The sequence below is a fragment of the Capsicum annuum genome, chromosome 7 (assembly GCF_002878395.1).
Source record: "Capsicum annuum cultivar UCD-10X-F1 chromosome 7, UCD10Xv1.1, whole genome shotgun sequence".
NCBI lineage: Eukaryota > Viridiplantae > Streptophyta > Magnoliopsida > Solanales > Solanaceae > Capsicum > Capsicum annuum.
Window position 1 is genome coordinate 48,557,953 of NC_061117.1, and position 72,089 is coordinate 48,630,041.

The following is a 72,089-nucleotide window of genomic DNA, read 5'->3' on the forward strand; positions in this document are numbered from 1 at the left end:
AAAAGATGAAGTTTTTGAGGATGAGAATTGCAAGTTGTGGACTTTGGTACATATTAATACTTTTGAAACCATAAACTCAGGTTATGGGACCAAAAGTAGCTGGGAAATTGTCAAAATATCAAGTCCTGAATGCATGAAAGAGGGACAAAAATTATAGCCCACATGCGCTCAGCACATGTTGGTCATAGATGACACATGCACCCCATGGTTAGTCGCATGTGGAAGGAGCATGCGGCTGTCGTGGGTAGGTCACTTGTGGTCCAAAATTTTAGTTAAAATTTCAAGTCCACCATCACATATTTATGACTAAATATAGGCCCCCATCCTTATTTAAAAGTCTTTAGCCTCATTCTAACTCATTCAAATTCTCAAAAATTCACTAATCTCTTTAAATTCAAACTTCCCTCTTTAATTATAAACTAATCCCGCACTTAAATAATGGCTAACTTAAAACTTGTTTAAGGTACCAACTTCTCCCAACACACTAAAAACAAGTTCCAACTTGGATGTTGCCCGATTTCTTCATCGTTCACATTTAGATTCTCATAAAAGAGGTAACTTTCTCGACTCCTAATCGTTATGCATTGATTTATTTATTGAATAAAAAAGTTGATATGTCTATTCCTATGCAAAATTCATAGAATATATCATCATTTTGTGTAGGAGCCTTGAATTAGCCTAAAATCATAATGTATTGCCTTGTTTGTAATTAAATTCAAAGGTTAGGCCCCAACCGGAAGTTGAACTTGAATGAGTAGTGTAATCCCAAAAGTTGACCATGTTAGTTTTCTTCGAAAATCATTTGTTTTTATATGTGTGTGCACATTGGACTTGTTTGGACTTCAGTAGGTTATAAGGGAGTGAAAATTGAGGAAAGATTCAAACTTTTTGAATTTTGAGTTTTTCTTCAACTTTTGCAATCGCTCATTTTTGTTGGAAACTAACGACTAGTTTTTTAGGTACACATGGCACGAAAAGTTTCTAAGAGGAAGAAGACTACGACATTGAGGAAACGGAATGAGTCCCCTGAGCTTAGTGTTTTGGTGAAGGAGTATCCTATTGCACGACTTAGAAAGACTGAAAAGACGGTAACATATAGAGTTACTAAAGGATAGGTCTACAAGGAAGCCGAGACTATGATATTGGGCACTATGGGATAGTCGCTACTTGATTAGTCATATTAGTGTTGTAACACCTCGTACTTATACCTAGCTTGAAATCATCTTGAGTATATTAGAAACTTATTTTGAAAGTTAAATCCACTTTTGTCAGGTGAGAAATTGAATTAGCTTTGCAATGAAACCAATTTTGTCCAAATCTGGTATCAGGGTAGAAAGTTATTGCCGTTTTACAGAAAGCAGTCAAAACTATCCAGGTGCGACGATGAGGGCCAACAGACCATCGAGCTAGTAACAGACCGTCACCCAAACAGTCATATTTGAGGCAATGATACCATCTTCTGCCTAAGGGTGATGGCTCAAGCCAACAAATCATCAAGATAGCGACGGACCATCGCCCAAGCCATCGCAGCAGAGACAGCGAACCCCTATTCTACCCAAGTGCCACTGTCAAGACCGACGAACCATTAACCCAGTGATGTACCATCGCACCTACCATCACATTTTTCGTTCAATTATTTTAAAGTCATTTTTAAAAGGGTTTTGGGTCTTTTTCCACCCGTTTTAACCTCTAATAATATCAGATCAAGGCCCATAAGCTCATTATCCATCTACAACATCAAATTAGGGTTTCTATCAAAGATAATCCCCAAGAAGAAGATCCAAATCCTTCTTCAAGAAACTAAAAGATTTAAGTTTGAAACTACATACTCCAATGATTGACCCTAGGATGTGGTGATTTACATATAATCATAATAAACCCTTAAATTTATATGTTGATTGATGTATGCATGGTTATCAGATATGTTGATGATTGTATAACCAATGAATTCTCCCCATGTGTTTGATTAAATGACTATTTGAAGGAAAAGAACCATACTAGTTTGATAATATGAAATCCCTATTCTTGTACAAGTACATACATGCCAAGTGTTTGATGCAATGCCTTAGTCAATGAATTATAGATATAGGTGTAACCCTTGTGGTACTTTAGAACTTCTACTTCATGAAATCTCTAACTTATTATATTATGGATTGTTGATGTTGGTCATGTATTCAAGAAAGTGATGCTTTGTCATTTTCTTCCCATCAAGTCATGAGGGTACTTGTACTTGAAAATTTAGTTGTGTTCCAAGAATCGATGTCATGTTTTCAAGATATTGACAGTCAAGCCATGATCTATAGAATTTAGTCAGTATCATGACTTAGGAAAACTCAGTAATCTCAGTAGTATTCTGTCTGTCAACGAAACTCAATAAATTCAGTTTAGTCCAGTTCAGTTAATCATGTTCAGTGTATACTCAGATGGGAGTAGGAATTAGTACCGAATAAACCCAAGAATGGGAAGACACACTGTCAAATGTGGGTGCCCTTTTTATGAGTCATTCTTGCATTCCAGAACTATATAGCCAGCATAGGTTGAGACATCAATACTGTCAGATGAGGTGGAAAAACTATGATAGATGAGGGCCCCACTAATCTCTTTTAGGGATATTGTCAGATGAGGGTTTCCTATAGCTTGTCCTTACCAGTGGCGCTGTATTGATGCCCTTTTAATTAGGGTTACAGATTGGACCCCACCTCAGCTATATTGCTTTATTTGTGGCATGTCGGTTAGATAATTACTTCCCGTAGTTTCAGTTACATAATCAAGATTATCAGATATAGTCATTCAGTCTCAGTAATAGAACTATGATAGTTCTATAGAATTTAAGACTATCAGATACAGTCAAGTAAGAACAATGTGAAACTTAACTAGTTCCATCAGAACCTAGACTGTCAGATACAGTCGCTCAGTATCAGTATCTCATGTTATCAATACTCAAACTCAGTAATCATGTTATCACAAACTTAGTTATAGTTACCATGTATTCATTCACGTATTCTAACATTATATTATCCAGTCAGTTAGTATAGTTCATACATGTAAACCCTTTACATTCTGCCTACCTCATATGTATACCAGTACATTCAAACGTATTGATGCATTTGTGTTGTGGTATTTTATACAAAAGGTTCAGAAATACAAGCTCTAGAGCATCAGTAGTATTCCAGTCTCAGCTGTCAGAGTTAGCAGTGAGTCCTCATCCTTTGAGGACATTACCATTACTTTATTATCTCATTAATTAATTTATTTCTGTAGTTGGAGTTAGTTAGGGACATGTCCCATCAACTTCTTATTTAGACAGTTCAGTCAGTTAGGGGCTTTTCAGACTATCATATTCAAATAGTTATTTTAGTTGTTTTGGGTATTTCATATCCCACCCAGATGTTATATTTTAAAAGATATTATGTCTTAATTTTGAACCTTATGGCCTTACAGCCTTTATTTCTGCCTTTATATAGTATATTATGCAATGTTCAGGTATATATATATCAGTCATGGGTTAGCTTGTGCTCTTTTGGAGTCATGAGCACCGAGTAGCGTTCTGGGTACCAAATTCAAGTAATTACAAACTTGGTATCAGAGCCTAAGGTTCAATAAAGTCCTAGGAAGCCTGAAATTCGCACCTAGTAGAGTCTTGTACAAGGGTATGTTGCGCGCCACATTTATGTATAGGAGGCTATGAGATGCTTTAGGAACAATTTCCCTTCTTTCAGTATTCCTTTCGTGCCAATGAGTATAATCTCCAGTAAATCTCTTGTTCATGTCTAATTTGTTTCCCCCTTTCTTCTACAGAACATGCCTCTCAAAAGAAAAAATAGGAATCAACCAACCCCTCAGCCTAAAGATCCTTTGTGCAAACATGTTTCTCATACAGAGTTCAAAACTGTATTCACTACTCTTGTTCAGTCAGTTGCTACTCAGAATGAATGACCAGCTGTCATTCCGGCCAACCCAGTGGCCAATTCAGGTGCAGGCAGGGTTCGGGACTTCACCCAAATGAATCTTCCATTCTTTCTCGGGTCTAAGCCAGATAAGGACCCTCAAGAATTTATTGATCAGGTTCAGAAGGTTTTTGATATGGTGGGGGTTACTCCTAGTGAGAGCGCTGAGCTAGATACATATCAATTATAAGATGTTGCTCATACTTAGTTTAAATAGTGGAAGTCAGAAAGGCCAGATGATGTAGGGCCTATTGAGTAGGAGGAGTTTATCACTGTATTCTTAGATAGATTGTTTCCCTTAGAGCTGAGAGAAGCTAAGGTGTTGGAATTAATTAAACTCAGGCAGGGCAACTTGACGGTGAAAGATTATTCTCTTAAGTTTACTCAATTATCTAGATATGCTCCTCATGTGGTTGCAGATAGCAAGACCAAGATGAGTAAGTTTATTTCTGAGGTGAATGATAGTGTGGTGAATGAGTGCAGGTTTGCGATATTGAATAGTGACATAAACATAGCCAGGCTTATGACTCATGCTCAGCAGATAGAGGAGAAAAATACTAAGATAAGGAAGAAGCAGATAAGAGAGCAAGGACAGGTAGTTTCAACTTTGCTCAACCCAAATCAGAAGGAGGAAACCGTTCTTAATTTCATCCTAAGTCAGCAATTCCAGATTCTTCTACAGCTAGTGCTCCAGCTCCTAAGTTCAAAGATGGTAATAGATATAGAACTCTAGGCTCTAAGTCTCAGGGCAGTGTCAGTAATGCCCGAACTAATCCCCTTTGTCAGACTTGTGGTAAGAACCAAAAGGGTGCTTGTAGAGCTGGTAGAGATGTCTGTTTTAGATGTGGCAAACCAGGCCACAGAGTCAGAGATTGTCTCCAGTCAGGTTATTAGGGTCAGCAGAACCGTTCCCCAGCTCAGTTCGGTCGCCCAAATCAGTAGGGTATCGCCTCTAATGCTACTATGGGCAATGCCCAAATTGACTTTATGCTCTCCAGTCCCAGCAAGATTAAGAAAATTCTCCTAATTTAGTTACTGGTATGTTACAGATCTTTTATGGGCATGTTTATGCTTTGCTAGATCTAGGAGCTTCTTTTTCTTTTGTTACTCCCAATATAGTAGTTGATTTCAGAGTTAGTCCTAAAATTTTAGCAGAGCCCTTCTTAGTCTCTACCCTAGTGGGTGACACTATCATAGCTCGATGGGTATACAGGAACTGTCGGTTATGATATTTCAGAAAGTCACTTCAGCACACTTAGTCGAATTAGAGATGATTGATTTTGATATTATTCTTGGCATCAATTGGATTCATTCCTGCTATTCCATAGTAGACTGCAGGAATAGAATAGTCTAATTTCAGTTTTTGAATGAACCTATCCTAGAGTAGAGGGGTGGCACTTTGGCTTTCAGAGGTCAGCTTATTTCCTACCTTCAGGAAAGGAAAATAATATCAAATAGATGTGTCTATTATTTTGTTTGAGTTAATAACACTAGTTATAAAACTCCCAGTCTCAAATTAGTCCTAATCGTAAATAAATATTCAGATGTCTTTCCTAAACTTCTAGGAAATCCTCCCAAATGGGAAATAGACATCGACATTGATCACTTTCAGATACTCGGCCTATATCTATTCCTCCATATAGAATGGCACCAGCAGAACTCAAAAAACTAAAAGAACAGTTAAAGAATCTCTTAGATAAGGGATTTATCAGACCCAGTATGTCCTCGTGAGGCGCACCAATCTTATTCGTACACAAGAAAGACGATTCTCTTAGAATATGTATAGACTACCATCAGCTTAACGAAGTCATGATCAAGAATAAGTATACTCTTCCCAGAATCGATGACTTATTCGATCAACTTTAGGTAAATAATTATTTCTCTAAGATAGACATTAGATCAGGCTACCACTAGCTCAAAGTCAGAGAATGTGACATTCCGAATATAGCTTTTCTACTCGGTATGGTCACTTGAAATTCCTAGTCATGTCCTTTGGTCTTACTAATGCCCCAGTCGCTTTCATGGACTTGATGAACCAGGTGTTCAAGTAGTACTTGGACATGTTTCTCATAGTCTTCATAGATGATATTCTGGTGTATTCCTGCAGTATGCGTGATCATGCAGACCATCTCAGAATTGTATTACAGACTCTTAGAAATCATCAGCTGTTCACCAAATTCAGTAAGTGCAAATTGTGGATAAGGTCAATAGAATTCCATGGTCATATCGTTTCCGGTGATAACATTAGGATTGATTCTCAAAAGAACCAAGCGGTAAGAAACTAGCCCAGACCTGTCTCTCCATCAGATATTAGGAGTTTCTTAGGTTTGGCTGGCTATTAAAGATGGTTTGTTGAGGGATTTCTTCTATTGTACACCCTATATCCAGATTGAATAAGAAGAAAGTCAAGTTTTAGTGGTCAGATCATTATGAGAAAAGTTTTCAAGATTTGAAGACTCGACTCACCTCAGCTTCAGTTTTGGCTCTTCCATAGGGTTCGGATGGGTTCGTAGTGTATTGTGATGCATCCAGAGTAGGTTTGGGTTGTGTCCTCAAGCAGCATGGTAAGGTCATAGCCTACGTCTTTAGACATCTTAAACCCCATAGGAAGAATTATACTACTCATGATCTCGAGTTAGTAGCCATAGTTTTTACCTTAAAGATTTGGAGGCATTATCTATATGGAGATCATGTAGATGTGTTCACAGATCATAAGAGCCTTTAGCATGTATTTTCTCAGAAATGTCTCAATCTTCGTCAAAGAAGGTGGTTAGAACACTTGAAAGATTATAACATGAGTGTCCTTTATCATCCGGGCAAGGCCAATGTCGTGGTCGATGCTCTCAGTAGACTGTCTATGGTAGTGTTACTCATGTTAAGGATAGTAAGAAGAAGTTAGCTTAAGAAATCCATCAGCTTGCCTGACTAGGCATTCTCTTAGTCGATTCAGAGAAGGGTGACATATTAGTTCAGAGTAGTTCCGAATCATCTCTAGCTTCCAAGGTCAAAAAAAGCAAGATAGAGATCCTAACCTTTTCAAGTTGAAGGAGTCGGTCAAGGATCATAAAGTAGAGGTTTTCTCCCAAGGAGGACATGGTGTTCTGCGTTGTTAGGGTCGTCTGTGTGTTCCAGGTGTAGATGACTTGAGGTAGTAAATTCTTCCAAAAGTGCATGCTGCACGCTACTCTATTCATCCAGGGGCTACAATGATGTACCGCGACTTGCAGGAAATATATTGGTGGAGTGGGATGAAGACAAAAGTTGCAAAGTTTGTGGCTAAGTGCTCTACATGTCAGCAGTTTAAGATAGAGCATCAGAAGCCTAGTGGGTCCATTTAGGAGTTCAGTATTCCTACTTGGAAGTGGGAAGAAGTGAACATGGACTTCATGATGGGTTTGTCTTGTACTCATCACCAGCATGATTCAGTTTGGGTAATTGTAGATAGGATGACCAAATAGCTCATTTCCTTCCAGTCCATACCTCCTATTCAGCCGAGGATTATGCCAAACTCTACATTAGAGAGTTGGTCAGATTGTACGGTGTTCCATTATCTATTATCTTAGATAGAGGTACCTAGTTCACCTCTCATTTCTGAAAAGCATTCCAAAATGGTCTTGGTACTCAATTTCATCTCAGTACAACCTTTCATCCTCACATAGATGGTCAAGGGTAGTTGGGATGACCACTTGCCCTTGATTGACTTTGCATACAACATCAACTATCATTCTAGTATTCAGATGGATCCATTCGAAGCTCTCTATGGTAGGAGGTGAAAATCTCTACTTGATTGGTTTAAAGTTAGTGAGGCCTCATTCATAGGGCCTAACTTAGTATTCGATGCCTTACAGAAAGTCCAGTTGATCAGAGAAAGACTCCGGGCAACTCAGAGCCAATAGAAGTCTTATGCATATGTGCGCAGAAAGGATCTCGAGTTAGAGATTGGTAATTATATCTATCTAAAGATCTCTCCCATAAAGGGAGTAAAGAGATTCAGCAAGAAAGGAAAGTTCAGTTCCCGATATGTTGGTCCCTTCAAAATTCTTAGTAATTTTGGCAAGGTAGCCTATGACCTTGAATTGTATTCAGATCTAGCCTCAGTTCATCTAGTCTTCTATGTCTCTTTGCTCAAGAAGTGCATAGGTGACCCAGCAGTCATAGTCCCTATTTAGAGCATAGATGTTCAGAATAAACTCTCTTATGATGAAATTCCAGTCAAAATCCTAGATTACCAGACGCATAGACTGAGGAACAAAGAAGTCTCTCTGGTCAAAGTTCATTGGTGGAATCAGTTCATTGAGGGAGCTACTTGGGAAATAGAATCATACATATGTACCAAGTATCCTCACCTCTTCTCCACTAACTCATATCTATCTCAAGGTAATAGTTCTCCTTAAGCATATTCAGTTTCATGTTCATATTTTAGTTACAAACTTGGTATACAGGTCATGCTCAGAATTGCAATATAAATATGGTATTAAGTACCATTGTATATTTAGTCATGCATTCATATGTCAGTTCAGTTATATAATCATGCATTAGATATGCATTCTCATTGTGAGAAACTTAGTTCCTCAGAACACTCCGTCATGCATTTATGAATCAGTTACACATGCATCAAATATGCATGTTCAATATGATATATTCAGTTATTAGTCATGTCAATCATGAAATCATGTTCCAGTCATTCATGTTTAGTATGTACATCAGTTTATCTTATCCCCTCTCGCTAAGTCTCATTCCAGAATGAATGTTCTCAAGGAGCAGATATTGTAATAACTCGTACTTCTACCTAGCTTGAAATCGTCCTGAGTATGTTAGAAAGTTACTTTGAAAGATGAATCCAATTTTATATACATGAAATTTTTAATATTTTCACTTTTTTCATGTGGGAAATTGAATTATCTTTCCAACGGTACAAATTTTGTCCAAATCCAGTATCGGTGAAGAAAGTTATCGCCATTTTACAAAAAGCAGTCAAAACTGCCCAGGTGCAACGAAGAGGGCAGATGGACCATCAAGATAGCAATGAATCATTGACCATACCATCGAAGTGGATATAGTGAGACCATCTTCTACCTAAGGGCAATGGCTTAGGCCGACGGACTGTCGAGCTAGCGACGGACCGTAGCCCAAGCCATCGTAGCAGAAACCGCGAACCCATATTCTAACTAGGTGCGATGGTCAGGACGATGGACCATCGACCTAGTGATGGAGCATCGCACCCACCATCGTATAGTTCATTTAGTTATTTTAAATTCATTTTTAAAAGGGTATTTGGGTCTTTTCCACCCGTTTTAACCCTAAATAATATCAGATCAAGGCTCATAAGCTCATTATCCATCTACAATATCAAATTAGGGTTTTCTCTAAAAGATAATCCCCAAGAATAAGATCTAAATCCTTCTACAAGAAACTAATACATTCAAGTTCTTCAAGTCCAAGGACTTCAAGGAACTCACAAATCAGGTATGTCATGTGTTGATTCATGGATCCCTTTCACCCATGAAGCTAAAAAATCTCTTTTCAAAATCCAAGATTTGTGTATTTATGAATGTTCATGATCTAAATTGAATTGAAATTCATAATCATGATGTTGTGGGGCTTTGATTCATGTTTGAAACTACATACTCCAATGATTGACCCTAGGATGTGGTGATTTACGTAATAATCATGATAAATCCTTAAATTTACACGTTGATTGATGTATCCATGATTATCAGATGTGTTGATGATTGTATAACCAAGGCATTCTCCCCATGTATTTGATTAAATTCCTATATAAAGGAAAAGTGCCATACTAGTATGATAATATGAAATCCCCATTCATGTACAAGTACATACATGTCAAGTGTTTGATGAAATGCCTTAGTCAATGAATTATAGATATATGTGTAACCCTTGTGGCGCTTTAGAACTTCTACTTTATGAAATATCCAAATTATTATATTATGGATTTTTGATGTTGGTCATGTATTTAAGAAAGTCATGCTTTGTCAGTTTCTTCCCATCGAGTCCTGGGGTACTTGTACCCAAAAATTTAGATGTGTACCTAGAATCAGTGGAATGTTTTCAAGATACTCTCAGTCAAGCCATGCTCCATAGAATTTAGTTAGTATTATGACTTAGGAAAACTCAGTAATCTCAGCAGTATTCTATCAGTCGACGAAACTCAATAAATTCAGTTTAGTCCAGTTCAATTAATCCTGTTCAGTGTCTATTCAGATGGGAGTAGGAATTAGCACTGAGTAAACCTAAGGATGGGAAAACATATTGTCAGATGAGGTTGTTATTCTTTGAAGTCATCCTTGCATTCCATAACAATGTAGCCAGCATAGATTGAGACATCAACACTGTCAGATGAGGGTTGATGAGGTAAAAAAGCACTGTTAGATTAGGGCCCCACCATTTTATTTTGGGGACACTGTCAAATAAGGGTTTCCCATAGCTTGTCCTTAACAGTGGCACGGTATTGGTATCTTTGTAATTGGGGTTATAGATTGGACCCTACCTCATCAATATTGCCTTATTTGATGTATGTTGGTTAGATGACTACTTCCCACAGTTTTAGTTACAGATCAGGACTGTCAGATACATTCATTCAGTATCAATAATAGAACTCAGATAGTTTTACAGAATTTAGGACTATCAAATACAGTCAAGTCAGAATAGCATAGAACTCAGCTAGTTCCATCAGAAACTATACTGTCAGATACAGTCACTCAGTATCCGTATCTCATGTTATCAGTACTCAAACTCAGTAATCATGTTATCATGAACTTAGTTATAGTTACTATGTATTCATGCATGTATTCTCTCATTTATGTCATCTAGTCAGTTAGTATAGTTCATGTATTTTACCCTTTGCATTTAGCCTACCTCACATGCATACCAATACATTCAAACATACTGACGTATTTGTGCTACGGTGTTTTATACCATAGGTTCAGAAGCACGAGCTCCAGAGCATCAGTAGTATTCCAGTCTTAGCAGTCAGAGTTAGTAGTGAGTCCTCATTTTTAAAGAACATTACCATTACTTTATTATCTCATTAATTAATTTATTTCTATAGTTGGAGTTAGTTGGGGACATGTCTTATCAACTCCTTATTCAGACAGTTCAGTCAGTTAGAGGCTTTTCAGACTAGCATGTTTAGATAGTTATTTCAATTGTTTTGGGTATTTTATACCCCACCCAGATGTTATATTTTAATAGACATTATGTCTTAGTTTTGAACCTTATAGCCTTACATCCTTTATTTCCATATTTATACAATATATTTTGCAGTTTTATGGCAAAGATATCAGTCATGGGTTAGCTTGTGGTCCTTCAGGGTCATGAAAACCGTATAGCTTTTTGGGTACTAGATTTGGGGCATTACAAGGATAGACGAATAGATTTTACCAGGCCTAGGTCTCGAGATGAGGCTACTCAGATTGTCTAAATTGCACATGAATGTATAGCTCGACCGAGGATAAAGTCAGCACGAAGATCACCTCCGCATTCTCCTTTATCGAGTGATCATGATAATAATGAAGAGGCAGATTCTAAGTTATATTCACAGAGAGTAGCTCAGAACCCTAATCTGAGGAGGGGTACAAATATTTATCTGAGGTTACAGAGCAGGAGGAGTCATTAGTGGTATCCCATTCTAAGAAGGGTACCACCACACATATACAACAGTCAAATGTACAAAGGTATAGATCAGGCTACCCATGATGCACCAATATACCAGGGGTAGAGTCGCGTCCCCAACATTCCTCGAAGGCACCTCTTGGGGAGGAAAATCCAAAGTGGTATGTAGAGGTGATGTAGAACATATTTGATATGAATAGTCATATTTTGGAGGCCAGATGACCTAAGAGGCTGATTTATGAGGAGTTTCAAATTGATCTATCTGGGTGTAGAAGAGTACCACAGTTGTAGGCATTCTTTGATTGTTATTAGTTAGAGTAGATGACTAGACCATTTTGTTCTTACAGCCAGACTATGGTACATGAGTTTTATGCATCATTTCATGCTATAGTAGTTCTTTTAATGCACATATCTCCAGAACTGATGAAATACATGGAGTAGCCACATCTTAATCGTACTCTTATAAGGGGGTTTAGAGTTGATCTTTTATTATAGATTATCCACTAGGTCATTTGTTAGACAAATTATATTACTCCCGCATCTATATCTGAGTACGACTACAGATTAAATGTCACACATGATAGATACATTATGCAGGAGGCTGAGCATAGATAAGAGAAAGTTGATATAGCTAGGTGGATACCTAGCTATATTTCATCTTTGGGTGATAAAACCCCATGGATCATAGGTCTTGATTGATAAAGAAGGGTTTATTGATATTTGATGCCATGTTTTGGTTTTTGCTCATCCGATATTGACTATTCCCTACTGTTTGAGATAATGTGTTAAATTGGGAAGGAGATGCCTTGTTTGCTAGTTTGATGGCCAAATATTCTATTTATTTTACAACCATTCTCTATCATGAGATCCATTATAGAGCATTTGGAGAGATGAAAAATATTCCATTTCATTATCTAATTCAGAGGAAATATGATGAGGTCATTGTACTTGAAATACTAGGAGTAGATAAGAGGGTACTTGTGACAGCTACTGCCCGCACAAAGAGTACGAAGGATTTAGCATGTCTAGGCCTTCCTAGGAGATCTAGTGAGCCTACTGTAGTGCCTCAGGCCTAGACTGAGGGTCTATATATAACGCCCCGAGTCTGCACCCCAAACATCACATGATTCTCGTAATCTCGAAGGACTACACGCTAACCCATGATTGGTACCTACTGCAATATCGGAATAATAATAATAATAAGGGAATGTAGAAAATATATTGATATTTCCATAGGGTTCACATCTGAACATCAAATACTGATAATGAAAAACTAAAATCTGAACGTTTGTCTGAAATAATCTAGTCCAAAAAGTCTCTAACTGAACTGTCTAAAAATGGAGTTGATGGGACAAGTCCCTAACTCCGACTACTGATAATATACTAAAAATGATAAAATAACGACTCGAAGACTCACCACTAAATCTGCTGCTGATAATCTGGGATGCTAGGTACGGTCAGGACCCCGTGCATCTAAACCTATAATATAAGACATCATAACATAAAAAAGGTATGTGTCAGTACTTTGAATGTACTGGTATGGTAAGTGAGGTATGCTGGTATGCATGGGTTCATATGCATAAACAATAACTTACTAAGTAAATACTGAATATGTAATGATATTCTCATAACTACATATGCTGTAACTAAGATTCATGATAACACTGGGTAGTGAATTCTAATAACTGAATAACTGATATTTGAGTTTACTGATATTGAATTACTGTATACTAAGTGACTGTTACTGACAGTCCTAATTCTGTAGAACTAAACTGAGTTCTATACGGAGCTGGGTGACTGTATCTGACAGTCCTTATTTTAAAACTGAACTGAGGTTTTATATTGAGTTTAAAACTGAAACTATGGGGGTGTTAATCTAACCGACAAACCTCGAGTATGACTAAGTTGGGCTCCAACCTGTAACCCCAGTTGAAAGGGCATTAGCATCTTACCAAGGGATATTAACAATGGATTTGAGTTAACCCTCTCTGATAGGAAGATCTTTCATCAATCCTCATTGAAAGGAAAACTCGTACGAGACGTATCAACCTTAGACTGGCAGGAAGACATCTCAACCTATGCTGGCTACATAGTTCTGTAACGCTGGGATTTCTACTAAGTATCAAACCCTTTACTGACAGGAATGCCTCATCCCTAGGTTCACTCGGTGCTGATCCTACTCCCAACTGAATAGATGCTTAACTAATATATAGTTTGTACTAGGCTTGATTGAACTATTATTGATTGTGTTATCTATCTGAACAAGACTGAGTTTATTGAGTTCTATTAATTAACTGAGTACACTGAGTTCTGTTAACTAACTGAATATGTTGAGTTCTATAATTGTATGAGTACTACTGAATGTGACATTGATGAGACTATTCTGAAACTATTATAAATCTAGGTAAACAACTAGATCGTTTGGGTATGAAATACCCCCAGGACTTGATAGCATAAATTGTAAAATATAACACAATCTTGAAAACATGATATCTAGTTATTTTTCCACCATTCATTCATTGAGGCAATTTAACAAAAACTTGCATGGCATGAACTTGTATACATGCTAACATGATATGATTTCATTGCTTATCACACATGACCAATTCATCAAACACTTGGGGAGCACAATCTATGCATATAATAATGAAGAACATGTAGGCCTCATGATTACCAATCTCAACTTATAAATTCATGGGGTTTTTGAAATAAATCCATAAACCATTACATTCGTAAATTAATTTACATGAAACTTGAATTTAATCATGGATTACAAACCCCAAAGAATATTATAATCATGATTACAATCAATTCAACATGAAACTCATGAAAGTACTCAACTTGTAATTTAAAAAGGATTCTTGAACTCCAAGGGTGGAATAAAACCCTTGGATGAATACCTAACACACCTTGGTTGTTAATTCTCTGAAAGTTGTGGAGAATTTCTTGAAGCTTGAATCTTGAATTGGAAGCCCTAGGGTTTTGTTCGTGAGTAATTTTGAGAATAATGAGTGTTTTAGCCCTAAGAATGACTTAATCTCATGTTTTTGGGGCTGAATATGGGTGGAAAATGACCCAATTATCCCTCTGGATATAGGCTTTTAATGACTGAAAACGTGTCCAGTGACACATAGACCGACGTGCTACGTCAATGGCATCAACGCAATGACCAACACTCCATGTCAAGTTTGCATTGGTTCACTAGAACTGTACTGAAAGCTGGGGGAAATTATCTTTTGATGCTATGGGTGATGCGACGCGTCGAGAGTATGTCGACCAACTATTTTCTTCATCTAAACATGGTTCAAACGATGTTCGAAAAATCCAAAACTCACCCGAAGTGGCCTTCTGACATTCCTGATCATGATCAACCTAAAAATGATATTTTAAGGTCATAAGGGTCATAGAATAGGATCGCCAACTTATGAAGGCTAAATTAATTCTAAGTATAAACACTTAGCTGAAATTTCTAAGTCTAGGACCTCTTTTCAAGCTTTAACAAATTGAGTTAAGCTTAGAATTTTATGGGGCCTTACAATATCTCCCCCTTAGAAACATTCATCCTCGAATGAGACTGACTAAGCTCACTATACTGATAGACTAAATTTATATACTGAACATGCACAACTGAAGCATGATTACATGAATAAAAGTACTGATATACTGAGTTTTCATACCTATATGCAAAATTGTAGCATGACTAATTTCTAAAAACATGACACATAACTGAGCTAATTCATTAAGGTATGCATGATATGAGAATACTATGCAACTGAACCTATATAGAGTTGTAAAGGTAATATAAGCTTGGAACTGAAAGAATTTAGGGAAAACTATTACCTTGAGCTGAATCTGAGTTTGTAGAGAAGAGGTGAGGATTCTTTGTCCACATATCTTCTTCTACTTCCCAAGTAGCTCCCTTAACGAACTGATTTCGCCAAAGAACTTTAACTATCAAAACTTTTTTGTTCCTCATTCTGCAAACCTAATGGTCAAGAATTTTGATCGAGATCTCTTCATAAGAGATGTTGTTCTGAACATCTCTACCCTCTATAGGGACTACCACTATTGGGTCTCTTATGCACTTCTTTAGAAAGGAGACATAAAACACTGGATGTACTGAAGCTAAGTCTAAAGGCAACTCAAGCTCGTAAGCTACCTTTCCGAAATGGCTGAGGATTCGGTAAGTACCAACATATCGGATACTGAGTTTCCCTTCTTGCCAAACCTCTTCACTCCCTTTATAGGAGAGATTTTCAAATACACATAATCAATAATCTCAAACTCGAGATCTTTCCTTCGCAAATCTGCATACAACTTTTGTCGGCTCTGAGGTATCTTAAGCCTTTCCTTGATCAACTGAACTCTTTCTAAGGCATCAAATACCAAGTCAGGTGCTACCTCTATGGTTTCAACTATTTCAAACCAACCAGTGGGAGATCTATATCTCATCCCATAAAGTGTCTCAAACGAAGCCATCTGAATTCTGGAATGATAGCTGTTATTATATGCGAACTTAATCAAGGGCAAGTGGTAATCCCAACTACCCTTAAAGTCAATGGCACATGCGATTAACATATTTTTCAAAGTCTGAATGCTCCTCTCTGCTTGACCATCTGTCTGAGGGTGGAAGCATATACTGAGGTGAACTTGGGTACCAAGACCCTCTTTTGGAAGGCTTTCCAAAAATGAGAGGTAAACTAGGTACCTTTATCTGAGATAATGGATACTAGGACTCCATATAACTTGAACATCTCTCTGACATAGAGCTTGGAGTAGTCCTCGGCTAAATAAGAGGTACGAATTGGTAAGAAGTGAGCTGATTTGGTCATCCTGTCTATAATGACCCAAATCAAATCATGCTGGTGATGAGTACGAGACAAACCCATCACAAAATCCATGTTCACTTCCTCCCACTTCCACATAGGAATACTAAACTCTGGTATAGATCCACTGGGCTTCTGATGCTCAATCTTAACCTACTGATATGTCGAGCACTTATCCACAAACTCTGCAATGTCTCTCTTCATCCCACTATACCAATAGATCTCCCATAAAATATGGTACATCTTAGTAGCCCCTAGATAAATAGTGTAACGTGCACCATACGCTTCTGTAAGAATTCGTTGTCTTAAGTTATCTACACATGGCACACATAGGCGACCCTGGCAACGCAACACACCATCTCCCTCTTTAAAGAAACCCTCTACTTTTTAATCTCTGACTGACTCTTTCAGCTTTATTAAACTGGGATCTCTGTCTTGTTTTTTCCTTCTCTTCAAAAACTAGAGATGATTCAAAACTATTCTGCACCTACACACTTCCCTCTGCTGAATCGACTAAATGGATACCTAGTTGAGAAATCTGATGAACTTCATAAACTAACTTCTTCATATTATCGTTCACGTGAGCAACACTACCAATAGATATCCTACTGAGACTATCAGCCACTATATTGGCCTTGAGTGGATGATATAGGATGCTCATGTCGTAGTCTTTTAACAACTCTAACCACCTTCTCTTACGTAGGTTAAAATCTTTCTGAGAGAAAATATACTGCAGGCTCTTATAGTCTGTGAACACATCTGCACGTACCCTATACACTAATGCCTCCAAATCTATAAGGCAAATACAAAAGCTGCTAACTCAAGATCATAAGTTGGATAATTCTTTTCATGGGGCTTAAGCTATCTAGAGGAATAGGCTATGACCTTACCTCTCTGTATCAAAACAAACCCAATCCAAATATAGAAGCATCAAAATATACCATAAACCCGTCTAAACCATCTGGTATAGTCAAAACTGGTGCAGTAATTAGTCGAATCATCAACTCCTAAAAAGTCTTCGCACAAGAATCTGACCACTGGAATTTGACTTTATTCTGAGTTAATCTGGATATGAGGGATACAATAGATGAAAATCCTTCGATAAAACATCGGTAATAGCCAGCCAAACCTAAGAAACTCCTGATATCTGATGGAGAGATAGGTCTGGGCCAGTTTCTCACTACTTTAGTATTTTGAGTATCAACTCTAATGCTATCTCCAAAAACTATATGGCCAAGAAAAGCTACTGACCTTAGCCAAAATTCAAACTTACTAAATTTGGAGATCATCTGATAGGCTCTAAGGGTCTGTAATACTATTTTGAGATGGTCTGCATATTTATGTTCACTACGGGAGTAGACAAGAATGTCATAAATGAATACTATGATAAATATATCCAATTATTGCTTGAACACGTGTTTCATCAAGTCCATGAAGGCTACTAGAGAATTGGTAAGAACAAAGGGCATGACTAAGAATTCAAAGTGTCCATACCGAGTTTTAAAATTTATTTACGGAATGTCACATTCTCTGACCCTGAGATGATGATAGCCTAATCTGAGGTATATCTTAGAGAAGTAACTATCACCCTAAAGTTAGTCAAATAAGTCATCGATTCTATAAAGTGGTTACTTGTTCTTAATCATGACTTTATTTAACTAATGGTAGTCTAGACACATCTTGAGAGAACCGTCTTTCTTACGCATGAATAGAATTAATGCACCCCATAGAGAAATGTTGGGTCTGATGAATTCTTTTATCTAGGAGATATTTCAACTATTCTTTTAAATTTTTGAGTTCTGCAAGTGCCATTCTATATGGCAGAATGATTATGGGCTGAGTATTTAGAAGAAGGTCTATTCCAAAGTCAATTTTTGGTTCGGGGGGGACTCTAAGAAGATCTTCGGGAAACACATCTGGGAATTCACATGCTACTAATACTGATTCAAGATTAGGGGTTTCTAAACTAGATTCTTGAACTCAAACGAGATGAGAGACACATCCCTTAGATATTTATTTTTCTCGCCCTAAGGTAAGAAACAAGCTGACCCCTAAGTGCTGAAGTACTACCCCTCCACTTAAGGACAGATTCATTCAGAAACTGACAATGGAAAATTTTGTTTCTGCAGCCAATATAAGTATAGCATGAATGAAGCCAATCCATGCCTAGAATGACATAAAAATCAGTCATCTCTAATTTTACTAAGTCTGCTGAAGTGACTTTCTGAGATACCATAACCAGACAGTTTACCCACTTGTGTAGAGACTAAGAAGGGCTCTGCTATAATTTTGGAACTAACTTCGAAGTCAACAGCTAGATAAGGAGTTACAAAGGACAAAGAAGCTCCTAGATCTAGCAAAACATAAATTTGCAAATGATAAACTTGTAACATATTAGTAACCACATCAGGAGAACTTTATTGATACTGTTGGGACTGAAGTGCATAAATCATCTTTGGGTGTTGCCCACTGGTGGCACTGGAGGTGGAACCCTGCTTATTAGGGTGACCTGACTGAGTTGAAGGACGATTATGCTGACTTTGTCAACCCACATAAGGACACTCTCTGACCCTATGGCCTGGCTTTCCAAATCCAAAACATACATCATTTCCAGCCCTCCAGATACCCTGGTGGTTTTTTCCATACTTTTGGAAAAAGAGATTTATTTAGGCACTGCTAACACTACCCTAGGGTTTAGGACCTGTTGCCCTATCTTTATTGCCATCTTTAAATTTCAATAATAGAGCAATATCTAAGGATAGAGATGGAATGGAAGATTTTGGGAAAAATTAAGAATGATATCCACCATCTGACTTAGGATGAGTGAAGTTGAAGCTACCTATTCTAGCTCTCTTGTTCTCCCTCTCCTTCTCCATATTCTTAACCTTCTCTATCTGCTGAGGATGGACCATAAGCCTGGATATGTCCATCTCCTTAATTAGAATTATGGTCCTACACTCCTTGTCCATACTGTTAGACACTTTAGACACAAACTTACTCATCTTAGATCTACTATCTTCTACCAAGTGAGGGGCATATCTGGCTAATTGAGTAAACTTGAGAGAATACTCTTTCACTATCATGTTTCCCTGCTTAAGATTAATAAACTCTGATATATTTACTTCTCTCAACTCCAGTGGGAAGAACCTATCTAGAAAATAAGTGGCAAACTCCTCCCATTCTATGGGCCCTACATCAATGGCACTCTCTACCTTCCACTTCTTGAACCATGAGTGAGAAACATCCTATAATTGATATATGCCCAAATCAACACTCTTACTAGTTATAATTGCCATAATATCTGTGACTTTTTGCACCTGATTAAGGAAATCCTGTGGGTCCTCATCTAACTTAGACCTAGTAAAAGATGGAGGGTTCATTCGAGTAAAGTCCTAAATTCTAGCTGCAGCAGTATTGACCACTGGATTAGCTGGAATGGCAGCTGGGCATTCATTCTAGGCTGATACAAAATGAGCTTGAGTAGTGAAAGCTATTATGAATTCTGCATGGGAAACATGCTCGTCCAGGGGATCTGCCTGAACGGGCTGAGGAGCTGGCTGATTTCTAATTCTTCTTCTATTGTCTTTTTTGGAGGTATGTTCTATAAATGGAATTAATAAAAATATTAGATTTATAGTGTAACTTGATCTCATTCTCACTCACACGATATGAATACTAAAAGAAGGGAAACTTTTCCTAAAATGCCTCATAGCCTCTCATTCATAAGTGTCACGTTACATACCCATGCACAAGACTCTACTAGACGTGGCTTTTAGACTTCCTAGAACTCTATTAAACCTTAGGATCTGATAGTAATTTTGTAATGCCCTAAGTTTGCACCCCGGACGTCACACGGTGCTCATAATCCTGAAGGACCATAAGCTAACCCATGACTGGTACCTGTGGCAATATCTGAATAATAATAATAATAATAATAATAAGGAAATACAAAGAATTGGTTGATATTCCCATAAGGTTCACATCTAAACATCAAATACTAGTAATGAAAAATTGAAATCTAAACGTCTGTCTGAAATAATCTAATATGAAAAGCGTCTAACTGAACTATCTGAAAATGAAGTTGATAGGACAAGTCCCCAACTAACTTTGACTACTAATAATATACTAAGAATACTAAAAAAAACTCGAGGACTCACCACTAAATTTGTTGCTGATAATCTGGACTACTAAGTATGGTCAGCAGCCCGTGCATATAAAATAATGATATAAGACATCATAGCATAAAAAAAGGTATACGTCAGTACTTTGAATATATTGGTATGCTAAGTGAGGTAGGCTGGTATGCATGGGTTCATATGCATGAACAATAAATGACTGAGTAACAAAAATATAACTGACTAAGAATATATGTATATCTTACACTACTGTAAATACTAAATATGCAATGATATTCTCTTAACTACATATGTTGTAACTGATATTCATGACTAGGTACTAAATTTTGATAATTGAATAATTGATATTTAAGTTTACTGATAATGAACTATTGTACACCGAGTGACTGATTCAAATAGACCTAATTTTATAGAACTGAACTGAGTTCTATACTGAGCTGGGTGACTATGTCTAACAGTCCTGATTCTGAAAAAAACTGAGGTTTTATACTGAGTCTAAAACTGAAACTGTAGTGGTGTTCATCTAACTGACAAACTTTGAGTATGACTGAGTTGGGGTCCAACCTATGACCCTAGTTAGAAGGGTGTTATCACCTTGCCAAGGGATACTAACAATGGCTATGAGTTAACCCTCTTTGATAGAAAGCTCTTTCATCAACCCTCACTATCAGGAAAACTAGTACGAGATGTATCAACCCTAGACTAGTAGGAAGACATCGCAACCTATTTTGGCTACATAGTTCTATAACACAGAGATTGCTACTAAGGGTAAAACTCTTTACTAACTGGAATGCCCCCATCCTCGGGTTCACTCGGTGTTGATTCCTACTCCCAACTGAATAGACAGTGAACTGATTTCTAGTATGTTCTAGGCTTGACTGAACTATTATTGATCGTGTTATCTATTTGAACAGGACTGAGTTTAGTGAGTTCTATTAACTGACTGAGTACAATGATTTCTATTAACTGACTGATTACACTGAGTTCTGTAACTATTTGAGTACTACTGGACATGACATTATTGAGACTATTTTTAAACTACTATAAATCTAGGTAAATAGCTAGATTTTCATGTATTAAATACCCCTAGGACTCGATAGCATAAATTGTAAAACGTAACACAATCTTGAAAACATGATAGCAAGTTATCTTGCCACCATTCACTCATTAAGAAATTTTAATAAACAACTGCATGGCATGAACTTGTATACATGTTAACATGATATGATTTCATTGCTTATCTCACATGAACAATTCATCAAACACTTGGGAAGCACAATCCATGCACATAATAATGAACAACATGTAGGCATCATGATTACCAATCTCAACTTATAAATTCAGGAGGTTTTTGACATAAATCCACAGACCATTACATGCGTAAATTAATTTACATGAAACTTGAATTTAATCAAGGATTAGAAACCCCAAAGAACATTATAATCATGAGTACAATCTATTCAACATGAAACTCATGAAAGAAATCAACTTATAATTTAAAAAGGACTCTTGAATTCCAAGGGTGGAAGGAAACCCTTTGATGAACACATAACACACCTTTGTTGTTAATTCTCTGAAAGTTGTGGAGAATTTCTTGAAGATTAAATCTTGAATTGAAGGATTTTGTTCTTAAGTAATTTTGCAAATAATGAGTGTTTTATCCCTAAGAATAACTTAATCTCATGTTTTTGGGGCTCAATATGGTTTGAAAATAAGCCAAGTACCCCTCTAGATGTGGGCTTTTAATGACTGAAAATATGTCTAGTGATGCAAAGAATGATGCATCGCATCAATGGCATCAATGTGATGACCAATGTACGTCTACTTCGTGTTGGATCACTGGAATTGCACTGAAAGCTGGGGAAAATTATTTGTTGATGCGATGGGTGATGCGACACATAAAGATCACGTCAAACTACTATTTTGGTCATCTAAAAATGGTTTAAATGAGGTTCAAAAAATCCAAAACTCACTCAATGTGAGCTACTGACATTCCTAATCATGAATCAACCTAAAATTAGATATGTTAAGGTCATAAGGGTCGTAAAATAGGATCGCCAACTTATGAAGGCTAAAATAATTCTAAGCATAAATACTTAGCTAAAATTTCTAACTCTGGGACCTCTTTTCATGCTTTAACAAACTGATTTAAGCTTACAATTTTGCAGGGACTTACACTATAAGTTTCCACAAAGAATAGTAATGTACATGGAGGTGATGTGGGAGTTAATGTTGATTTTGAGATAGGGGAGTAGAGAGAGGCTCCAAATATGAGTGCTCAGGGTGATGGGAAACCAACCGCTTCTTTGTCAGCCCTGACTTCTACCTCAGAGTCGGTTGGCATATTTCCAGATCCTACTCTCCCATCCACTACAGCTCCTGGTATAGGTATGATTACTATATCTTGAGATTTCTTACAGAGCTTAGTGGACAGTCAGAGGGATACTAATGCTTAGTTATAGACTGTTGAGACCGAGATGACTACTCTATTCAAGAAGATACATTCTAGGGTTCAAACTAAATTTGAGAAGGCTGAAGCTAGATGGGAAGCTGCATAGAGACAAACCCTATCTGACCTATGTATTGACTTACAAAAATATCTTGATGAGTTTAAGATATGGTTATAACCCAATTTATGGAGATAGAGGTATTGAATCGAGCATATATGAGAGAAGAAATAGATATATTATGAGCAAAGATATGCTCTCTCATAGAGATCCATATAGCAGCCATTTCTTTAGTCAAAAGCCCAGTAGTCTAGATATTACCTCCACACCCACCTAGATATTTTGACTTCTTCTCTGAGGATGATAATGAGGCCCTAGTAGTTGGGGCCAAGAGAGGTCATATAGGATACTTGTTAGATCCTAATATGTCATATGAATAGGCTGTTAAAAAAGCTAAACATAATTCAATGGATCTTACATTTGTTGAGAGGTAGAGGAATGATGCGATTATAGTGGGTGCACATTTTAGAAGTGCACCGCCACCACCACCGCCTCTACTAGATGATTGCTCCTATCTGGGAATACTCATGACATGTATGCTTAGTGAATCCTATGTATGTTCTTAATTCCCTTTGTTTTGTATTATTTTTGTGCATTGAGTAAGTGTACCATTTCAGTTGGGGGTGGGGTATGCCATAACCATCTTGAGTTATTTTTATCGTGCTTCTTTTTATATCGGTTGTGGTATAGTTGTATAACTGATATGTCTAGGTTAATTTGTGTTGTATTATGTTTTATCTCGTATTGTATTGTGTTTTGTGTAATTAGGAGATTTTTAAGTATTAAGCAAAGTAGTCGTGTTTTAATAATTTTTGAGAAAAAAATGATACCCCTCTAAAATTTTGTTTTAGAACTGTGTGAATGTATATATGTGTCAACATTGTGAATCTTGTTATGGAGTTAGGATTAAGGACATGATAATCATTTGCTAACAATTGCATAAACCAGATAATTAGTGGTATGTAATATAGACTATGTGCCATGTGTGTGTGACATTCTACTTAGTTCCCTTTATATGTAGAATTCAGAACTTGTCCTGTTGGTCTTGCCTAGGTTTAAGGATAGGCGGTTAGGACAGTATAGGTTGTTTTTTTATTTTAGTCCACTTTTAGCCTAAATTACCTTCCATGTGTGAATTGTATCCCTTGATCCCTAAGTTTGAGACTTATAGCTTATTTCTTTATTTTCACCTTTCACCTTCCCATTTTGTGTTACAATGAACCTATTTTGGCCCTGGTTCTCCTTGGACATTGTGCACCTCAACTCAGGAAAATCACCTAAGTTGAGGGTGGCTATCATAAGGGCACGTGATATAAAATGGGAGTGAATAAGGTATAAAAAATTAAGGTTGGGTGTGGTAGAGAAAGATGAAAAATAAAGAGGAAAAAAAAAGAAAAATTATGAAAAAGTGAAAAAAAATGAATGATAAACCTCACCCAACCTGAATGTGCTTTAAAATAAAAAGGGATAGATAAGGGTGGAATAAAAATAAAATTTGTTAATAAGAGAGACTCCAAGGTTAGTGTAGTTAAAATAAGTCTTAATCACTTGTTATGTCCATATGTACTAGACCATACCCCAAGCCTTATTACAGTTGAGAAAAGTCTTATAGTGATACTAACTTGACTGTCTGAATGCTAAGGTAAACAAAATAAGGGCAAGCCTATGGTATTTGATGCACGTTGATTGGAACTTCACTTCTGAGTGTCAGTGTCTCTTGATTTTCCCTGCATTAACATGATTTACTTTGATATAAGAGAGTAGGACATCGTTGTAGTGAGGGCACATGAGTCATATTGCTAGCTGCTTAAGTGTTTGGGAAGTGTAACTTATACATATGCATGGTTGTCTGTTGCAAAAGTAATGTCATACTTTGATCCTATTGTGTCAAATTATTTTACTTTATATTTATACACAGTTTGTTTTGAGAAATTTATATAGGAGGAGGTGCTACGATTTGAGCTTAAAGTGTTGATTGACTTTCTTGAATAGCTTAGATTCTCCTAGTTAAGCATCGTGTTTTATTTATTTCACAAACATGAGCAGCTAAAAACCCTTAGCTAGGGTCGTGAAAACCTTGGAGAATTAATGAAGTAGGGGAAGTATTATTGATGTTCTGAACCGATAACCATGCATGTATTGTATTACCTTTACTTTAATGGTTATCTTAGCGGTTATAAACATTAGAATCCTACCTAGATTATTGCTACTTACTCTAAAAAAGGAGTAGGGACTATCAAAGATAATGACAATGGTAATTTGGAGTTTAACTATTGATCCACACTGGTAGGTTTTATCTAAGTAAGATGGTTAGATTTAATCAAATTAATAGAAACACAAAAGGTAATAGTTAACTCGGATCAAGATAAGGGTTAGTAAGGAGACAACCCGAGACTCAAAAGGTATAGGGTGAAATCCTTCTGCTCATCCAAAATACTGTCGAAGTTACATAACTTATTAATTATGCATGCAAGGTATAGGGTGGATTCAACGAAGAACGATAAGCCTACGGAGTTGAGAAGCTAGGGGGAACACAATCCAAGTATTTATCTACGACTGAATAAAACCAAAATTTATATTCGCCACTTGTTCGACATTGCTATTCAAAACCCATGTTTCCTTTTGCAGTTCTGCCCACTGATTATAATAGCTGAGAACCCTGATTTCACATATTCCTTTGGGAATGGACCCAAACCTCTATTGAGCTACGGTATTGGCCAACGACTGTATCATCTCCAGCATAGAGGTATAGCTTCAGTCTCACTATTTGTACCCTTGGCAAGGTACTAAATATCTTTCTAGCTAGGGTTATAGGTTGTACCTCTGTTAACTCAAATTGGGATATGTCGATTAATGGTTGCTCCCACAGTCCATAGCCCATAGTTCACATTTCAAGTATCATAGTTAGATACTTACATAACCTTGTATTCAGTTATTCAGCTTATCGTACATGTTTATTACTTGGTCTTGTATCATTTTACAATGTTACTAGCATAATGATTAGTTTATATCATTTATTTCCTATTTAACATACTCAGTACATTCAAAGTATTGATTGCATACTTTCTTCTGCACTATATTGTTTCATATTATATGATCTGACGTTAAACACCTAAATCGCTCATAGTAAAATCTCCTATAACATTGGCAGTAGTTCTTTGATAAGTCCTCATTATTCTAGAACTAATATCAATATTTCATTTTTATTGAAATTAGTTTTAGATAGTCAGGGTTAGCTGGGGCCTTGTCCTAGCAACTTGTCTTAGAAGAGGCTTTCGAAAAAATAGTAGAGATTCAGTTTTTGTTATGTTCAGTGATTTTCCTGTTGTTTTAAGATTAACATTTTGTTTTGATTTTTATATATCATTCATACTTTAGCTTCTGCACAGTTTTATTCAGTTTTATATAGTATTCTTAATGTCATGTCAGGCCTTGCATTAGATTGGGGTCACTTATGAATCTAAGCATCATATTAGGACTAGGTGTATTCTCGGGTCATGACGAACTTTGTATTAGACACTACAACATTTTAGGCCTACGAATACACATTATTCACAAAACGATAATAAAGTGTTGCGAAAAGTATTTTTGACAACACTTTTAAAGTGTATCCATAACACTAAGCTTTTGTCCACGAAAACTTGGCAACTTATTAAAAGTGATATCTTTTAACTTATAGGCTATGATTTATAAATGTTGCTAAAATATAAAATAATTAGCATTGCCTTCCTATATATATGGCTACCCTTTTTAAGTGTGGTATCATTATAATTTTAACACCACAATTTTCAAGTGTGGTCTAATCATTATACTAAAATTTTAGACCAAAAAATTTAGTTCCCTCCCATTTTTATATTTCCCCCAACATCATAAATGCAAAATATTTGGCTAGCCTATTTTTTCAACTGATGAAATTTTCTATAGTTCTCTTTACATCATTATTGCTTTGTTAACTCCTTCTTAACTGCGATAAAAATTTTCAAACTGATCAAACTTCTAAATTTCTCTTTGCATCAAGTTGATATATTAACTCTATCTCTCCTTTGATTTTCTTTAAATCTGTCAGGTAGGGATTTTTAACCTCTATATGATTTTTTTATGCTAAATTCATCAGTTCTTTTAGCCAAATTCATCGGTATTTTTTGTGTTTTATACAGACCCAACTCTACCATTTTATCGCATTACTGATCTTGATGACATTAGAAGTTTTGTTAGCAGTAGTGGTGGCTCAGTAAATCTATCAAATGTTGTAGGCTATTATCCTTACATGATTGAGCACAGAGTACTCCTGACAGATCGTGTAGAAGTGGCCATCATATTTCTGAGTTTCTCCTTAATGGATGAGTCTCTTTTATCCATGAATTTCCCTAATAGACTGAAGTCAATCTTGTCTAAAGCAAACATGAGAAAGAGGAACTCAACCATCATTATAGGGAGTGTTACGTTGTAGTCAAAAAGAGAAGCTTTATCAATTTCTTGAGTAAGTGAAGGTGGTGCTATGTTAATATAGCATATTAATCTTCTCCATTTATCTATTCTTGTATGCACCCTGCTTTTTGTAGTTCAGAGTAGAGAACCCTATAGTTTGGTGATTGTATCAGCATGATTTCTTGTAAGAATATATTTTTTACATTAGTTTCTTGCTTTGAGTTGTCCTTATTTTCTTCTGTCATATTTTTCTATAAGCAAAAAGACATAAACATATTTACATTTGTAATTGGTTTCTCTAATTCTAATCTCCCTTTCCAAATAAAGGTATACACGTGTGTCAATAAAACTGTTCTGGCAGAGTATATCCCATTCTCAAATATAAAGTTGAAGATGTATGAACATGTCAATATTCCTTTCACAATGTCTCTCAGCTAATATCATGACCTGCAAATGTTGAAAGAAAAGGTAAATATCAGTTCCTTAACCAATGGATTTTGTCTTTCAACTTTACAAAATGTCTATGCAAATATTTTGTCCTTCATTAAAGACATCATTCATTGTATCAATTCTCTCCTAGTTTTAGTTGTTTAAATGTTCATCTTCAAAATTGATTATGTCCAACAATAGTGTTGGATTTGCAAGAAAAAAATTATCAAAATTTCAGCTAGTTTTCCTATTTTGTTTGACTGAGATGGGTGTTTGGCTTGCTATTAAGGTAAAAAAATCCCTTGTTGGTGTACCAAAATTTTTTTTGGTCTATATCCTTTTCTTAACACGACTGTTTTGATTCAGGCTGCTATGTTCTTATCCCATGAAGAAACTAACTTCTTTTCGTGAGGAGAATTAGATGTATGCTATCAAACAATTGTCAGAGATTTCAGTTTGGGTGCATCCATGATTTTATCGACTCACTTACTTTCTAGTATCATAATTAGCAACATCCATTTTCTCTTCTCCTTGAGTTGTAGCTATGTTTTTTAATTTTTTTTAGCTATCTCTCACTCTCTCTCACTCTCTTTCTATTTCCTATAAACATAGAGTCACATTGGCTAATTGGTGATGATATTAAGGCAAACGTAGATGTTGGATATTTGTCATCCAAAGTTAATTGTCTTCTAGAGTCTCTTCTCAAATATAAGTGAGAGTGGTAGAATATTAAATCTATTAATTAGTCAAAAAATTTAATGTCAATTAAATTATTAGAATTTTGTATAATAAATGGAAAAAAGTAAAGTGCTCGGTTAGATTCTCTTAACATTTTGTGTCTGCTTTTTATCACTTTCATATGCATATCTGTCATAAAAAGATTAAATGAATTATTTTAAAGAACTTAATAGAAAATAAATTACTTTAGCTCTTAGCATTTTGTGCAATTTTCATTGATAAAATTTGGAAGATTTGATTCTAACGATGGACTAATCATTCTTATTTTGACTCATTTCCAGTCAGAATCTTCAGAATTCTCTTTAACAATGATCTGACTAAACTGTAGGACTCTTTAGCTATAGTTCAAGCGCCTACTGGTTCAACAGTTTCTGATTTTCTTTTGCTCCAATCTTTGGGTACAACCCCTGAAATAAATTGGAGATATGAATTTCTTTCTCTTAACTTATCAAGAGCTTGGGGATAATCATATAGATTTCTATTTAGCACAACGAGCAAACACAATGTGAACACCAAAACTGGGGTGTGGGCAACTTCATGTTAGAGAATTCATTGGTTTAGATATCTCAAAATAGCTGTATATACTGCCTTACCGGGTTTTTGGATATTCTAAATTACAACTCTCTATTAGATTTCAGAAATGGAGAATCCATTATGTACAAATAATACTACAAAAGCCGGTATGTACAATTGATTGTTGCTTTCCTGGTTTACCTTTTCGATATATCATCTTTTGCTTTCAAAATATTAAGTAAGGTGTGGTTTACAAGCATGAGATCAACATGCGCTTTGTTGAATAACCCTTTCTTAGGGGAAAGCATACTTGTAAGGTGCATAATTACCTCCAGATATGCAGAACTCAGAAAACTAAAGGTTTGATCATATTACATTCTTTTTCTTATAATTCTTATATGTTCACTATGTTTCACAACGTAATGAAAATTACCTATTGATTTTTGTTTGACCTCTTTGTCTTGCTTTGCATATTCAACTAATTCATCGGCTGAGTTACATCCTGAACTTTTTTCTCTCATCATTTCACCAATCACTATTTCTACCCTTAATACCTATTCATATATTCCTTCAATTATACATCGGATCTAGTCCTTGGTTATGGCCTCCGACTAAAAATAATGCTTTTGGATCCCTGCCCACTAATTATTTTTATCTTAAACGCTAAGGTATGTGTTGCTATGATTTCATATAAGATCTTTTCTCTAATTATCAAAAGCTTCATACATACTCTCATAATTGAGTTTCAATCAGTGGTCTAACGTTCTTATAACTTACTCTATGTTTAATATTTTAGGTTTTGGAAGCAATAACAATTAAGAAATGCCACGAGAAGTTTTATTTGGAACCACTTGAGACACTTTGAGACTCTTTTCTTAAGTATGTTTTCAGTATACAGTTGTTCAAGACTTACGAAAATCATCACAAGGGTTTTCTCAGCGTTAAGAAAAATAAATTCATTTCCAACACACTGTGCATGCTTGGATATGCTCGTAAAATCCAGATAGGTATTCCTCGTGGTACTTTTGTTGAGTTCATTTGGATTTCGGGTAGCATGAACTCCATATCTCTATAACTCTATTAATCATGGCTGACTTATTTTTTCTGATATGCCTTACTGAAGTTTAAGGACAACTAAGGGGTATTCGCATGTGCACTTTAATCAAAGATCTGATATTAACTATTAATCATGTTACTATCTAAAAGATGACAACTCTCTCATATAAACATGCTCTGCTTCCCTTCCTTGGTGATAATATTTGTTAAATATTGTTTTATATTCATATTTCTAAAATAGGCATACGTTGTCAGTGCATCAATTGGATTACTTTTATTTAGGACATGTCAATTTTGAGTGACTGCTTTTGAATCCTCAAATAAATAAATATCCCAGTGTATTCTTAAAGAGTTCCTAGAGTATTTATACTTTATTGGTTTAAGTAAATATTGTTTGATGCAAATACTATCTGTATTCTTTATCCTTTTACTTCTTTTGGTTCACCTTCAATATGTACCTTTGATTACAAAAAGTTAGTCATAATGAACATTCGATCTTCAAGCATGGCTCATTCCTAGTGATAATTCTCAATTTTACAGCATTGATGAAGACTTCCTTATTCCTTCAATAAAAATGTACAATAGGTGGAAGCTGAAAATCAAACGTAAGAGAGTATCTGATGTCGTTGAGGAGCTAATAGGTGCCTACTTCAGCTTGGGTGGGGATGTAACGGCTTTATCATTTATGAAATAGATTGGGATGGAAATTGGTCTTTCTAATAAACCTTTACCAAGGCGCTTTCCTGTGAATGTCAAGAAGCTAGTCATTTTCAGATACTTGGAATCCCTACTACATTACAAGTTCCAAGATCATTCTCTTCTTGGTCAAGAACTAACTCATAGATCTTACATACTACCTAAGATTCCAAGATGTTATTAGGCTATTCTTCTAAATAATTGTTATCTTGCTGAATATATTATTGTCTAGATTGGGGAAGTTGTGAACTTGAACATTTCATTAACCTAAGGTTGCACAATACTTGATTGTTCTTTGTACAACTACTAGTAACAAAAAAATAAAATTTTTAGTGATACATTCATATAGTGCCTATATTAATTATTTCTTGTTCTCAAAATGGTATTTGTCTTTTTTGACTCTCTTCATTCAAATGCTGATTATCACCTTGGCTATGCAATGTTTGGAATGTTTTGCAGATACAAGTTCTAGGTTATGCTGTTATTATATATCTCTACTGCAAATATTTAATATTGACTCAAGGATTTATTACTGATTTGAGGTCTGCCTTTGCAAACAATAAATTTTATACTCAATTTGCATTTAATATTAGCCTGCATAAGCATATTCTTCATGCCTTGCAAGAGCTGCAATGGAAGATAAGTAGTACTATTAAGGATTTTAGGGAATTGGATCTTGTGTCCTTGTTTGGATGGGGGGATGAAACTACTTTCCCTATGGTATTACATACTTGCTTCAAAATGTAAATATTTTCCATTAAAACTATTATATATACTTACCAATTGATTTTGATTATGCGTTGGAGTCATTTTCCTTTCTGGTTCTCTATAGGTGATTGGAGATGTTATTGAGTACCTTGTTGGTGCTATCTTTTTTGATTTTGGCTTCAACAAAGATGTCATATTTTTGGAGCATACGACCTCTTTTGGAACCATTGATTACCACTCAAACAATAAAACTCTAGCTATTATTTGTTTCATTTCTATAGTAACAACATGCTATAACTATTATTTGTTTCATTACAGCAATCTAAACATTAATATAGAACTCACTATTTAGTGATACAAGTGCCAATCCAAGGCCTTTCACCCGAAGTCAAGCTAAGGAACTTCAACAACTCCATGCTTTGTTCATGCACTTGAAGGTTTGTGAGGATGTTATGTATTCACCAAGGGAGGAAATTTCTTGATTTGTCGAGATTAGCTTTGAAAGGTCTGCATTCTATAAGGAGCAAGTTAGACTTTTCACTTTACATTTTAACATCTAAGAGGCACCTCTTCTATTTAATTCATTAAGGGTTGTTTTGTCAATTGGCATGTAATAGTAAAAATAGACCATTTCTTCACTCTTTTTATTAGTTTTTGAATGACATTGAATATTACTCATAGTTTGTAGCTTTAGACATATAGTTGTAGGTCTAAAACCAAAATTAACTTCTTGAATGCATTTGAAATTGGTTTTCACTTGTATTGGCAATTTGGCAAGAAAGGTGAACTTGAGGAAGTGTGAGTACTTTGGTCCACCTAAGAGGAAGGTTTTGAGCTTCTATTGGTGATGTGTGTTTGAAGGTTTGATACACCTTCTAGTACTAATCATTGGTAGGAGTAAAGGTCTTTCTATCTATCTTTACCTTTTTATGCAATCTTCTTCTTCCTCTCCTTTCTAGTGTGTTATTTTCTCTTTGTGTGCTTTCTGATTTTTACCTTTAAGTGTCCATTTTTTATGTTATTAGTTAGTTTCGTATCATTTGGTATCAAATCCTTATTTAGGGTTGTTCCAACGACCCTAAATCTTAGTTTTTGTAATACCTCAAACTTTCTTTAAGTCAAATCTAAACTCCAGAAGAGTTAGTGATGACTTCCTAAATGATTAATGTTTAGGAGTTAGTTAGTGATGACGGACCGTCGCCCAAACTGTTGCATACTATGCAGAAAATTTAGGTTCTAGCCTAGTGTGATGGTCAGGATCGATGGACCAGCGATGGAACATTGCCCAAACTGCCATCACTGCTGATCAGCAATTTTAAGTCATTTTTAAAAGGGTATTTGGGTTTTTTTCCACCTATTTTAACCCTTAATTATACTAGACCAAGACTCATAACTTTATTATTCAGCTACAAAACCATATTAGGGTTTCTCTCAAAGATCAATCCTCCAAGAACAAAAAACCCTAGATGTTTAACTCTAAGTTAAGAATTCAAGCTTTCCTCCACTAATTTTCAAGAAATCATCCACCCAGGTATGCATCGTGTTCATTCATGGATTCCTTTTGTCCATGAAGTCCAAGAATCAAGTTTTAAACTATGAATTTTGACATTCATGCTATGGGTTGATTATGGTCATGTGGTTGTTGTTGTACGATTCCCAAGTTGGATTCTTTATGTATTTTTATGAAAATATGTTAGCATGTGAGTTGAAAACCATGAATTTTAGTTGGTTATGATATGTTAATTTTATGATTATTCCATGCCCTAAGTCATGCAACCTAAGTGTTTGATAAAATGCCTAAGAGACTAGAAATTATGTAGTATAGCTCAATTGTGACTTAAGTGATGGATTCATGTTTTACCTTTATGTTCAAATGACTCCCATGCTATTGATGTGAAATATAGATTTTTGTTGGAATGCTCATGATATTAGAGTATGAAATTATGACATTGGTTATATGTATTCCTACCATTTATAAGATTATGATAACCATGTACTTCATGAAATCCCCAACTTATTATGTTATGGATTGTTGATGTTGCTCATGTATTCAAGAATGTCATGCCTTGTCAGTTTCTTTCGATTGAATCCTGGGGGTACTTGTGCCCAAAAATTTAGTGGTGTGCCTAGAATTAGTGTCATATTCTCAAGATACTCCCAGTCAAGCCATGATCCATAGAACTCAGTTAATCATGTGACTCAAGAAAACTTAGTAAACTCAGTAATCCCAGTAATCTCAGAAAGCTCAATAATTCAGTAATCTCTGTAGTATTCCGTCAGTCAGTGAGACTCAATGAACTCAGTCCAAATCAGTTTAGTTAATCATGTTCAGTGTCAATTCAGATGGGATTAGGATTTAGCCCCGAGTGAACCCAAGGTTGAGGACACACACTGACAGATGATTGTGTGATCCTTAGAAGCAATCCTTGTGTTCCATAATTATGTAGTCAGCATAGGTTGAGACATCAGCACTGACAGATTGGGGTTGATGAGGTGGATAATTACTATTAGATAAGGGTCCCACCATTCTCATTAGAGTACCTTCCAGATGAGGGTCACTCACAACTTGTTTTTACTAGAGGCGTGGTATTGACACCCTTCAAATTGGGGTTACAGATTGGACCCTAACTCAGCTATATTTCATTATTTAGGGCATATCGGTTAGATGACTACTTCCCACAGTTATAGTTTAAGTCTCAGTCTTAGTAATAGAACTCAAATAGTTCTACAGCCTTCAGGACTATCAAATACAGTCAACTCAGAACAGTACAAAACTCAACTAGTTATATCAGACCCTAGACAGTCAGACACAGTTGCTCAGTATCAGTTATATCATCTATCAATAACTCAGGTTATTAGTATTCAGACTCAGTAGTCAGTAATCTCACGAACTCAGTTACAGTCACTTATTCATGCATGCATCCTCACGCTTATGTTATACAGTCAATTAGCATTGCTCATGCATTTGAACCCTTTGTATTCAGCCTACCTCACTTGCATACCAGTACATTCAATAGTACCAAAGCATTTGCGCTATGGAGTTTTATACCATAGGTTTAGAAGCACAGGCTCCAGAGCATCAGTAGCATTCTAAATTTCAGCTGTCAGATTTAGAAGTGAGTCCTCATTATTCAAGGATGATATGATTATTTATTTCATTATTTCAGCTAGTTTTTAGTGGATGGAGTTAGTTGATAGAGTTAGTTGGAGACATGTTCCATCAACTCCTTATTCAGATAGCCTATTTAGTTAGAGGCTTTCGGACTAGATTCAGACTTTAGTATTTTCAGATATTTATTTGAGTTTTGGTGTTGTGACACCACATTATTTGGAGATAGTTTTATCAGATGTTTTATTCAGTTTTTAAACCTTATGGCATGTTTTATCCTACTATTTCTGCAATTTACATGATGTTATACAGTGTACAGGTACAGATATCAGTCATGGGTTAGCTTGTGGTCCTTCGGGGTCATGAGAACCGTGTAGCGTTTTGAGTACCAGATTCGGGGCATTAAAGTTTTAGTATTCTTATTTATAAAATCTTAACAAAAAAGAGTCAAAAATCCAAAAATCTAAAAAAAATGGTGTCTAGTTGTGTTGTGTTGTAGATCCAAAATTTAATCCTTAGATCTACTAAATTTTACTGTGTTTTGTTGGTTTCTTGTAATTGATCCTTGCTCTCTAGTACCTAGGGAGTCTAGATCTACTTTTAGAGTAAAGATTGGTTGAGTTTGAGCTAAGATCCACCATGGCTATAGAGTTTTGAAGATTTTTAAGCTAGATTCGGATTTGGTCTTGTGATTTGGGCGTGTTTTGTGGCTGATTTTTAGTTGGTTGAGATTTTTTTTGGCCTAAGGACCCTAGAGTTAAAAGAAAAATTAACATTAGGGTTCATTTTCTTGTTGGTCAAACTTGGTCAATATTTGAATGTTCATCTTGTTCATCCATCATCTTCATATCTTAGGGAAGAAGAATATTCAAAGGTGTTGTTTGATCCAAAAGAGGGGAGAAAGAGAGTGAAAAGGTTGTTAGTCCAAAAACATATTCCAAGAATATTCCATTCTTCCAAAAGATGGAAGGGACAAGGGGACAACAAAGTACACTTGCAAGTACAAGAGGGGGGACGATTTCATTTCAATTTCAATTGGAGGCTTGAAATAGCTCTAATTTGCCTCTTTACCCCCTCAAATCCAAAACTCTCCTTCCCCAAGGGTGATATTTGGCCAAAACAAAGTTTGGGGAAGTTGAAAATTTGAAAAGTGAACACTAACCACGTACTGCCACATCATCACTTGTGATCAACCAAATTCATCTCTAAAATTAGATTTTCTTAGTTTCTAATTTTTTTATTATAGTTTCTTAAAAGTTAATTCTATCCCTAATTAGTAAGATAGTAAGTACCTACTAGTTTGGTAATTAGATTAGAGTCTGTTTTTTTTGTGTCTTCGGTTTTTGTATGCCTTTTCTCATTTTTAATTCATAGTATTTTGTTGGTTCATGTTCGTACATCACTTTATTTGATTCATTTCCAACAAAGATCAATTCCGGACCAAAGCTTCTCACCAGTCAATTAACTTTCCAAGTATTGTCAATTATCCAACACTTGTGAAGCCAAGTATGAGGTGAGGTTGAGTGAGAGTGTGGTGAGGCTTTTTGAACTAATTTATTTGCTCATTTTGTAGGTCTTATCTTGCTGTTTTTTTGTTTTTGTCAGGTATATTGGAAATCGAATCCGAAGATACCTCATCTCAACCTTTGGGAATGATGCTTTGGGAGTCTTTATGGCTCGGTTTAAGGCCTTTGCCTAAGATATGAAGAGTGATAATGATGCTTTGAGGAGTGACTTCAGTTCTATGAGTAGTCAAATGTACACTTTTAGTGGAAGCTTGATTCTGTTAAAAGTAGGAGGAACTCATGACCTTCTACTCATAAGCCCTACCATGCATCTTCAAGTGTCCAAGCCAACAACTCCTCAATGACCATGACACCCGAAACTCTCCACCAAATACTATACCTTCCAAGAGTTCCACAAAACCAGGAACTAAACCATACCCAAACCTCTCCTAACCGAAACCTACAGAGGCCACTACATCCCCAAATGAAGCAAGTCCAACAAGAATGAATTGGAACTCAAGCTCCACCACCAAATCCAAACCTACAAGTGTCAAATCCCTTTGACCAAAGACCAACTTCTCCACATAACCAAATACCTCCACAAAATACTACTTACCAAATACCTTATCCTCTACTACATCCAATGCCACAAGTTCAAGTACCAAATAATCAAAGACCAAACCCACCTTTCCAAAGAACCCAAATCTAAAACCCACCCATCCAAATTGAAGATTATAGTAGAGGGGAGCAAGAAGTTTATGGTGTTCACCATGATGATGATTAGTTTAAGGATGAAATAAGGGAAAGACATGATAAAGGAGGGCATTATGGAAGATTTCGAGGGCATGAGGCAAGACAAGGCCATATTGATCATTAAAGAATCTGAGACATTGGAATTAACTCAATCAAGGTTGGCATTCCAATTTTCATAGGTGGGAGTGATCTAGAAGTGTACTTAGCTTGGGAATCCGCTAGTGAAAATATTTTTCAAGTTAATGACCTTCCCAAAGAAAAGAAAAATTGATATGCTATTGCTCACTTTGAAGTACATACAAACACTTGGTGGGATTATACCAAAAGATTTGATGATGTGTTGATTGGTGGCCAACTACCTCCTAGGGAGATATTGAAGAGAGTTATGATAGAAATATACGTACCGAAGCATTATAGACATGAGCTCCTTGCCAACCTTTACAATATAAATCAAGGAAGCAAGAGTGTCATGGCCTATTATGATGAATTTCAGCAACTTCTCTTGAGACTTGACCATAGAGGTGAACAAGTGCAACATGATGTTATCCGCTTCAAGGTTGGGTTGAACAAGGACATATCCTCCCATTTGCCTCTTTACAAGTTTAGAACCATGGTTGAAGTCTTCCAAGTGGCCATGGAGATTGAAAAAGAGAACAAAGAAAGGTCAGATTACAAGTTTAAAGTTCAACAAGGTTTGGGTTTGACAAGAAACAAAGAGGTAAGTCCTTTGACTTTGAGTTGGAATAAGAACCAATCTTTTTCATCTTCTTCTTCTTCTCAAATATCAACCAAAGTATCATTCCAACCTCCAAAGTTGGAGTTGAAGCCGAATGCTCTTCCTTCCTCATCAAAGTGTTTTCAATGTTATAAGTGCCATAGTTGGGGGCATAGAGCAAGTGAATGCCCAAATCATAGAAATGTGATTTTAAGAGAGGGGAAGATGTACTACTTAGGAGAGAAAGTGGTGATTGAATCCAAGAATGATGATGAGGTTGAACCTCAAGATGGAGAGTTACTAGTTGATGTTAAGAATGAAAAATGTAAAGAAGGAGAAGAAGTTTTACCACTAGATGGAGAGTGTAAAATTCCTAACCAAGTAGTGAGGAGGGACATGGTGATTAAGGAACTTGATGATCCAAGCGAAAGAGAAAATTTATTTCACACTAAGTGTCTAACCAAGGGTGGTGTATATACTATGGTAATTAATAGCGAGAGTTACACGAATGTAGCTAGTGTCACTATGGTGGACTTCTTGAAACTCCCCACTACTCCACATGCTAGCCCTTTCAAGCTTCAATGGTTCAATGAATGTGGTGAATCGAAAGTGACTCACCAATGCTTGATTCGGTTCCAAGTCAGAAATTACAAAGATGGTGTCTTGTGTGATGTCATTCCCATGCAAGCATATCACTTACTACTTGGTAGAACTTGGCAACATGACAAGTCTACCAAGAATGATGGGAGATCAAACAAGTATTCACTTAAGAATGATGTTAAAAGGTTCACACGTCAACCACTTTCACCATCTCAAGTGAGTGAGTTGCACCAAAGGTTCATTGAATTGAAAGAAAAAGGGAAAAAGAGAAGAAAACCTGAGAAGGTGCCTTGTGGTGAGGCCTCAGGTTTCATCAAATATCAAGGTGAGTCCTTGGATTCTAAGGGTTCTAAGGCTAAAGGACCCATGGTTATGTTTTGTAGGAGGAAAGACTTGTTCAAGGATCAAGACATTGACACTCCTATTATCCTCCTAGCCTATTCACCTAACACTAACCATTTTTCTTATTTTTCTTATTCTCTTTCCCCTTTCTATTTCACTTTTTTCTGTAGGAGTTTAATGATGTATTTTCTCAATAATTGCTGCAGGGGTTTCCCCCAATATGGGGAATTGAGCACCAAATTGATTTGGTGTCGGGTTCAAAACTTCCAAACAAACTGACTTATAGGAGCAATCCCACGGACACTAAGGAACTTGAAAAACAAGTTGAGGAGCTTCTCAAAAAAGGCTATATCAAAGAAAGTTAGAGTCCATGTGCTGTACCGGTGCTTTTAGTACCAAAGAAAGACTAAACTTGGAGCATATGCGTTGATTGTAAAGCCATCAATAAAATCACTATAAGGTATCATCATCCTATCCCTAGGCTAGATGATATATTATATGAGATCCATGGTGTTTGTGTGTTTTCTAAAGTCGATCTTAGGAGTGGCTACCAACAAATTCGTATGCAACCAAATGATGAGTGGAAGACCACATTCAAGACCAAATTTGGTCTATATGAGTGGATAGTCATGCCCTTTAGCATTACAAATGCTCCTAGCACCTTTATGAGGCTAATGAATCATGTGATGAAGCCTTATATTGGAAATTTTGAGGTTTTTTACTTTGATGATGTGTTGGTATATAGTAAGTCTATAGATGAATATGTGAATTATTTGAGATGTGTGTTTGATATGCTCCGAAGGGAGAAGTTGTATGCTAACATGGAGAAGTGTTCTTTTGGATTTGATAAAGTGGTCTTCTTGGGTTTTGTTGTGAGTTCAAGGGGTGTTGAAGTGGATGAATCTAAGATAGACTCTATACAAAGTTGGCCGACCCCTAAGACTATTGGAGAAATTCCAAGTTTTCATGGGTTGGCAAGCCTTTATTGGAGTTTTGTCAAGGGTTTTAGCTCCATAGCATCCCCCTTAACCAAATTTATTAGAATAGACCAACCCGTTAAGTGGGGTGAAGAGCAAGTTAAGGCTTTTAAGGCCTTGAAAGCTTTGCTCATCTCGGCTCCCTTGTTGCAATTGCCCAATTTTGATAAAACATTTGAGGTTGAATGTGACTCAAGTAAAGTTGGTATTGGGGCTGTTTTTATGCAAAAAGGCAAGCCTGTTGCTTATTTTAGTGAAAAGCTCAAAGGGGCAACTCTTAATTATTCGACTTATGATTTGTAGTTGTATACCTTTGTTAGAGCCTTGGGATAATTGGAAACATTATTTATGGCCTAAGGAGTTTATGATACAAATTAATAATGAATCATTAAAACACCTTAAGATACAAGACAAGTTGAATAGGTGCCATGCTAAGTGGATTGAATTCATCGAGAATTTCTCTTATGTAATCCATTCCAAAAAGGGGAAGAAAAATATAGTAGACGATGCATTGTCTAGAAAGCATGTGCTTGTTGTTACTTTGTCTTCGAAGTTGATGGGATTTGAGAGTTTGTGGATATTGTATCCTGAGGATCCTATCTTTCGTCCTATTTATAGGGAATATAAAGAATGGGGAAGGTACCGATGGCTTAAAGAGAATGGCAATTCCTCCTACTCTCAATTTGATGGATATTTGTTCAAAGAGAGGAGATTATATGTTCTTTCTAGTTCATGGAGGGAATTTTTTGTGAGAGAGGCATATGATGGTGGCCTCATGGGGCATTTTGGGGTTGATAAAACCCTCGGTATCTTAGAGGAGCAATTCTATTGGCCAAAAATGCACAAAGATATTGCAAATATTTGTGGCCAATGTATGGATTGTCGGAGTTTGAAATATCGCCTTCTACCTAAAGGATTGTACACTCCATTTGCCACTCCCCTTATCCCTTGGTTATATATCTCGAAGGACTTTGTTTTGTGGCTGCCAAGGACTAGAAAGGGTAGAGATAGCATTTTTGTTATCATTGATAGATTCTCCAAAATGGCTCACTTTATTCCTTGTGCCAAAACTGAGGATGCCCTTAGTATAGCTTCTTTATTTGTTGAACATATTGTAAAGGTTCACGGGATCCCAAAGACTATAGTGAGTGATAGGGTCTCAAAGTTCCTAACTCTTTTTTTGGAAGTCCATATGGAGTATGCTTGGTACGAATTTGTTTGTCTCAACCTCTTGCCACCCACAAACCGATGGCCAAATGGAAGTAGTAAATAGGAATGCTACGGACTATAGTTAAAGGTAAAATGACTTCATGGGAGGACCATCTACCTTTGGTTGAATTTGCATACAATAGGGTGGTTCACTCAAGTACGGGAATGACTCCCTTTGAGTATGTCTATGGCATGAACATCCTTACCCCTTTGGATTTAACTCCTTTTCCTAGGGAACTTATGAATAGCTTAGATGGCAACAAAAGAGCTAAGGCAATGAAGAAAATGCATGAAGGTGCGGATAAAGCCTGAAAAGTAGAACCAAGAGGTTGCAAAAAGGGTGAACAAGGGTAGAAGAAGGCTTGTACTTGAATCCAGAGATTTTGTATGGGTACACTTAAGGAAGGAGAGATTTTTGAATCAAAGGAAAGCCAAGATTATGCCTCAGGGAAATGGACCCTTCCAAGTGCTTAAAAGGATCAACGACAATGCCTACCAAATTGATCTACCCTCGAATTATCAAGTACATTTCACTTTCAATATTTGTAATCTTTCACCCATAGACATTCTTGATGTAGATAAAGCCGTAAGTTTGAGTACAAACTCTCTTCAATATGGAGAGGATGATACAAGTGCCAAGCCAAGGCCTTTCACCCGAAGTCAAGCTAAGGAACTTCAACAACTCCAAGATTTGTTCATGCACTTAAAGGTTTGTGAGGATGTTATGTATTCAGCCAAGGGAGGAAATGTCTTGATTTGTGGAGATGATCTTTGAAAGGTCTACATTCTACAAGGGGAAAGTTAGAATTTTCACTTTACATTCCAACATCTAAGATGCGCCTCTTCTATTTAGTTCATTAAGGGTAGTTTTGTCAATTGGCATATAATAGTAAAAATAGACCATTTCTTCACTCTTTTCATTAGTTTTTGAATGATATTGAATATTACTCATTGTTTGTAGCTTTAGTCTTCTAGTTGTAGCTCTAAAACCGAAATTAACTCCTTGAATGCATTTGAAATTGGTTTTCACTTGTATTGGGAATTTGGCAAGAAAGGTGAACTTGGGGAAGTGTGATTCCTTTGGTACGCCTAAGAGGAAGGTTTTGAGCTTCTATTGGTGAGGTTTTTTTGAAGGTTTGATACACCTTTTAGTGCTAATCATTGGTAGGAGTAAAGGTCTTTCTATCTATCTTTACTTTTTATGCAATCTTCTTCTTCGTCTCTTTTCTTGTATGTTGTTTTCTCTTTGTGTTCTTGCTTATTTTTGCCTTTAAGTGTCCATTTTTGTGTGTTCTTTATTATTTCCTTATCATTTTGTGTCATTGTTTGTTTTACTTTTTTGACAATCTAAACTTCAGAGTCATCAAAATTTTGGGAAAACACCAAATGATGCATTTACGATAGTGTTTGGAAAGGAGAAGCCTTGTTGAATTAAAGGCTATGGTAGATTAGTGAAAACAATTTCTTTGAAAATGATGAGGATATGAACATACTTAAACAAAAGAATGATCATGAAGTCACTTCTCTGAAGGAAGAAATAAGTAAAATGAAAGAAGAAATGTGACATATTTCTACTCCATTGGTGCAAAACAAGCATATGTTTAATATTCAAGATATAACAGGGATGCCAAATCTAACATTCCTTTACCCGATGTAATAATGCACAAGCTTTAAAGGAAAAATTCTTCCAAATTCCTCAGGCTCAACTCATACTTTGGTTCATGAAAAGGTATTTTATCTATCAAGTTCACATGAAACTTAAATCCTAAGATTCTAACTTGATTAAATGAATTAAAGAAACTTTCAATTCATATACCTCCTCATTCCATATTGAAAAAAATATTTGAATATTTGTCGAGCATAATTTATTTCTCACTGTTTATGTATTTTTGATATGTAGGAAAACTGCGGGTGATTAAATTTTAATGATGGCCACCACAAGTGATCAAGTTGATCTAGATTGAAGTGAATGATGAAGAAATTCTTGAGCTATTTTGATGTGTGTTTAAAGGCATTTGGTTTTGTGGGGAACTTAGTCCAAATCTTTACAATATTTTTTTCTAATTAGCATGTGTAGTAAATGACATATTTTTTTTGAAGTTCATTGCAAATCAATGAATTTAAATTATTTATTAACTAATTGGTGTGTGATACTATATATATTGATGTAGATATGTAATGTTATTAGTGATGTATACATTTGGACCAAAATAATTATTTTTAGGACTAAAGCCATTTTTGTAAAGTATGGCTTGAACTACCAAATTTTAGGCAATATTGCCATACTTTACAAACTGTGGCTTATTAATTAAATTATGGCATGTACCTATAATATGCTTAAACTTTAAAAGTGTTGTCATAGAGGATGTAAAAAAGGCTACAATTTTGAAGTGTGACTAATAATAATGAAAAAGCCATGTTTCTCAAGTGTTGTTATAGAGGTTCTATACAAGGCTACGCTTGTAAAGCATTTTCAATAACAAAGTAAAGGTCACACCTAAAAATGTAGCTTTATCAGATAAAACCGTAGCCAATTAGAAGATGCAAAGCGTGGCCTTTGAACTTTAATGGCCACACTTTTTAAACATAGCTAATATGGAAACAATTGAAAAGTGTGACCTAAAGTCAAAGGTTACGCCTTTTTAGGCCATCCCCCAAAAAGTGTTGCCTAAAGTCCAAAAGCGTAGCCTTTGATCAAAGGCTACACTTTATGCTACTTTAGGCTACACTTTACAAGGGTGGCAGTAGGACTAAAATATTGTAGTGAGATCACCAAGTTTAATGTACCCTAGGATGCTACTAGAGGTTGGTGGAGGTCTCTGGTAGGCAGTAGATCTCTTAATTCTCCTGAGATGACATTGGATCAGTTTGTTAATGCATTTCTAGAGAGATTTTTGCCTTACAGTCCAACAGATTTGATGAGAGACAAGTTTTATCAACGGGAGCAGGGATCCATGACTGTTGAAGAGTATGAGGTATGCTTCCATGTCTTGTCTAGATATTCTTATGCCAGTATTTCTATCGAGTGTGAGAAGATTCAAAAGTTTATGAAGGGTTTAGATGTCTTTCTTTAATTGGCATGTCTTAGATAGTTGTATTTGGAGCATTTTTTGGAGCATAGTGGGTCATGTTAAGATTACCGAGGGTATTCTTTGAGCATCTCAGAGTAAATTGGGTCATGCTAATATGACTAAGGGTATTTTTTTAGCATCTCTAGGAGGCGCTAAGAAGGTGCACCATTTTGGTGAGTTCGAAGGTAGATATTTCATAGGTCCTTATAGTTATCATGGTACATCAATTCAAGTAGCCTTATAAATTTTGGGAAGTGGATCTTCTAGTCTAGAAGTTTAGGGTGGACGCCCGAGCCCAATGATTCCTTCTCCAGTTGAGTAGGGTTGTAGAGGTTACTTTGTGTATGATAAGATTGTCCAGTTGGTCAAGGATTATCCTCGCTGTGTGATTAGAGAAAATTCTATTTTAGTTCTGAGAGGTAGAGGTTCTACTAAAAGGACGAGGGGTAGAGATAGTGCAGCTCGTAGTGGTGGTCAAGGGCTACTCAGCCAGTTGGTGATCGTATATAGTGCTATGTTATTCTTGTAAGACCAGAGCCAGAGGCTTCTGATGCTGTGATCACAGGTATCATCCCCATTTATTTCAGATTTCCATTTGTGTAATTTATTTTGAGATTGACTTTCTCTTATGTGTTGGTATATTTTGCTTCGTATTTTCATTCTGTAAGGGAGCCTCTTGCAATGCCTATTTATGTATCTACCCCTGTAAAAATTTTTAGTGGTGGATTGGGCGTACTGATCTTATATTATGACTTTTTTAGAGTGTGAGACTTGGGTAGATTTGTATGTGTAAGATATGGTTGATTTTGATGTTATTTTGGGTAATAATTGGTTTGATCCTTACCATGTGGTTCTAGATTACTATTCTAAGATTGTTACTTTAGCTTCATCGGTTATGTCGAGGATAGCTTGAAGGGTGTGCCACATTCAAGATCTAACAGGGTTATATCCTATATTTAGGCTTATCAATTATTTGAGAGGGGATGTTTGTTTTACTTGGATTATATTCATGATACTAGTTTTGTTTCGCCATCTTCCTTGGATTCTGTTCGTATTGTTCATGAGTTCATGATTGTGTTCTCTACAAATTTTCCTAGTATACCTTCAGATCATGATATTGATTTTTCCATTTATCATAAGCCAAGCACCAAGCTTGTTTTTATTCCTTTTGTAGGATAAACCCAGCCGAGTTTAAAGAATTAAAGGATAAGTTGTAGGGTTTGTTTTATAAGGGATATATCCGACCTAGTGTATCACCTTTGGGTGATCCTGTCTTATTTATAAAGAAGAAGAATTGATCAATGCAGATATGTATTGATTTTCGACAGTTGAATAAGATGATTGTTAAGAATAAGTTTCTTCTTCCTCATATTGATGATTTATTTGACTAGCTTCAATGTGTCATGGTATTTTTGAAGATTGATTTGAGGTTTGGGTATCACCAGTTGAAGATTAGTGCTTTGGATATTTTGAAGATAGGTTTTCAGACTCGATATAGTCATTATGAGTTCTTGGTCATGTCCTTTTGGTTAACCAATGCCTCTGGCGTATTTATCGAGTTGATGAATTGGGTGTTGAGACCATATCTTGACCCTGTTATTATTGTATTTATAGATGATATCTTGGTTTATTCAAAGAATAAGTTCGACCATGAGGAGCATTTGCGGATTGTACTTTAGAGATTGAGAGATGAGAAGTTGTATGCCAAGTTCTCCAAGTATGGGTTTTGGTTGGAGTCTATTTCTTTATTGGTTTATGGAATGACTAAGAAGGGTATTATGGTTAATCCAACCAAGATTTCAACGGTTTATGATTGAACTAGACATACTCCGCCCAATAAGATTAAGAGTTTTATTGGCTTAGTAGGTTACCATCGGTGTTTTTGTTAAGGGTTTTTCCTCTATCACAGTGCCATTGACCAAGTTATCTCAGAAGAAGATTTCCTTTTAAAGGTCCAATGCTTGTGAGGTAAGCTTTGAAAAGCTCAAGGATTTGTTGAGTTAAGATCCTATCCTAACTATGCCCAAGGAGGGTATGGGTTTTACCATCTTTTTTGAATCTCTAGATGTTAGATTAGGTAAGGTATTGATATAGGAGGGTAAGGTGATTGTGTATGCTTCTCATTAGTTGAAGCCCCATAAGAGGAACTACCATACCTATGATTTGGAGTTGTGCGTGGTTGTTCTTGCTTTACAATTATAGAGGCACTACTTTTATGGAGTCTGTTGTGAGATTTTCTCGGATCATTATTTCCTTTACTACTTTTTAGTCCAGCCAGATCATAATATTAGGAAGAATCACTGGCTTAAGCTACTTAAGGACTATGACTTCACTGTTCTCTATCATCCAGGAAAGGCTAAATTAGTTGTAGATGCCTTGAGCCAAAAAAAGACTAGTAAGGGTAGCTTGGCATATATTTTGAAAAAGGAGAGGGCTTTGGCCTTAGAGATTTAGTGTTTAGCTAACCAAATAGTTAGACTTAATATTTCGACACTTGGGTGAGTTTTGGCATATGTGGAGGCTAGGTATTCTTTGATATAGAAGATTTGAGCTCATCAGTTTGATGATATGGGATTAAGGTAGATTCAATGTAAGTTGTAGAGTAGTGAGGCTAAGGAAGCCTCACTTAATTTCGATGGTATTTTGAGTATTGGGTAAGAGTTTGTGTTTTGGGAGTGGGTGATTTGATTAGATTGATTTTAAAAGAGGCCTATAGTTCTAGGGATTTCATTCATTAGGGAGTCTCTAAGATATCTTGTATTTTGAGGAAGCATTACTGGTGGGTGGTATGATTAATGATGTAGTGGATTTTTAGCTCGTTGCCTATGTTGCTAGCATGTGAAGGTCGAGCATTTGAGGCTTGCTGGATTACTTCAGAGATTACCCATCCCGGAGTAGAAGTGGGAATGAATCACTATGAACTTCATTGGTTGGTTTAAGGTTTTAGAGGTTAGACCATAAGGTATGGACTTGCTTCGTAAGTCTTTGGATAGAGTTTAGATCATTTAGGATAGACTTCGAGTTGCTCAGAGTAGGCAGAAGTGCTATGCTGATCATAGACTTTGTGCCTTGATATTTGGTGTTGGTGATTATGTTTTCCTTTGAGTTTCACCCATGAATGGTGTGATGAGGTTTGGGAAGAGGGGCAAGGTTAACCCCAGATATATTGGTCCATTTAAGATTCTCTGGACTATTGGTGATGTGGCTTATGAGTTAGCTTTCTCTCCAGTTTTATCAGCTATTCATCATGTTTTTTATGTTTCTATGCTTTGTCATTACATTCCATATGAGTCTCATGTCATTCGCTGGGAGTCAGTGTTAGATGAGACGTTGTCTTTTTTTGAGGAGTCGATCTCTATATTGGCTAGGGATGTTAGACGATTGAGCTTTATTATGATGGTTAAGGTCCAGTGGAGACATTAACCCATTGATGAGGTTACTTGGGAGGCTGAGTCTGTTATGCGTAGTTCTTATCCCTAGCTCTTCACTGATTCGTGTATTTTTTTTGCCTTTAGTTCGAAGACATCCAAGATTTTTAATGGTGGATAATGTAACGACATAAATTTTCATAAAATATATTAAATGTGTGTTTTTGGATGATTTGACTATTTTACCCCCCCCCCCCTGCCCTCTTCGTGGTTGCATTGTGGTATTTTTAGGTTGTGGGGATGATTAGCATGTTTCACAATGTATTTTTGTTGCATTTATGCAATGTTGTAATTTTTTATGACTTTGAGTGCCTTACAGTGGAGTTCAGTTGTTATCTTTTGGTTCGTGCAATGGATGGAAAAATGGACTATGCTAGCACATTCGAAACATTGATTTTAGGGTGGTAACATGGTTGGTGTGATTTTATGGCTTTTAAATCTTATTTCGACCCTCGAATTGGAAAGTTGTGATTTTGGGTTTTGGGGGTCAACTTTGTGAAAATAACTTTTTTTTGAAAATCTGATATCGCTATTGAGTTCAGAGCATAGAAGTTGATAGGGTAGCATTGTTCGCTTGTAATTACGGGGTTTTGGATGATTTTCGAGGGGCTCACGGAGACTTGGAAATTTCCCAAGTCCCTATCAGGTGCCTCAATTATCTTGTGCACTAGTGTTTGTATATCTTATGCCGCAATCGCAATTGGGAAGTAGACATAGTGTGGCAATCAAAATACCCCTTCCGCGATCATGATACCTCTGTCAGGCAATGTTCCTCCTCAAGGACCTAGACCGCAATCACGAAGCCGGGTTATATAAACACCTAATTTTCTATTTTTAAGACTTGGAGCATAGGGTTCATGGTGTTGAGCAACTTTCTACATTTCTAAGCTTGGGTAAGCTACATTACACTTATTTCAACTAATTTCTTCCATCTTTAACATTAAATTCTTGTTTTTTAACAAGGATTAAAGTATAGAATTTAAGGATTTCTGCTCTTAAGGTCTAAAAAGGTATTTCTCCAATTTAAACTCCACTGCCACTTCTTTTTCACTTGAATGAGTTTCTAATCCTATAATTATCAACTTCCCCTTAATTTCATCTTCAAAACAACTTCAATTATTGATTTTTAAATGGATTCTAAAGATTTTACTCGATAACATTTAAAAACTATTTTTCTTTGATTTGAACCACTTTTTAACTCATTTTCACTTGGGTTTTCAGCTGTACACTCCTAAAAATATAGAGAACATGTTTTTTTAAATAAAGTTACAAGTTTTCCCTTTTTTCAAAATCTATTTTGACCCCAACTCAAATAAGGCAATCTGACCATCATTGGATTTCTTTTGATGTGTAGAGTCTATATTTTGATGTTTTAGTTGATTTTGGGTTCATTCCTAAAAATTAAAGTTGTGAATTAAAGTGTTGCTAGTCGATTTTGACTTTCGAGGTAGGTTATGGCTTAACTTCTTCAAGACCGAGTTGAGTAACTAATGTTAATACAAAATACATGTTAAGAATGTTGGAACTAATCATGTAAAATTGCTTTCTTATTGTTTTGTTCTCGTGTGGGGCCTATATGTGATGTATTGGGTGGATTTAATCTATTATGTGCTATGTGTGACCGTGTGGGGTCCTATCTGATATTGATAGCATGTGTAAATATGAATAATTTTGTTTTGTTCGATAAAAAACATTTTGTGGTACCAGTTGTGTATTGTGATGTATTCATACTCTATTGGAATATGAATCATGTTGGATTTCATGAATAGTTGGAAATAATGAGTGGATAATTGGTTCAGAAGATCGTATATTGATTAGTTGTGGAAATACTCATTGTGGTTAGTTGTGGAAATATTTATTGTGGTTTGTTTTGAGCATTGTATCCTCATATTAATTTATGAAAAAATGGTACCACCACAAAAATATTGAGAAACACTGGCAATATCTTTGTATGATAAAGAATGTGACATCTCATAAAACCCTCCCTAAGGGATGTGCCAAGGAGGAGATATAGATATATGAATTGTATATGGGTTGACGAACCCTCCATGGTTTCTAAGTCTTGTAGCTTTATCTTTGTAGTGTATACAAAGACTGTGCGACGGTATTAGAGGTTTTACGATGGCCTCGAGGTTGTGCAACAACTATGTGCATTGCATCATCATCATCATCATCATTCTTATTGTGTTTACTTTGTTATACCTGTGATGTGATTGTATATTCTTCTGGACTTGTTACCTTTCCATTGTTCTAACCTTCCTTACTTGTGCTTGATGCTCTCGTAAATGTCATTCCTCTTTCCTTTACTTATATGAGGTATAAATGTATACCTGTATTCCTTTCTGGTTCTTTGTTGTAATATATATAGATATTATAGAACTATTAGTGCAAGAGGTATGAGCTACCATTGTAGGACATTTTCTGATTGCAAGTGATGTTCCCTTAGTGTGTATTTTGTATGCTTTATTTTCTACTTTGCTCGATCGACCTATGATACCTAATAAGTACAAGCAGACTGCACTCATCCCTATTATGCCCTATCGATGTAGATTCTGGTGAAGGTGCGTCTCACATATATTGATTTTGGGAGCCTTCAGAGTCATTCAAGGTAGCGGTTGGATGTTCATGCGTATGGAGTCCACTACTATCTTTCTGTATTAGTTTATGTCTTTACTAGTATTCAGAGACAGATGTTGTTCCTGTTGTATATTCTGATATTTTTGACTCATGAATTGTATTAGTAGTTCCTATGCTATTGATACCAGGTTTGGGGATTTGGTTTAAGAACTTTGGTTGTATGTTTTTGCTTTCATTTATATTATATAGTTTGACTTTGTTCTAGAAGCCTTTCCTTGTGGTTATTTTTATTTGTTTCTCCCTTGAGTAAATGTTTGGGTGATGGGCTTGTCACGGTTCACCGTGACAAGTTCCATCATGATCCGTGTTTTTGGGTTGTCACAATTATTATGTATGATTACCTCATGATAGACATATGGATTAGGAACCTTGAGTATACTAGCACTAGTTCCTGCTATGATTTTGAGGTTTAAAAATGCTAGTCTGATGATTTTGGTTGTACTTCGAGGTGACCTTGTTTAACTATACATGCATACATATATATATATATAGCTATATGTAGCTAAGGTATTACCGTATCTCCCTTCATTTCTTCATTTATACAGATTGTGTATTCATTCATTGGCCTTATATATATATATATATATATAATATATCCTTCTTTCACCTTTTATTTGAATATTGGACAGTGATATAGTGTATAGTGTTGAGATTTCTGAGTATGGATGGAATAGGATAGTTCATCCTTAATACTTTCTTAGCATTGTTACGTTAGTTTCTTGGACCTAAATAAGATAGTTTATCCTTACTATCTCATTGGCATTCTGATGTGGTTGTTGGACATTTGGGTGTAGTTTTCCATTCTGTTTATATGTTATATGTATCTGCATTATCTTTGAAGCTCAGTCGACAGTTGCCTACTGAGTACCATATGTTTGGTACTCATACTACACTTCTACAGCATGAAGATCATAGTATGAGTTATCGTAGTTGATGTGTACTTCGTATGGAGAAGCCATGATTCGGAGACATAGAGTGAGCTCTTGATGTTCTGAGTATTACTTTTCTCCCTCGTATGTACTATACTAGTCTCTATGTTGTATACAGAGATGGTTGTATCTGTATGTTCATTTAATACCTCATTTGTATCCTTCTTATGTTAGAAGCTCTTATAATGATACCACCAGGTTTTGGGATTATGTTATTGATCTTTTATTATATTATTCTGTATTTTTAATTCATTCTTGTGGTAGTTCGTTACTAGCGGTTATGGACTACGGGTTGGGATTGCCTACAGATGGGTTATAGCAGGCGCCATCATTACCCGAGTAATTAGGTCGTGACATACTGCAACCTCTCTTCTCCGGTACTGTGGCTCACAAACAAAGGGGTCCCTAGCAGATTTGGGAATATCGGTTACACTGTTGATCCAGATCTAGGACTTCCAATAATCATCATCATCAATTAACTCTGTACAATATCAGAGATATGTATATATAATAAGTGCAAGGACTCAAATCATGATTAAAAAAGTGTAAGTCTATGAATCCATTGCCCGAGATAATTCCGTGACTAATAAGGATAAAAGTGTAGAAAGGGTGTGAATCTCTCGATCAAAGTAAATAGTAATGGTAAAATAGTGGATAAACCACCGACCAGAATTTTCTGAGAGAAATTTCTAAAACATCATCTTTAGTTCAAGAATTTCATAATCATTAAGTAGGTAGTACAATTCCCGTTATAAAAGAATCTGTTTGAAAACTAAAAAAGGTGGCTATAAATACCCTCTTCTTTATACAATAGTAAGATCATGATTCTGTTTGGAATCGCACCCCTAAATGAGCATGAATGCACTTAAAAGTATGTATGCCATTATCAGTGTCCAAATAATGCAACCATAATCATCTATAGAATAAAGCTACATCTTTTATAAGGACAAAATACTCGCCTGGAGTCTAACTGGTATGGTAACTACGACCCTAGGCCTAACAGTATATACCTAGCATAATAGTAATACTATAATCCACGAATCTATGGTACAAACCATTAAATCAAATAGTAAACCTTATACTAAAGAACCCTTAGCATTAAACTATTATCAACATGCTTATAATCTAGGGTCATAAGATTTTATGGCTATAACAAGTACTTTATACTAAGGTTTGGGTCACATTTGAACCCCAAATTCCTTAAATAGTCTAAGACGTGATATACTAGTCATAAACACATCCTATCATCCTTATCTAGAATACAATCTATACTATACACAATCTCATGGAGGAAAGTAGACTAAAGCCTACCTAGATGCCAAATTGCAATTCTTGAATCATCCACAAATCACTCGTCTTTGCTCTAAAATTTTGAAACACTGCTATCAGCATAATAATCTACACGTCAATAAGAGTAAAATGAGACCCATATTGCTATAAAAATATTTTGGTCGAAATTTGGATAAAGAATGGGCCTGTGGAGCAGATAAATAAAATCTAAAATTGAATCTATCAAGAGGTCCCTCGAAGAACAAGGAATGTGTGGTCAAAAGTTGAGCACAATGGGACACAAATCGAGGCCCAAATTAGCCCCCAAAATTAATGAATTTAAAGACCCATTTTCTAAAATTTACAATGTAATGGGATGTAATTTGATTGGGAAAATAATAGAAAATGGCCAAGGAATGTTGGGCTAACTTAGATTAACTTCAATGGATGATTCCCCACGCTTCCCACACTTCAAGCTCTTAGAAATAGTGTAAATGGGTTAAGAAAATGAAGGGGAAAATTGGTTGGCGAAGGAGGGGGCGGATTTAACACCCTAGGTGTGGCTAAAGTGGTCACTTGATCGCTTAAGTTACTACTGCTTACACGGAACATGCACGCTAAAGTGATCGAGAAAGGAAAGGTAAGATTCCTAAAGCTGCCTCCAGGTCGAGTAAGTGACGTCCACTATAGGGGACAAGGAGTGCTTAAGGGGCCCTCAGCCAAACAACCAAGGCTGGTAAAATAGCTTAATGTCACTAAAGCGACTATGACTTAAGCATCTATTTGGTTGCTTAAGCATCTGCACTAGTAGTTTGAGGTATCAAATTTTGTAAAGTCTAAACTCTGACCAGGTGCTCGGGATTTATTCAGAACCGTGTATGCGCAAGCGAACTATGCTACCCTACAAAATTTGATATTCCAGGCCTAACAAAACCATCAAAACTTTTATCCGGGATTGTCTTGATTAAATATGGTCCTCACACCAATAGTTTTGCCTTAACTAAATTTCAGCCAATAGCTCAAAATGAGTCTGGAAACCTTGGGACTTGAACTAAAGGTCCCCCTAGCCTAAATTCAACGTTCTAGAGCTTATGGCACTGTTCGAATTCTTATTTTAGGTTATTTATTAGGAGTTTTGGTCTGAGACCAGTTCCTTAACAAAAATAGCACCAAACATAGGGAAATGAGCCTAAGACCCAAATAAATAGTCTGATAGCTGAATCGATAATTTCAGCAAGTCATAAATGACCTATAGCCACGGTGGGGAGGCTTGAAATACTAGAAATGTACAAAAATCAAGTAAATGACTTGGAGGGTCATTACAATATCTACTACTAAAAGAGACTTTCGTCCACGAAGATCAATGGATAGGAAGAGTCTGAAAGATCAAATGGATGAGATACTAGGCCCACATACCCTAAGCATGACTCCCTAGATAACCTCTAAGGAGAAACAATGCTTTCAAGAGGTTTCACCCAAGGCATCCCTTTTATAGCCAACCTTTTTACTTTACTTTCAAAATAACCAAAACTTAGCCTCATTAACAAACTGGCCTCCAACCGAATAATACGACCAACTCCAATATAAAAATCTTTCTTTTGCCTTTTCAAACCTATTATCTACTCTAAACCATGAAAAATATCATATGAGTCTTGTCTGCGCAACCCCGTCAAACTAACGTTGAAGAACTAAAGATGATCCACAAAACATCTATAATAGAAAGCATAAGGATAATCCCATAAGGTAGTACTTAGACACACAAATAGAGATGGTCAAAGAGTCTATGACTAGTTTGAATGACCCTTGAAACTAATAGTCAAGAGTCTGAAGTATAAATACTAAAAACTAAATGATCTTGTTTAGGGTGGCCCATAAACTATGGATGAAACCATTTCAAGTCCAACTCAAGTACACTTCACCTACTGAGTAGATATTCAAAATTTCTGGCGAAGATTGAAAACCAAGGTCAAAAACTGAAGAAACCATCATGCAGTGCCAATGGGTTATCATCTGAACATCTATCAACTAGAATCTATTTGAACTGAAGATGACCGAATAGGTTGATAAAGACTAGGCTTAGCTAGCCTATAGATAAACTATAACTGAGTCAAACTTGAAATGAAGGCTGCAACCAAGTTACCCAATCTAAAAATATAACTTCAGCACCAAAGTCAAACTACTCGATCCTAACTATCAAAACTAATCCTTCTAATGAGTAAGAATCCATACTCCAAATTCTAGCACAACTTCCAAGTTGTCATTCATAAGAGTCAAAATCAAAAACTTGAGCTAATAAGTTTGAACTAAGGCGAAATACCCAAATTGACCTTACTATCATAAATTAGGTATAATCCTAATAATTTCTGCAAGAGCTAAAATTAAAATATAGCCGGAGAACATAACAATAATTGGAGAAAACCACGAGCAGAAGACACAAGAGTTACCTCCATATCTACTGAAGGCATATGCATCAAGGCATAACCAAGAAGTTACAAAGGCAGCAAATAGTACTAGAGATAGCAAAACTCGAGCAACTTGGTGAAATTCAACTTTATGCTGAATTTGATCAATCTCATGCTCAATCTATAGCAACGAATACATATAGGCATATATAACTAAGGAGAAGCACTCTAAAAAGTCACATTAGGAAAAACAAATCTCGATATAAGGGTTTTCTAAATTCATCCATTTACACCAACTTTAACTCAATAAACCATAAATCACATCGCAAAGAGAACAGAATAACTAAGACCAAACCAACACCAAAACCAAAGCTACCACCAGGAGATGAGCCCATCGAAAAAAAATTCATGCCTTAGACCTTCCAATATCAATATTAATACTATTACTAGATGAAAAAGTCAAATTAGAATTATAGTCTTAAATTTATCAAACTCATATATGGGTTATAGAGAAGGACAACCAAAGCTAAAATCTCAGCAAACTAGAAGGAAAGTCCTAGAATCTTATACTAAAAAATGTGCAATAAAACTAAATTATCAACTCTAGAACTATAATAGAACCCTAGTAGGCCAACCTACCTTTACTTTTGTAGCCTGCTTAACAACTGATATAAGCTCGCCAACAAAAGAGAAAAATTACCAACCTCACCTCACTAAAACAGAGAAAACTATCCAATCGAGCAAGCCACCTAGGCTAATAAATACGAACCACAATAAAGAGAATTATAACTAGATAATGCTAGTCTAATAATCTATCAAGTAAGAATTGATCAACGTCAAAACAATGACAATAATAACTACAACAATATGGATACCAGTATAAGGAGCAGGTGATACCAAAAATGAAAACAACAATAAGTACCACTCTAGGTCCATAAGAAATCAAATATGCCAAAGTTAATAGACTTTAACCCAAATGCTATACCCCTAGGAATATATGATACCGAACCACCCCATCCACCACTAAAACTTATTATCTATAGGGGTAGCCATACAATAATGAACTTTACAACCAAGGCCCACAACAACTTTGTAAAAATACCTATGTACATAATCATAGATAGGTATGAATACCCCAATTTAAATCAAATAGAAGTTTAAGATTGGAATAAAGATACGTCTATAATGGTAAAAAATTAAAGTCATAGTCTTGATGTACCCAAAGGAGTGAAAATCTGAGCGTGTCTAAACTCAAACTGAGCGCTTGAATTACCATTAGAGGCCCAAAGTGCACTATCTCCAACTGAAGCTACCACAACAATTAAGACTATTTATATCATGGCTATAAATATCTATAGGGGTTGTATGGTGTCTATCTTTCATAGGGAGACATTAGTGGATTTAATAGAGCTTGACATGGTAGATTTTGATGTGATCTTGGGGATGGATTGGTTTCATTCATGTTATGCTTCTCTAGATTGTAGGAACTGAAAGTTCATTTTACATTTTCCTAAAGAATCGGTAATTGAATTGAAGGGAAGTTCCTTTAATGCCCAACGGGGAGTTTATCTCTTATCTTAGAGCTCAGAAGTTGATTTCCAAATGGTGTCTATATCATATAGTCTGGGTTAAGATTTTAACTCTTAGAGTCCTTCTTTGCAATCTTTCTCTGTGATTAATGAATTTTCTAAAGTCTTTCCCAAGGATCTTTCTAAAATTCCTCCTTACAGGGAAATGGATTTTAGGGTTGATCTTCTGTTGGATACTCATTCTATTTTTATTCCTCCTCATAGAATGGCTTTGACTGAATTAAAAGAGCTTAAGTAGCAATTAAAGAATCTTCTCGAGAAGGGTTTTATTTGTCCTAGTGTTTCTCTGTAGGGTACTTCGGTGATTTTTATGTGAAAAAAAGATGGGTCTCTTCAGATGTGTGTAGATTACCGTCAATTGAATAAGGTTATCTATGAAGAATAAGTACCATCTTCGTAGAATCGATAACCTTTTTGATCAGCTTCAAGGTTCTAGGCATTTCTCTAAGATTAATATTTATTTGAGCTATCATCGATTAAAATTCAGGAGATTGATATTCCCAAGACTGCATTTCAAATTTGGTATGGTCACTATGAGTTCTTGGTCATGCCATTTGGGTTAACTAATGCTCTAACTACTTTATGGATCTTATGAATTGAATTTTTAGATAGTTTTTATACCTATTCATAATTGTCTTTATTGATGAGATCTTAGTGTACTCTATGAGTATGGAGGATCATTCTAATTACCTTTGAATTATGTTATAGACTCTTAAGGACCAAAAGTTGTATGCAAAATTTTCTAAATGACCTTTTTAGACATATTATTTCTAGTGAGGGGATCAAGGTGGATCCATAGAAGGTTAAGACGGTTATGAAATGGCATAGACCTATGACTCCAACTGAAATTAGGAGGTTCTTAGGCTTGGCTAGGTATTATACAAGATTAATGGAAAATTTCTCTTCTATTGTTGCTCTGTGATGAAGTTAACTTAGAAAAAGGTTAAGTTCTTATGGTCTGATTTTTGCAAAGGTATTTTTGAGATGTTTAAGGATAAGTTGACTTCTGCGCAAGTTTTGACTCTGCTTGAGAGTATTGATGGTTTTGTTGTGTATTGTGATACGTACCGTATAGGAATGGATTATGTTTCGATGCAGCATGACAAGGTTGTGGCCTATGCTTCTAGATAGCTTAGGGTTCAAAAGAGGAACTACTCGACTCACGATCTAGAGTTAGTGGTTATGGTTTTTGCTTTGAATATTTGCTGCCATTATCTATATAGAGTGCATGTGGCTATTTCTTTCGACCATAATAGCTTGTAGTATGTGTTCACATTAAATAAAGTGAATTTCAGGCAAAGACGGTGGCTCGGGCTACTTAAGGATTATGTCATGAGCCTTCACTACCATCCAGATAAAGCTAATATTGTCGTTGATGCTCTTAGCAGGTTATCTATAGGGAACTTATCCTATGTTGATAAGGAGAAAATAGGATTAGTAAAGGATAGCTCAGATTGGCTAACTTGCAAATTCATCTCTTAGACTCTAAGGATGGGGTAGTTATTGTTCAAGAAGTGGTGAATCATCTTTTGGTGCTGAGGTGAAGAAGAAACAAGCTTTGGATATTATACTTATGTAGATTAATGATGATATGGGTCAACAAAAGGTTATGGCATTCGAGACAAGGAAAAATGGCATATTGAGATATCAAGGTAGGTTGGGTGTTCCCGAGAGATGGGTACTGTAATACCCTAGGTTTTGGACTTTAAAGTATTTGAATTTTTTACAATACTACCCAGACAATGACTCAGGTGAAAAATAGTTATCACTTATCACGAGTCTTAAGTTGGGACTTATAGTCTCTCCAACAGGTTGTCCAAGTTAGTTCCCTAGAAAATGAGTCTATGGTAGGAGTCAGGGTGATGGATAACGAGTCGTGAGGTAACGATTCGTGTGAGGTCCCAGTCTTTTGAGGCTCAGGTCACAAGTTCAGGGAACAACTTGTGGCCAGACCTCACAAGTCTTTACCCGACCCATAATAATTGGGAGCCATTTTTCTACTCATTTTAAAATAAGGGTAACTTGGTGTTTTCCTTTCTTTACACTATTTCCATGACTTAAAAACACTTTAAAGTTCCCTTAATCATCTTTTATCAAATCAGAAACACAACTCTTACCTTTAAAATTCTTAAGAAAAAGAAATCCAGGGTTTTTAAGGAGTTAATTATCCAAGCTCCGAATCTCTGAATTTTTTCTAGATTCTTGTGTGTTTTAGGCATGTCTCTCCTCCCTAACCTGATTTTACATAAAAGCTTGCATTTAATAGTTGTTCATTTGAAGTTAATTATTGGGTTTTGAAATTAGGTTGAAGGATTTGAATAGTTATTACTTGGATTATTTTCCCATGGATTTGAACTTGTCATTCATGCTTTATGTTATGGTTTATGAACCAAATTAGTGCATGGGTATGAGAATTGGATTGGGGAACATGGGTTTACCTAAATTTATGGATTTTAGTTTGGAATTGACATGAACCTCAACCCACTTTATGAAATTGGTTTTGAAACATGGATATATGCACAATTTGACTTACTCTTGGAACCTTGCATTGCATAAAAGTTTATGGAATATAAAAATGGTTTTGAAAGGTCTTGGTGGCCATAGTTTTGTTTAAATTAGAACTTCGGCGTCAAATTTGTTAATTGGTTTTCAATGACACCATTGGAATTAGCTTGCAACATGATTGGCATGACGATACCATGATGGTAAATGCCATATATCTCCTGGGTTAACTAATTAGTTTAAGTGCATAATGATTTTAATTTAGGCTTAATGGGGGTTGTGTAGCTCACCGTGAAGGTGGATGTCTCGGGGGGACCGATACTAAAAATCATGTTTGCCGGCGTGGGGGTCAATATGACCATGTGCATGGTTCACACACACAATAAATATATTATTGGAATGGTTGGAACCTCAATGGCTTAGGCCTTTCCTCGGATCGTGCAGCTACATGTACTTGGCTCTTTCAGCAGGGGGAGCTAAACCCATATAGCCTGTGAGTGTCCTTCGGACGAATAGAGCTACACAGTCCAGGTTAATATTTTTAAAAATCTCATTTTCATAACCCTATAGCATATCCCAATATCTTGTATGTATACATGAATGTGTGCATGTGGTTTTGACTAACTTTACATGAATGTGTGCATGTGGTTTTGACTAACTTTTGACATGTCATTATTTTATCACTTTACCTGAGTTACATGCCAGTGCTTATCCCACTGACCGTCCGAGGAAGCTTCATCGTTTCATCATGTAGGTTAGAAGACACTTTTGTTACCCCTGTGTAGCGTAGGTGATGCGGTTATCGGTTGAATTGTTGTGAAGTGGTGAGCCTCCATTATCCGAAAAGTTTTACCATTTCATTTGGTTTCTTTTCATATTTTGGGAATTGAAGAGTTTCATTGTTATAGTCGGGGGCATGTCCCGACCTTATTTGGTATCCTGATTTAGAAGCTTTTGTGGACAAAGTGTGGGTTGGTTATTTGTTTTGGATTCGTAGAACCTTCCTATTGGTTTATATATCACTCTTATTATTTGTTTTGCTTCCGCTATCATTTTATTATGCTCAGGTGGTCAGGCTAGGGGGTGGTCTACGGCCCACGGTGGCCTTGAGATACCTGTCATGAATAGGACCTGGTTTGAATCGTGACATCTAAACATTTTTCATTTTTGTGGGAATGATCATGTGACTGATTTACTTGTTTTTACGTAATAGTCTGGGCATTCATATCTTAGATGACCAGAGCATTTTTGTGTATTTCCTCTATCCTCTAATGGCTTGGAAATTTTAGGACCTTACGAAGAGTCGAAGGGAATGCCCGTATTTGGTGTATCTATTGCCTTCCCAATATGATGTTGTCTGACATATCCTCGCCCATAACACCAAATCGGGTATCTTGGGTGACCTTTTACTGAGATTTGTCAATATCTTCCCCTTGGTAAGTTTTCTTTCCATGTTTCAGCAAGCAATAACTTGGTGACAAGAATCATCCTGTCTGTCACCCTTATTTCTTTGAGGACCCTGAGATAGATGATATTGGTGGATCTAACTGTATCAATTAGCACACACTTAACTTCAGAATTTAAATTTTTGAGAAAAATTACAAGTGCATTATCTATTGCACCTCGATAAAAGAAATAGGGGATCTTGGAAAAATAATCTTCATCACGATGGCCAACACATCAGGAAAGTGATGCACCACACCTTAGCCCCAGTCCCATGTTGATAAATATGACCAAATCAGATTTTTTTAATCTTTTACCTTATTCTTTAATTTTTAAATCCGTAGGGAAGCTCTCCCCTTTTCTAACTTGCTCCCCACGCCAAGGTAAGTCCTCCTACGTAGCTTCTCCTCTTTTATAACTTGCTCCCAAGCCAAGGTAAGTCCTCCTACGTAAATCTAAGTACTTTCTAGTGAATTTAATGTTCTATGCATATTATAAACACTATTTTAACGTATGATCTTAGAATCATCAAAGATATTCTTCTCTAAACAGTCAGTCATTGAGTTTTGAGTTCATCATCAAAGTTTGGATTTTTATCTAAGGCTTAGGAGTAAATTAAGGTATGTAAGGTTATTTTAGATGCAGTGCCCATATTCTTCCCCATGCTATACTGCTATGAATAAATATGCGCTCATTAAACCTTATTCTATAAGCTTTATAATTTTTCCACGAAGAAGCATGAATAATGTGATATATGATTTTTCTTCAAAATGGAACCTTTATAATTTTCCATGATATGAAAATGAACTATGGTTATGAGACTATGATTAGAGGCTAATCTTCTCCACATAATAAAATGGGAGTAGTATTGATAACTGATAAGGCATAAGTTTACGTAATAATGTCTAAAACTAAAATTTTCAACATAGAATTGATCATTGTATTATTTCGGGTAAATCGTCTGTAATTCCCAAATTTAATTATTATTGATCATTTATTAGAAAAATATGTTATGTGTAATGAATGTTGAAAGATGTAAATATTTACGTCAAACTACTGATTTTTGAATCACACGTTTCCTTCCAATTTTATGATTATGATTCTTTAGTTTCCTTTTATTTCAGTTGTGTTTCATATTTCATCCAGCCATATTGCATGCAATACAGTGCCCTATGTACTTGGGTCTCTTTTACCACAAACATTATTTTAGAATAACATAGATTCAAGTAATTTGAATGACTGAGAAGCACCTTAGGTTCTACACATCCAGCAATTAGCAAGCTCCGCTTTTTCTTAGGGTTTCTTATATTTAATCTTTTTAGTACTTATAGGCATGTTAGAGGTAGTGGTCCAGCAAAATAATTTATTCATGTCATGTAAGAGGATTCATAGATTAGGTGTATCTAGAATATTAATGATGTAAATAATGGCAAATCCTTGTATTCTTTTAGATATTATGATTTTCTTAAATTGGAACTTAATGAAAGCTTATGAATGAAATTAAATTACTTTCCTTTTTAGCTTATGATGTGAATTTTAATTCATTATATTTTACTTATGTCTCATGATAGGGTTATGATAGTTGGTTCACTCGGGCAAGTTAACAAATCGAATTTGCACCCAAAGGTGTGACCTAGTGGTTCAATGAAGTTGGGATAAGCACCATGAGGTCTCGGGTTCAATTCTCAACAGAGACAAACACTAGGTGTTTTCGTTCCATCTGTTTGAGCCTTGATGGATAGAGTTACCTGGTATTTGATGCTGGTGGGAGGTGGCAGGTATCCCATGGATTTAGTTGGGGTGCGCACTATGTCCCTCGTGATTTTGATAAATTTCACCAAGTCAATGCTAAAATTGTATTCAATAAATTGTGGACCTGAATACCTAGAATCGGCTTAGAGGGACCTGCCACATCGTTTAATCCTTGTCTCTTACTTTTTTTCGTAACTTGGTATGGAGCTTCAACATGGTGTCCGAATGGGCGGATATGGCTCGATCAAGCTCCTCAAATTCTTATACCCAAATCCTTCACCTTCATTACTCATTTTAGCTATGTATTGGTAATTTACTTCATCCTATATTTTTTTCTAGGAACTGCGAAATTTCTTTCAACTTTTGTGAATTGTTCTAGCTATTTGGGTTTAAGACAGTGGTAAATGATCCCAAACAGTCCTCTAATATGGTGCGCAATATTATTCTTTCGTGAAAAATCTTTTCATGAAGCTTCAAAGATATTTCCCTTCTCTCTATTTAATTTTAAAGACGTATTTTGTAGGTATCTCGACCTTTTAAGCACCTGTATGAGACTTTACTATAACTCATCAGAAAGTACAATAAATGAGTCACTGAAGTTTAGGGATAATAAAATATACCAAGATAAGCCTTAATTTATGAGCATCTATCTGTACTTCTTGATTATCGCAAATTCAATCTTATTTGAAATAGATTGTTTTTGTTAATGATTTATAGCACATCCAAACTCTTTATTATTTATGTTAGGGACACACTATGTTTTAAAGGCAATTGGGAATATTTTTATTAGTGTCTGCCACCGTAGGGATCGATTGAGCCCTCCGTAATTGGTCCATTTGGGAGTTGATATCATGAGTGAAACTGAGAAGCTTCACTTGATATAGGTCCTCTAGTTATGGTGCTACTCTAGGTTAGTTAACTAATGTCCCTGAGTTCCCTAAGTGTCTTGTTGCATCCATATTCGCTAAATGTTCAATAGAGTCCATGTCACTCCATGTCGATTAGTGTGTTGGCTCTTGTATGAATATAATTGTAACACCCTGTATTTCAAACTAGAAATCGAATCGTCGTTGTAACATCCCGCAAGAATCCTCTACGTGTTAGCTCCTAGTAGTATGCTCATAGAATTGAAAAGAGTACAATTTTTTCCAAGTGTAAAAAGGAACTTGGAATCATTTTGAGTTTCCATCTTCGGGGATTTTATTTTCGACCTTCGCGACCTCCGTTTCTTGATTATTTTTTTGCTATATGATGGGGCGAGTCAATAGTACGAGTCAATAGTACGTCTTGGGCACATTCCAGGTGCATTTCAGTGGCATAACTCACTGGTTTGAAATGCTCCCGCATTTTACGTCTTGGGCGCATTTTAGGCCCCAATTTCAGGGTCAACTTCAAACGATCATAACTTCCTGTATATAATTAGCTGGGAGAGCTTCTATATATCAAATGAAATTACTTTGAGTCTTCTTTCCAATGCCACTGATTTCATCCAAATCCAACCTCTGAGTAAAAAGTTATGGCCAATTACTTCAGCCTGTCAACTGGCAGAAATTTCTGGACATTTTTTATATCTTTAGGGGTAAAATGGACATTTTCCATCCCTATTATGCACTAATGCGAGATTTAAGCCTCTATTAACCAAAAGATAGTCATTTTCTTCCAATTGCTCAAGAACCAAACCCCTTAGTCCCAAAACAAAAATTGAGATTCTTTAAAATTCAACCGTACAAATTCGAAAATAATTCAAGATTCAGGATACCCATTGCGAGGGCTAGAAGAAGCACCCATAAATCGTACGTATAGCACCCCAAAACCTAGAGTTCATTCAAAAGTTCCTAATTTATGGTACGCGGGATTTTTCTAAAATCTCATGGGCATAGAAATCATGTTTTTAAGAAAAGAGTTTCAGATTTATGAATATATTCATGTTTTAGAAGCATTGGTAATATTGTTTTGGTCTTTAGGCCTTCCCCCAAATTGATTTGAAATTCAATATATATGTATGCATGTGTTTAAGAATGAGTATACAATTGAGAGCATTAATCCTAAAGAATCCCTCTCTTGTTATGATTTTTTTTTCCCATCTTTTATATGATATGAATTGTGTTTGAAAAGTCTTGATTATTGCTACGACTTGAATATAATTTTAAATCCAAAAGAGAGGGTTGTGCATGTTGATAAACGTTGAATACACTTTTAATGAAAGAATTGCATGTTTGCCAAAAATACATGACCACCATATGGTTATTGAAAGAATGAGAACCTTAGCATGGTTTTGACTTGTGCTTTTGGAACATGAAATTTCCTATACTATTTGCATGATTGGGTGGTCTGAATTATATTTTAATAAAAGATTCATGCATGGTACAATATGGATCAGAAATGGGACTTGCAAGTCTTGGTGTGACGACACCAACTCAGTTAAAGCCATAGTAATTTTGAACAGAATAGAACACATGTTTGAAATCAGATTTTCAGATTATGAATTCAGAAAGATGCATGTTTAGAAAAGATTAAAAAAATGGGCTTAAAGAGAGTAAAATGGTTGAACGAAGAAAGTCCAAGTTGAAAGATTCTATGCTAGAAACCGTGATTCATCGACACGAGATTATGGTACCATGCTTTGTGATCTTGTGTACTTTGATTCATGTCTTCTCAAATTGGGACTATGGTTAGGAGCCCTGCTTTAGGATCTTGTGCACTCCCATGATATGTTGATTTGATTGGGGATTTCGGCACCCTGCTGTGTGATCTTGCGTGCCCCTCTTATAGATACTCCAATTCTTATGGTAAACTTGGATTGGGTGCTTGGCCGCCAAATCAAGGGCGGATTCCATATAGCCCGTGGAATTACAGATTGTAGGGTGTACCATCTAGCTCAGGAATAAGACAAAGAGTGAGTCATAGTTTTAAAGAAATGTTTCAAAGTCTTTAAAATGTACCCATATGTTTTCATATATTATATGTAAAATATTTTATGAGTTTCTCTCACTTATGTTATATATAAATACATTATTTTGGATTGCTCTACGTACCAGTACAACTTTATTGACCCTCCCCCCTCCAGGTTCTGAGGTACAATCTAGGGGTCCTGATAAGCAGTAGATTTCTTTAGGCAAGAGTGAAGATTACTAGTTGGTGAGACTTTTATATTTCAAAAGGCCTATTTAGTTTCAGAAATTTATCATTTATTATGATTTTAGTCTACTGGGGGCCTTGTCTCATATTCAGACAAGTTTTAATGTTTTATGTAGTAGAGATTTCGCTGACGGATAGAGATGTTGTTTTATGTTGAAAATCCTATACATGTATTGTTAAACAGATTTCAAATTTATGACCATGTTTCCGTTTAGCTATGTATTTCCATATTTTTTTACAGTATGAATATTATGCATGATTACCAGATATAGAAGGGCATCAAGGCCTTTTTAGTTTGGGATGCTCGTCACAGCCAGGGCCCCAATTTGGGTCGTGAAAAACTTGGTATCAGAGCACGGTTCATGGTCCCAGTGTGTCTGTGAAATTACGTCAGGTAGATTCTTGTTTATGGGTGTGTAGCGTGCCACACTTATAAGCAAGAGACTACAAAGAGTTTAGGATTGTTTCTCTTTCTTCATATTCTAGTTCGTGCTATAGATTCATAATGTTCCTCTTTCATACTCTAATTTTTGTAATGGTGTCACCCTTACGATAGTAAAGTTATCCCAATTCTTTCCTTACCTTGATATTTTTAGATATGTCTCATTGTTGAGGTGATTCAGGTACAGAAGTCTAGAATCTAAATGGTATAGTCCTTTCTGATTGATGTCATATAAAATTTTAAAATTTTGCAAGGACTTGAGAAGAGTCTGTTAGTGCTTCAGAGTAGATTGACTCTAGTGCGAACTTTGGTTTTGATGAAATTATGCTTTTCAGCCTGCGGTATTAAGTGTATTCGGTCCTTCTCAAAATTTATGTTCCAAAGTTCTTGCTTAAGAGGGAATAATGTGTAGTAGAATGTTGGAACAGTATTTTCACCCGAGTAGTAGTATAAGATAAAATGTCGGTATCCTGACCTATTGTTAGTAAGATTGGACCAAGAAGTAGGTGATATGAAGTTACAAGGTTAAAAGTCAGAGTGAGGGTGACTTTTGTGTAAATAAATATTTTTAGTTGAATAACCATTGATTGAAAATGATTTACCACTTTATAGCGATAGACTAATGTGGTAACTAGTAGCAGGTGTGGATTGTATGGTAGTATGTGGGAAAAGTGTTTGACTTAGAATTTTATTTATACCGAGTAAGATGTGCATTCTTAGGTCATTGAATATTGTATGTCAATTTTCTATCTCTCTTAATTTTAATATCAATTGTGTTGTAGAAACTAAATGTCTAGTGAAGACGTGTGGGGCTCTTTTGATTCTCTAGCATAGTTTTTTTATTCATTTCATTTTCTTGTTCAAAACAAAAAATCAAAGTCTAGGGAAGCCGTGTGAGACCTATTTTGATTCACTAGCAACTTGTTATTCATCTGGTTGTTCTTATGTTGGTTGGAACTGGTGGTTCAGAGGCGTAATGGCAAGAAAAGTGGTAAGAATGATTTATGGAATATATGTATAGACCAATCTTTTTGCATGAGACTGAGTTGGTAATGAAGTGATATGTTATTGTGTGTTAGTTTAGTATAAGGTAAAGAAGGAGTTATTAATCAAGGTGAATTGTCGTTTGCTTGAAGTCCGAAAATGGCTAGATTAGCCAGAAAGTTATGATTGTAGACTCATGGTTGTTTGTGAAATTTGAAGGTAGTCTAAATTTACACTTGGGTAGATAAGTGTGATGCTAGAAATCCATATGAGTAGATAAGATTGTATAGGGTTATAATATAAGATTAAGGTTGATCAGTCTATTATATGACTTTAACCCCCCTTGACCTTCTTTTCGATGGTAGTTGTAAACTAGTACAACTTGTGGGAAGGTATTTAGTTGATTTTTGGGGTATTTGGATGGAATATCCTAATTTAATTGACCAGTATATTATGTTGCATTCTTCATTAGTGATAGATGATTGATGCTAGACTATAAGATTGAATCTAATGTAGAATATGGATGTAAGAATAGTGGCTTAAGATTAATGATGTATGTTTTGTGAAAATTGTGTGTAAGGTTGGGTTGTAAAACATGTTTAGCACTAGACATTAAGTTGGAATAGTTGATATCCATGAAGGCGGATGTGATAATTTCTTAGTTAATGATACTAGTTATATGGAAGTGATCTAATAGTCTTAAACGGTGTATGCAAGCTCTTAAGTTTATTTGATTCACAATAAAGTATGATGTTGTATGTATGATGTAGAAGTATGCCCAAGGTGATACGGAGTTGAGGCATTTTCTAAGACTATTACATGTTGCTTGTGGCTAGTAGACATAATAGTACCATTGAGTTACTAGGTGGAGAAAGACTAGTAATATGATTCATCAAAGGCTTGGTGATATCCATGTTAAGTGTTAGAATCTAAGTCTGAATTTTTGAATGTTGAACCGACAGAAATAAGGGTTGAAGTGGTATAGGATATGCACTCCAACTATGGGGATATTCATGATGATTCGAAGTTAGTAAGTGTTCAAGTATTATGTGATTGACTATTTGGGCTATAGAATGATAGAGAGTGTCTTAGAAGGTAGGATTAGTAGTGGGATTTCCACTTCCAGGGGTAGCCATTCGGGTTAGGTTCTATTTATTGTGTGTATTGTCGTATTCCAAACCCTAGAGTGGAGTGAGTATAGTTCAGTTTAAAGTCTAGTAAGGGATTTCTCAAACTTAAGATGATGGCTTAAATCTAAGGGGGATATCATAAAACAAGTGACCAAGATAGGCTCTCAGATTCTAGTAGTGATGTCAGTATGATATAGGACATCAGGAAGTGAGGGTGAGGCTCAACCCATTCTTATCTCAGTATTTTTCAGTCATCACAATACTTACTCATGGCTTACGTTTCAAGTTCCATGATCATAGTTCACATCCATGCATATGGTAGAGAATCATGTATTCTTCCAGTCCCTTAATAAGGGGTCCCAATTCATTTAATAATCGGAATCACATTCCAAAAGTTGTGAAATTCAAAAAAAAAATTTGAGGTCATGCAGCTCATGACTCATGTACTCACGCTTTATAGTGTGCTCAGTTCCTATAACTCATTTTATACACCTAATGATTGGAAAAATTCAGCTTATAGCCATGTATGCCCTCAACTTAGATTTACTTTGATAAATCCCTTATGTTGATTTGCTATTCCTCAAGTCTCAGTTAAGTGTCAAGTCTAATATAATATCCTTCCATACTTCAAGGTTTTATGTTATTGGGGAGCGCATTGGAGTTATATCGATAGTGGTTTAGAGAATATATGAAGTGTGTATTTATGGGTGTTTGCCTTGAAGTTCATATGTTGTTATAAAGATAGGCTTGAATGACATGTTGGGATTTTAGTGAAGGAACACAATATACGCTAGTGAGTCCATAGTAAGAGTTCAGAGTTAGTCATTGAAGTGGGAAAACATGATATGCTTAGGGTGTGAACTTTAAAATGATATGGAAGGTTGAATCATATGGTTTAGACTAGTAGCGTGGTGCAGCATGTTGTATTTTTTTGACTTGGAGTTCGGCTTGATCACAGTGAAAGGATTTTAGCTACCTTAGACATTAGTAGAAAGATTTATCAATGCCCATATGAGAATTTTAAGCTTAATTGAATGAGTATGGTATTTTAGGGGAATAGTATAGTCAAGGGAGTATTCGAGGAGTGTGCTAAGCTTGAAAGTAAGAAGTGGCATTGCCTAAGGCCTAGTAATTCTATCCTAGTTTATGAGTTATATGCCTATATTCCATGCTATGGATTAGTGTTATTTTTGTGATTCCTTAGTTGGATATCTTGTGTAACTCATGCCCAAGATTTTTTTTTTGCTCCCTAATGCTACTAGAATTTCTTTAGAAAGAGTGTTGAATAAGATACTCTAGTTAAGTATGAGGGTCCAGGATAATTCAGTTTGTATAGCCAGTAATTTTAGTTTGACAGTCAAATAGACAAGTTATTGTGGTTTTCCATATTTTCACCCAGTCCTACCATCCAAAGTCTTATGCGTATGACAATCCCAACAGATAATCTATTTCATCCATGTAAGTTGTGAATTGAGTTCAGTCAAAGCATCATGTTTCAGATTCAGCTACTTAGTCATGACTTAGTTCATAAGAGTTCAGAGCATAATTTCAAATGCTTCCAAGTATTTTAGCTCAGGCAGTACAGTACCCTGGTACGATCTAAGTCATGTTGCCGCATGATTCATACTTTCATAAATTATCAATTCTCAATTCAATAAGAATGATTGGATCATGAACACTCCAAGTAAATCATAAACTCTCAGCATGAATCAGCTCCTTGAATCAAGTAAAGTTAAGTCAACCCAGAATTCAGTTTCATGATAAAAGTTTAAATGTTTTAGATCAGTTATGTCCTTTCTTAGAAGGCACATCATGTCCGCGTTATCACATACCTTTAATCTTCAACAAGTTCCTACCCATCATTACGGGACGAATGATCCCAAGGGAGAGATAATGTAGCACCCCACATTTTCAAACTAGACATCGAATTATCATTGTAACACCCCGCAGGAATCCTCTACGTGTTAGCTCCTAGTAGGATGCTCATAGAATTGAAAAGAGTAGAAATTTTTCTAATTGTAAAAAGGGACTTAGAATCATTTTGAGTTTCCAAACTTCGGGGATTTTATTTTTGACCTTCGTGACCTCTGTTTCTTGGTTATTTTGTTGATATATGTAGGGCAAGTCAATAGTACGTCTTGGACGCATTCCGGGCATATCTTGGGAGTATTTCACTGCCATAACTCATTGGTTTGAAATGTTCCCACATTCCGGGCGCATTTCAGGCCCCAAATTCAGGGTCAACTTCAAACAATCATAATTTCCTATACATAATGAACTGGGAGAGCTTCTATATATTAGATGAAATCACTTTTTGTCTTCTTTCCAATGCCACTGATTTTATCCAAATCCAACAGCTATGTAAAAAGTTATGGGCAATTTACTTCAGCCTATCAACTGGCAGAAATTTTTGGACATTTTTGATTTCTTTAGGGGTAAAATGGACATTTCCTATCCCCTATTATGCACCAACATGAGATTTAAGCCTCTACTAACCAAAAGATAGTCATTTTCTTCCAATTGCTCAAGAACCAAACCCCTTAGTACAAAAATAAAAATCGAGATTCCTCAAAATTCAACGATAGAAATTTGAAAATAATTCAAGATTCGGGATACCCATTGTGAGGGCTAGTAGAAGCACCCATCAATCGTACATATAGCACCCCAAAACATAGATTTCATTCAAAAGATCCTAATTTCCGGTACGTGGGGTTTTCCTAAAATATCATGGGCATAGAAATCATGTTTTTAGAAGAATTGATGATATTGTTTTGGTCTTTAGGCCTTCACCCAAATTGATTTGAAATTCCATATATATGTATGCATGTGTTTAAGGATGAATATATAATTGAGAGCATGAATCCTAAAGAATCCCTCTCTTGTTATGATTTTTTTCTATCTTTTACATGATATGAATTATGTTTGAAATGTCTTGATTATTGCTATGACTTGAATATAATTTTGAATATAAAATAAAAGGTTGTGCATATTGATAAACGTTGAATACACTTTTCATGAAAGAATTGCATGTTTGCCAAAAATACATGACCACCATATGGTTATTGAAAGAATGAGAATCTTAGTATGGTTTTGACTTGTGCTTTCGGAACATAAAATTTTGCTATACTATTTTCATGCTTGGGTCGTCTGGATTATGTTTTAATAAAAGAATCATGCATGGTACAATATGGCTCAGAAATAGGACTTGCAAGTCTTGGTGTGAAGACACCAACTCAGTTAAAGCCATAGTAATTCAGAACAGAATAGAACACATATTTGAAATTAGATTTTTAGATTATGAATTTAGAGAGATGCATGTTTAGAAAAGGTTAAAAAAATAGGCTTAAAGAGAGTTAGATGGTTACCCAAAGAAAGTACGAGTTGAAATTCACTATGCTAGAAATCGTGATTTAGCGACACGAGATTATGGTACCATGCTTTGTGATCTTGTGAACCTTGATTCATGTTATCCCAAATTGGGACTATGGTTAGGAACCCTGCTTTGTGATCTTGTGCACTACCATGACATGTTGATTTGATTGGGGATTTTGGTACCCTGTTTTGTGATATTGTGTGCCTCCTTATAGATACTCCAATTCTTGCGGTAAACTTAGATGGGGGGCATGACGGCCGAGTCAAGGGCAAATTCCATATAGCCTATGGAATTATAAATTGTCGGGTGTATCATCTAGCTCAAAAGTATGAGAAAGAGTGAGTTTCTCTTTAGGAATGTTTCTCTTTCTTCATGTTCTAGTTTATTCTAAAGATTCAGAATGTTCCTCTTTCATACTCTAATTTTTGTTATGGTGTCACCCATATGGAAGTAAAGTTATCCTAATTGTTTCCTTACCTTGATGTTTTCAGATGTGTCTCATTGTTAAGGTGATTCAGGTGCTGAATTCTAGAATCTAAATGGTATGGTCCTTTCTGATTGATGTTATATAAGATTTTAAAATTTAACAAGGACTTGAGAAGAGTCTGTTAGTGCTTCAGAGTGGATTGACTCTAGTGTGAACTTTGGTTCTGATGAAATCGTGTTTTTCAGCCTATGGAATTAAGTGTATTCGGTCCTTCTCAAAATTTATGTTCTAAAGGTCTTGCTTAAGAGAGAATGATGTGTAGCAGAATATTGGAATTGTATTTTCACCCGAGTAGTAGTATAAGTTAAAATATCGGTGTCCTGACCTATTGTTGGTGAGATTGGATCAAGAAGTGGGTGATATGAAGTTACAAGGTTAAAAGTCAGAGTGAGGGTGACTTTTGTGTAAATAAATATTTTTTGTTGAATAACCGTTGATTGAAAATGATTTACCACTTTATAGTGATAGCCTAATGTTGTAACTAGTAATAGGTGTGATTGTATGGTAGTATGTGGGAAAAGTGTTTGACTTAGAATTTTATTTATACCTAGTAAGATGTGCATTCTTGGGTCATTGAATATTGTGTATCAATTTTCTATCTCTTTTAATTTTGTTATCATTGTGTTATTGAAACTAAAAGTCTAGTAAAGCCATGTGGGGATCTTGCGATTCACTAGCATAGTTGTT

The 72,089-nt window shown here is 35.8% G+C and overlaps 1 pseudogene; it reads left to right on the forward strand.

Moving 5' to 3' along the window:
* The first annotated feature begins 22,811 nt into the window (after positions 1-22,811).
* LOC107862909 lies at positions 22,812-36,431 on the forward strand (annotated as a pseudogene).
* Positions 36,432-72,089: the final 35,658 nt, after the last annotated feature.